This window comes from Pseudorca crassidens, chromosome 16 (genome assembly GCF_039906515.1).
Source record: "Pseudorca crassidens isolate mPseCra1 chromosome 16, mPseCra1.hap1, whole genome shotgun sequence".
Taxonomy (NCBI): Eukaryota; Metazoa; Chordata; class Mammalia; order Artiodactyla; family Delphinidae; genus Pseudorca; species Pseudorca crassidens.
In genome coordinates this window covers 85404038-85476126 of record NC_090311.1, presented here as the reverse complement: position 1 = coordinate 85476126, position 72089 = coordinate 85404038, and positions in this window count along the sequence as shown.

The window sequence follows — 72089 nt, the reverse complement described above, 5'->3', positions numbered from 1 at the left end:
GGCTGGGTCTAAGGGGCTTTACCAACACAATGCTGGCTCCCACTGGCTTCGGGCCACCTGCTGTCGGGCAGGAGGGCCGGCCCGGTCTGCGGTTGGGCTTCGCCTAACGCAGCGTGGGCCGGCTACTACTATTGCTCTTGCTGATTCTTCTACTTCTATTTCTGGCCCTCTGCAGGTCAAATATGCTGCCACTATTACTGCTGCTGATGCCACTTCTACTGCTGTTTCTACCACTACTACTTCTACTACTACTACTTGCCCAGTGCATGGCAAATACTACTACTATTACCACCACTGCTGCCATTACTACTACTGCTGCTACTACTACTGCTGCTGCTACTTGTACAGGTGCTGCTGCTACTACTACTACTAATAGCCCAGTGCATGGCAAATATGAACACTACTACTACTACTGCTGCTTCTACTATTGCTACTACTACTGCTACTACTAGTAGTCCAGTGCATGGCAAATTCTACTACTATTACTACAACAGCTACTGCTGCTAATAGTAATGTTACTACTACTGCTAATGCTAGTAATCTAGTATATGGCAAATACTACTACTATTACTACTAGTGCTGCTGCTGCTACTTCCGCTACTACAACTATCAATACTACTAGCCCAGTGCATGGCAAATATACTACTATTATTGCTGTTCCTGCTACTTCTACTACTATTCCTGGCCCACTGCAAGTCAAATATGCTGCTCCAATTACTCCTGCTGCTGCCACTTCTACTGCTATTGCTACCACTATTACTACTACCTCTAGCCCAATGCATGGCAAATACTACTACTATTACTACTACTGCTGCTGCTTGTACAAATGCTACTACTACTGCTACTACTAGTAGTCCAGTGCATTGAAAATACTACTACTAGTAGTAGTCCTGATGCTGCTACTACTTCTACTACTAGTATCAATACTACTAGCCCTGTGTATGGCAAATCTACTACTACTACTGCTATGGCTGCTACTTCTATTATTACTACTGGCCCACTGCAGGACAAATCTGCTGGTACTATTACTGCTGCTGATGCCACTTCTATTGCTGATGCTAACTCTACTACTACTGCTACTACTAGCAGTCCACTGCATGGCAAATCTACTACTACTACTTCTATTGCTGCTACTGCTACTACTACTACTGGCCCTCTGCAGGGAATATATGGTGCTACTACTCCTGCTGCTGCAGCCACTTCTCCTGCTGCTACTACCACTACTATTACTACTAGCCCAGTGCATGGCAAATACTACTTCTATTACCACTACTGCTGCTACTTCTACTGCTGCTGCTAGCTCCGTTCCCCGGCCTAGGCGGGCGGCGGGGCCCTGCCGGGACGGGCGGGCCGCTGGGCTGACGGTAAGGCCCAAGCGCCTGCTGAGTTGTGCCTCAAGAGGCAGCCCGCGACCCCGCCGGCATCTACTGCCAAAGCAGCCTAGAAGGGCCCGATCTCGCCGCGATCGCGGAAGCTAAGCAGGGTCGGGCCTGGTTAGAACTTGGATGGGAGACCTCTAGGGAAGACCGGGTGCTCTAGGCTTTTTGCCTCCCGCTCCGCCTTCTCCTTTTGTCGCTCGCGGCGTTCGCGGCTATCTCCGCCCCCGCCCGGCACAGCTGCAAGCCCCACCTCCTCAGGCCCCTCCCACCACAGCAAGCGTCTGCTGGGGCGCTCCCCGCCTGCCTGAGCGGCCAGGCGGCCAGAAGGCGTCCCTGGAAGGCAGAGGCACACCAGACGCTCCGGGGGTGGCCTGAAGGGAACCAGACGTGGCCGCGGACCCGGGGGCCGTCCGTGCGGCCCGCGAGCCCCTCGACCTGCACCTGGCCGCCCCCACTGCAGCCCAGCCCCGGCGCCGCCACCTGTCTGCCGGGGTGGCTCTCCACAGCTCCATACGGAAAAAGCCGCCCCTCTGCCGTTTCGCCATGGCCGGGGGCGGGAGCGGTATCGAGGGCCCAGGCCGCTTCCCCGGGCCTGCCGGCCACCTGGGGCGGGGTCCTGAGCTCGGACGGTGGCGTGGGGGCGAGGGTGGCGTTGCTGGGTCTTAGGGGCCGTGCCAACTCAATGGTGGCTCCCAGTGGCTTCGGGCCAGCTTCTGTCGGGCAGGAGGGCCGGTCCGGTCTGCGTCTGAGCTGCGCCTAGCGCAGCGTGGGCGGGCAGGTGGGATGCCCAAGGGCCCGAGGTCTCCGGGCCCGGAAGCCTCCTGGGCCACTTCCCCGTGAGCGGCCTGCGGGATCTGGGGCCTGGCGCCTAGCTCCCAAAAGTTTGCTGGCTCCCGCCCGCCCTGGGCTGGGGGGTCGCCAGCACCTCCGCCACCCCCAGGTGCCCGAGACCTCCGTTCCCCTGCCTAGGCGGGCGGCGGGGCCCTGCCGGGACGGGCGGGCCGCTGGGCTGACGGTAAGGCCCAAGCGCCTGCTGAGCTGCGCCTCAAGAGGCAGCCCGCGACCCCGCCGGCATCTACTGCCGAAGCAGCCTAGAAGGGCCCGATCTCGCCGCGATCGCGGAAGCTAAGCAGGGTCGGGCCTGGTTAGAACTTGGATGGGAGACCTCTAGGGAAGACCGGGTGCTCTAGGCTTTTTGCCTCCCGCTCCGCCTTCTCCTTTTGTCGCTCGCGGCGTTCGCGGCTATCTCCGCCCCCGCCCGGCACAGCTGCAAGCCCCACCTCCTCAGGCCCCTCCCACCACAGCAAGCGTCTGCTGGGGCGCTCCCCGCCTGCCTGAGCGGCCAGGCGGCCAGAAGGCGTCCCTGGAAGGCAGAGGCACACCAGACGCTCCGGGGGTGGCCTGAAGGGAACCAGACGTGGCCGCGGACCCGGGGGCCGTCCGTGCGGCCCGCGAGCCCCTCGACCTGCACCTGGCCGCCCCCACTGCAGCCCAGCCCCGGCGCCGCCACCTGTCTGCCGGGGTGGCTCTCCACAGCTCCATACGGAAAAAGCCGCCCCTCCGCCGTTTCGCCATGGCCGAGGGCGGGAGCGGGATCGAGGGCCCAGGCTGCTTCCCCGGGCCTGCCGGCCACCTGGGGCGGGGTCCTGAGCTCGGACGGTGGCGTGGGGGCGAGGGTGGCGTGGCTGGGTCTAAGGGGCTTTACCAACACAATGCTGGCTCCCACTGGCTTCGGGCCACCTGCTGTCGGGCAGGAGGGCCGGCCCGGTCTGCGGTTGGGCTTCGCCTAACGCAGCGTGGGCCGGCTACTACTATTGCTCTTGCTGATTCTTCTACTTCTATTTCTGGCCCTCCGCAGGTCAAATATGCTGCCACTATTACTGCTGCTGATGCCACTTCTACTGCTGTTTCTACCACTACTACTTCTACTACTACTACTTGCCCAGTGCATGGCAAATACTACTACTATTACCACCACTGCTGCCATTACTACTACTGCTGCTACTACTACTGCTGCTGCTACTTGTACAGGTGCTGCTGCTACTACTACTACTAATAGCCCAGTGCATGGCAAATATGAACACTACTACTACTACTGCTGCTTCTACTATTGCTACTACTACTGCTACTACTAGTAGTCCAGTGCATGGCAAATTCTACTACTATTACTACAACAGCTACTGCTGCTAATAGTAATGTTACTACTACTGCTAATGCTAGTAATCTAGTATATGGCAAATACTACTACTATTACTACTAGTGCTGCTGCTGCTACTTCCGCTACTACAACTATCAATACTACTAGCCCAGTGCATGGCAAATATACTACTATTATTGCTGTTCCTGCTACTTCTACTACTATTCCTGGCCCACTGCAAGTCAAATATGCTGCTCCAATTACTCCTGCTGCTGCCACTTCTACTGCTATTGCTACCACTATTACTACTACCTCTAGCCCAATGCATGGCAAATACTACTACTATTACTACTACTGCTGCTGCTTGTACAAATGCTACTACTACTGCTACTACTAGTAGTCCAGTGCATTGAAAATACTACTACTAGTAGTAGTCCTGATGCTGCTACTACTTCTACTACTAGTATCAATACTACTAGCCCTGTGTATGGCAAATCTACTACTACTACTGCTATGGCTGCTACTTCTATTATTACTACTGGCCCACTGCAGGACAAATCTGCTGGTACTATTACTGCTGCTGATGCCACTTCTATTGCTGATGCTAACTCTACTACTACTGCTACTACTAGCAGTCCACTGCATGGCAAATCTACTACTACTACTTCTATTGCTGCTACTGCTACTACTACTACTGGCCCTCTGCAGGGAATATATGGTGCTACTACTCCTGCTGCTGCAGCCACTTCTCCTGCTGCTACTACCACTACTATTACTACCAGCCCAGTGCATGGCAAATACTACTTCTATTACCACTACTGCTGCTACTTCTACTGCTGCTGCTAGCTCCGTTCCCCGGCCTAGGCGGGCGGCGGGGCCCTGCCGGGACGGGCGGGCCGCTGGGCTGACGGTAAGGCCCAAGCGCCTGCTGAGCTGCGCCTCAAGAGGCAGCCCGCGACCCCGCCGGCATCTACTGCCAAAGCAGCCTAGAAGGGCCCGATCTCGCCGCGATCGCGGAAGCTAAGCAGGGTCGGGCCTGGTTAGAACTTGGATGGGAGACCTCTAGGGAAGACCGGGTGCTCTAGGCTTTTTGCCTCCCGCTCCGCCTTCTCCTTTTGTCGCTCGCGGCGTTCGCGGCTATCTCCGCCCCCGCCCGGCACAGCTGCAAGCCCCACCTCCTCAGGCCCCTCCCACCACAGCAAGCGTCTGCTGGGGCGCTCCCCGCCTGCCTGAGCGGCCAGGCGGCCAGAAGGCGTCCCTGGAAGGCAGAGGCATACCAGACGCTCCGGGGGTGGCCTGAAGGGAACCAGACGTGGCCGCGGACCCGGGGGCCGTCCGTGCGGCCCGCGAGCCCCTCGACCTGCACCTGGCCGCCCCCACTGCAGCCCAGCCCCGGCGCCGCCACCTGTCTGCCGGGGTGGCTCTCCACAGCTCCATACGGAAAAAGCCGCCCCTCCGCCGTTTCGCCATGGCCGAGGGCGGGAGCGGGATCGAGGGCCCAGGCTGCTTCCCCGGGCCTGCCGGCCACCTGGGGCGGGGTCCTGAGCTCGGACGGTGGCGTGGGGGCGAGGGTGGCGTGGCTGGGTCTAAGGGGCTTTACCAACACAATGCTGGCTCCCACTGGCTTCGGGCCACCTGCTGTCGGGCAGGAGGGCCGGCCCGGTCTGCGGTTGGGCTTCGCCTAACGCAGCGTGGGCCGGCTACTACTATTGCTCTTGCTGATTCTTCTACTTCTATTTCTGGCCCTCCGCAGGTCAAATATGCTGCCACTATTACTGCTGCTGATGCCACTTCTACTGCTGTTTCTACCACTACTACTTCTACTACTACTACTTGCCCAGTGCATGGCAAATACTACTACTATTACCACCACTGCTGCCATTACTACTACTGCTGCTACTACTACTGCTGCTGCTACTTGTACAGGTGCTGCTGCTACTACTACTACTAATAGCCCAGTGCATGGCAAATATGAACACTACTACTACTACTGCTGCTTCTACTATTGCTACTACTACTGCTACTACTAGTAGTCCAGTGCATGGCAAATTCTACTACTATTACTACAACAGCTACTGCTGCTAATAGTAATGTTACTACTACTGCTAATGCTAGTAATCTAGTATATGGCAAATACTACTACTATTACTACTAGTGCTGCTGCTGCTACTTCCGCTACTACAACTATCAATACTACTAGCCCAGTGCATGGCAAATATACTACTATTATTGCTGTTCCTGCTACTTCTACTACTATTCCTGGCCCACTGCAAGTCAAATATGCTGCTCCAATTACTCCTGCTGCTGCCACTTCTACTGCTATTGCTACCACTATTACTACTACCTCTAGCCCAATGCATGGCAAATACTACTACTATTACTACTACTGCTGCTGCTTGTACAAATGCTACTACTACTGCTACTACTAGTAGTCCAGTGCATTGAAAATACTACTACTAGTAGTAGTCCTGATGCTGCTACTACTTCTACTACTAGTATCAATACTACTAGCCCTGTGTATGGCAAATCTACTACTACTACTGCTATGGCTGCTACTTCTATTATTACTACTGGCCCACTGCAGGACAAATCTGCTGGTACTATTACTGCTGCTGATGCCACTTCTATTGCTGATGCTAACTCTACTACTACTGCTACTACTAGCAGTCCACTGCATGGCAAATCTACTACTACTACTTCTATTGCTGCTACTGCTACTACTACTACTGGCCCTCTGCAGGGAATATATGGTGCTACTACTCCTGCTGCTGCAGCCACTTCTCCTGCTGCTACTACCACTACTATTACTACCAGCCCAGTGCATGGCAAATACTACTTCTATTACCACTACTGCTGCTACTTCTACTGCTGCTGCTAGCTCCGTTCCCCGGCCTAGGCGGGCGGCGGGGCCCTGCCGGGACGGGCGGGCCGCTGGGCTGACGGTAAGGCCCAAGCGCCTGCTGAGCTGCGCCTCAAGAGGCAGCCCGCGACCCCGCCGGCATCTACTGCCAAAGCAGCCTAGAAGGGCCCGATCTCGCCGCGATCGCGGAAGCTAAGCAGGGTCGGGCCTGGTTAGAACTTGGATGGGAGACCTCTAGGGAAGACCGGGTGCTCTAGGCTTTTTGCCTCCCGCTCCGCCTTCTCCTTTTGTCGCTCGCGGCGTTCGCGGCTATCTCCGCCCCCGCCCGGCACAGCTGCAAGCCCCACCTCCTCAGGCCCCTCCCACCACAGCAAGCGTCTGCTGGGGCGCTCCCCGCCTGCCTGAGCGGCCAGGCGGCCAGAAGGCGTCCCTGGAAGGCAGAGGCATACCAGACGCTCCGGGGGTGGCCTGAAGGGAACCAGACGTGGCCGCGGACCCGGGGGCCGTCCGTGCGGCCCGCGAGCCCCTCGACCTGCACCTGGCCGCCCCCACTGCAGCCCAGCCCCGGCGCCGCCACCTGTCTGCCGGGGTGGCTCTCCACAGCTCCATACGGAAAAAGCCGCCCCTCCGCCGTTTCGCCATGGCCGAGGGCGGGAGCGGGATCGAGGGCCCAGGCTGCTTCCCCGGGCCTGCCGGCCACCTGGGGCGGGGTCCTGAGCTCGGACGGTGGCGTGGGGGCGAGGGTGGCGTGGCTGGGTCTAAGGGGCTTTACCAACACAATGCTGGCTCCCACTGGCTTCGGGCCACCTGCTGTCGGGCAGGAGGGCCGGCCCGGTCTGCGGTTGGGCTTCGCCTAACGCAGCGTGGGCCGGCTACTACTATTGCTCTTGCTGATTCTTCTACTTCTATTTCTGGCCCTCCGCAGGTCAAATATGCTGCCACTATTACTGCTGCTGATGCCACTTCTACTGCTGTTTCTACCACTACTACTTCTACTACTACTACTTGCCCAGTGCATGGCAAATACTACTACTATTACCACCACTGCTGCCATTACTACTACTGCTGCTACTACTACTGCTGCTGCTACTTGTACAGGTGCTGCTGCTACTACTACTACTAATAGCCCAGTGCATGGCAAATATGAACACTACTACTACTACTGCTGCTTCTACTATTGCTACTACTACTGCTACTACTAGTAGTCCAGTGCATGGCAAATTCTACTACTATTACTACAACAGCTACTGCTGCTAATAGTAATGTTACTACTACTGCTAATGCTAGTAATCTAGTATATGGCAAATACTACTACTATTACTACTAGTGCTGCTGCTGCTACTTCCGCTACTACAACTATCAATACTACTAGCCCAGTGCATGGCAAATATACTACTATTATTGCTGTTCCTGCTACTTCTACTACTATTCCTGGCCCACTGCAAGTCAAATATGCTGCTCCAATTACTCCTGCTGCTGCCACTTCTACTGCTATTGCTACCACTATTACTACTACCTCTAGCCCAATGCATGGCAAATACTACTACTATTACTACTACTGCTGCTGCTTGTACAAATGCTACTACTACTGCTACTACTAGTAGTCCAGTGCATTGAAAATACTACTACTAGTAGTAGTCCTGATGCTGCTACTACTTCTACTACTAGTATCAATACTACTAGCCCTGTGTATGGCAAATCTACTACTACTACTGCTATGGCTGCTACTTCTATTATTACTACTGGCCCACTGCAGGACAAATCTGCTGGTACTATTACTGCTGCTGATGCCACTTCTATTGCTGATGCTAACTCTACTACTACTGCTACTACTAGCAGTCCACTGCATGGCAAATCTACTACTACTACTTCTATTGCTGCTACTGCTACTACTACTACTGGCCCTCTGCAGGGAATATATGGTGCTACTACTCCTGCTGCTGCAGCCACTTCTCCTGCTGCTACTACCACTACTATTACTACCAGCCCAGTGCATGGCAAATACTACTTCTATTACCACTACTGCTGCTACTTCTACTGCTGCTGCTAGCTCCGTTCCCCGGCCTAGGCGGGCGGCGGGGCCCTGCCGGGACGGGCGGGCCGCTGGGCTGACGGTAAGGCCCAAGCGCCTGCTGAGCTGCGCCTCAAGAGGCAGCCCGCGACCCCGCCGGCATCTACTGCCAAAGCAGCCTAGAAGGGCCCGATCTCGCCGCGATCGCGGAAGCTAAGCAGGGTCGGGCCTGGTTAGAACTTGGATGGGAGACCTCTAGGGAAGACCGGGTGCTCTAGGCTTTTTGCCTCCCGCTCCGCCTTCTCCTTTTGTCGCTCGCGGCGTTCGCGGCTATCTCCGCCCCCGCCCGGCACAGCTGCAAGCCCCACCTCCTCAGGCCCCTCCCACCACAGCAAGCGTCTGCTGGGGCGCTCCCCGCCTGCCTGAGCGGCCAGGCGGCCAGAAGGCGTCCCTGGAAGGCAGAGGCATACCAGACGCTCCGGGGGTGGCCTGAAGGGAACCAGACGTGGCCGCGGACCCGGGGGCCGTCCGTGCGGCCCGCGAGCCCCTCGACCTGCACCTGGCCGCCCCCACTGCAGCCCAGCCCCGGCGCCGCCACCTGTCTGCCGGGGTGGCTCTCCACAGCTCCATACGGAAAAAGCCGCCCCTCCGCCGTTTCGCCATGGCCGAGGGCGGGAGCGGGATCGAGGGCCCAGGCTGCTTCCCCGGGCCTGCCGGCCACCTGGGGCGGGGTCCTGAGCTCGGACGGTGGCGTGGGGGCGAGGGTGGCGTGGCTGGGTCTAAGGGGCTTTACCAACACAATGCTGGCTCCCACTGGCTTCGGGCCACCTGCTGTCGGGCAGGAGGGCCGGCCCGGTCTGCGGTTGGGCTTCGCCTAACGCAGCGTGGGCCGGCTACTACTATTGCTCTTGCTGATTCTTCTACTTCTATTTCTGGCCCTCTGCAGGTCAAATATGCTGCCACTATTACTGCTGCTGATGCCACTTCTACTGCTGTTTCTACCACTACTACTTCTACTACTACTACTTGCCCAGTGCATGGCAAATACTACTACTATTACCACCACTGCTGCCATTACTACTACTGCTGCTACTACTACTGCTGCTGCTACTTGTACAGGTGCTGCTGCTACTACTACTACTAATAGCCCAGTGCATGGCAAATATGAACACTACTACTACTACTGCTGCTTCTACTATTGCTACTACTACTGCTACTACTAGTAGTCCAGTGCATGGCAAATTCTACTACTATTACTACAACAGCTACTGCTGCTAATAGTAATGTTACTACTACTGCTAATGCTAGTAATCTAGTATATGGCAAATACTACTACTATTACTACTAGTGCTGCTGCTGCTACTTCCGCTACTACAACTATCAATACTACTAGCCCAGTGCATGGCAAATATACTACTATTATTGCTGTTCCTGCTACTTCTACTACTATTCCTGGCCCACTGCAAGTCAAATATGCTGCTCCAATTACTCCTGCTGCTGCCACTTCTACTGCTATTGCTACCACTATTACTACTACCTCTAGCCCAATGTATGGCAAATACTACTACTATTACTACTACTGCTGCTGCTTGTACAAATGCTACTACTACTGCTACTACTAGTAGTCCAGTGCATTGAAAATACTACTACTAGTAGTAGTCCTGATGCTGCTACTACTTCTACTACTAGTATCAATACTACTAGCCCTGTGTATGGCAAATCTACTACTACTACTGCTATGGCTGCTACTTCTATTATTACTACTGGCCCACTGCAGGACAAATCTGCTGGTACTATTACTGCTGCTGATGCCACTTCTATTGCTGATGCTAACTCTACTACTACTGCTACTACTAGCAGTCCACTGCATGGCAAATCTACTACTACTACTTCTATTGCTGCTACTGCTACTACTACTACTGGCCCTCTGCAGGGAATATATGGTGCTACTACTCCTGCTGCTGCAGCCACTTCTCCTGCTGCTACTACCACTACTATTACTACTAGCCCAGTGCATGGCAAATACTACTTCTATTACCACTACTGCTGCTACTTCTACTGCTGCTGCTAGCTCCGTTCCCCGGCCTAGGCGGGCGGCGGGGCCCTGCCGGGACGGGCGGGCCGCTGGGCTGACGGTAAGGCCCAAGCGCCTGCTGAGCTGCGCCTCAAGAGGCAGCCCGCGACCCCGCCGGCATCTACTGCCAAAGCAGCCTAGAAGGGCCCGATCTCGCCGCGATCGCGGAAGCTAAGCAGGGTCGGGCCTGGTTAGAACTTGGATGGGAGACCTCTAGGGAAGACCGGGTGCTCTAGGCTTTTTGCCTCCCGCTCCGCCTTCTCCTTTTGTCGCTCGCGGCGTTCGCGGCTATCTCCGCCCCCGCCCGGCACAGCTGCAAGCCCCACCTCCTCAGGCCCCTCCCACCACAGCAAGCGTCTGCTGGGGCGCTCCCCGCCTGCCTGAGCGGCCAGGCGGCCAGAAGGCGTCCCTGGAAGGCAGAGGCACACCAGACGCTCCGGGGGTGGCCTGAAGGGAACCAGACGTGGCCGCGGACCCGGGGGCCGTCCGTGCGGCCCGCGAGCCCCTCGACCTGCACCTGGCCGCCCCCACTGCAGCCCAGCCCCGGCGCCGCCACCTGTCTGCCGGGGTGGCTCTCCACAGCTCCATACGGAAAAAGCCGCCCCTCCGCCGTTTCGCCATGGCCGGGGGCGGGAGCGGTATCGAGGGCCCAGGCCGCTTCCCCGGGCCTGCCGGCCACCTGGGGCGGGGTCCTGAGCTCGGACGGTGGCGTGGGGGCGAGGGTGGCGTTGCTGGGTCTTAGGGGCCGTGCCAACTCAATGGTGGCTCCCAGTGGCTTCGGGCCAGCTTCTGTCGGGCAGGAGGGCCGGTCCGGTCTGCGTCTGAGCTGCGCCTAGCGCAGCGTGGGCGGGCAGGTGGGATGCCCAAGGGCCCGAGGTCTCCGGGCCCGGAAGCCTCCTGGGCCACTTCCCCGTGAGCGGCCTGCGGGATCTGGGGCCTGGCGCCTAGCTCCCAAAAGTTTGCTGGCTCCCGCCCGCCCTGGGCTGGGGGGTCGCCAGCACCTCCGCCACCCCCAGGTGCCCGAGACCTCCGTTCCCCTGCCTAGGCGGGCGGCGGGGCCCTGCCGGGACGGGCGGGCCGCTGGGCTGACGGTAAGCCCCAAGCGCCTGCTGAGCTGCGCCTCAAGAGGCAGCCCGCGACCCCGCCGGCATCTACTGCCGAAGCAGCCTAGAAGGGCCCGATCTCGCCGCGATCGCGGAAGCTAAGCAGGGTCGGGCCTGGTTAGAACTTGGATGGGAGACCTCTAGGGAAGACCGGGTGCTCTAGGCTTTTTGCCTCCCGCTCCGCCTTCTCCTTTTGTCGCTCGCGGCGTTCGCGGCTATCTCCGCCCCCGCCCGGCACAGCTGCAAGCCCCACCTCCTCAGGCCCCTCCCACCACAGCAAGCGTCTGCTGGGGCGCTCCCCGCCTGCCTGAGCGGCCAGGCGGCCAGAAGGCGTCCCTGGAAGGCAGAGGCACACCAGACGCTCCGGGGGTGGCCTGAAGGGAACCAGACGTGGCCGCGGACCCGGGGGCCGTCCGTGCGGCCCGCGAGCCCCTCGACCTGCACCTGGCCGCCCCCACTGCAGCCCAGCCCCGGCGCCGCCACCTGTCTGCCGGGGTGGCTCTCCACAGCTCCATACGGAAAAAGCCGCCCCTCCGCCGTTTCGCCATGGCCGGGGGCGGGAGCGGAATCGAGGGCCCAGGCCGCTTCCCCGGGCCTGCCGGCCACCTGGGGCGGGGTCCTGAGCTCGGACGGTGGCGTGGGGGCGAGGGTGGCGTTGCTGGGTCTTAGGGGCCGTGCCAACTCAATGGTGGCTCCCAGTGGCTTCGGGCCAGCTTCTGTCGGGCAGGAGGGCCGGTCCGGTCTGCGTCTGAGCTGCGCCTAGCGCAGCGTGGGCGGGCAGGTGGGATGCCCAAGGGCCCGAGGTCTCCGGGCCCGGAAGCCTCCTGGGCCACTTCCCCGTGAGCGGCCTGCGGGATCTGGGGCCTGGCGCCTAGCTCCCAAAAGTTTGCTGGCTCCCGCCCGCCCTGGGCTGGGGGGTCGCCAGCACCTCCGCCACCCCCAGGTGCCCGAGACCTCCGTTCCCCTGCCTAGGCGGGCGGCGGGGCCCTGCCGGGACGGGCGGGCCGCTGGGCTGACGGTAAGCCCCAAGCGCCTGCTGAGCTGCGCCTCAAGAGGCAGCCCGCGACCCCGCCGGCATCTACTGCCGAAGCAGCCTAGAAGGGCCCGATCTCGCCGCGATCGCGGAAGCTAAGCAGGGTCGGGCCTGGTTAGAACTTGGATGGGAGACCTCTAGGGAAGACCGGGTGCTCTAGGCTTTTTGCCTCCCGCTCCGCCTTCTCCTTTTGTCGCTCGCGGCGTTCGCGGCTATCTCCGCCCCCGCCCGGCACAGCTGCAAGCCCCACCTCCTCAGGCCCCTCCCACCACAGCAAGCGTCTGCTGGGGCGCTCCCCGCCTGCCTGAGCGGCCAGGCGGCCAGAAGGCGTCCCTGGAAGGCAGAGGCACACCAGACGCTCCGGGGGTGGCCTGAAGGGAACCAGACGTGGCCGCGGACCCGGGGGCCGTCCGTGCGGCCCGCGAGCCCCTCGACCTGCACCTGGCCGCCCCCACTGCAGCCCAGCCCCGGCGCCGCCACCTGTCTGCCGGGGTGGCTCTCCACAGCTCCATACGGAAAAAGCCGCCCCTCCGCCGTTTCGCCATGGCCGAGGGCGGGAGCGGGATCGAGGGCCCAGGCTGCTTCCCCGGGCCTGCCGGCCACCTGGGGCGGGGTCCTGAGCTCGGACGGTGGCGTGGGGGCGAGGGTGGCGTGGCTGGGTCTAAGGGGCTTTACCAACACAATGCTGGCTCCCACTGGCTTCGGGCCACCTGCTGTCGGGCAGGAGGGCCGGCCCGGTCTGCGGTTGGGCTTCGCCTAACGCAGCGTGGGCCGGCTACTACTATTGCTCTTGCTGATTCTTCTACTTCTATTTCTGGCCCTCTGCAGGTCAAATATGCTGCCACTATTACTGCTGCTGATGCCACTTCTACTGCTGTTTCTACCACTACTACTTCTACTACTACTACTTGCCCAGTGCATGGCAAATACTACTACTATTACCACCACTGCTGCCATTACTACTACTGCTGCTACTACTACTGCTGCTGCTACTTGTACAGGTGCTGCTGCTACTACTACTACTAATAGCCCAGTGCATGGCAAATATGAACACTACTACTACTACTGCTGCTTCTACTATTGCTACTACTACTGCTACTACTAGTAGTCCAGTGCATGGCAAATTCTACTACTATTACTACAACAGCTACTGCTGCTAATAGTAATGTTACTACTACTGCTAATGCTAGTAATCTAGTATATGGCAAATACTACTACTATTACTACTAGTGCTGCTGCTGCTACTTCCGCTACTACAACTATCAATACTACTAGCCCAGTGCATGGCAAATATACTACTATTATTGCTGTTCCTGCTACTTCTACTACTATTCCTGGCCCACTGCAAGTCAAATATGCTGCTCCAATTACTCCTGCTGCTGCCACTTCTACTGCTATTGCTACCACTATTACTACTACCTCTAGCCCAATGCATGGCAAATACTACTACTATTACTACTACTGCTGCTGCTTGTACAAATGCTACTACTACTGCTACTACTAGTAGTCCAGTGCATTGAAAATACTACTACTAGTAGTAGTCCTGATGCTGCTACTACTTCTACTACTAGTATCAATACTACTAGCCCTGTGTATGGCAAATCTACTACTACTACTGCTATGGCTGCTACTTCTATTATTACTACTGGCCCACTGCAGGACAAATCTGCTGGTACTATTACTGCTGCTGATGCCACTTCTATTGCTGATGCTAACTCTACTACTACTGCTACTACTAGCAGTCCACTGCATGGCAAATCTACTACTACTACTTCTATTGCTGCTACTGCTACTACTACTACTGGCCCTCTGCAGGGAATATATGGTGCTACTACTCCTGCTGCTGCAGCCACTTCTCCTGCTGCTACTACCACTACTATTACTACTAGCCCAGTGCATGGCAAATACTACTTCTATTACCACTACTGCTGCTACTTCTACTGCTGCTGCTAGCTCCGTTCCCCGGCCTAGGCGGGCGGCGGGGCCCTGCCGGGACGGGCGGGCCGCTGGGCTGACGGTAAGGCCCAAGCGCCTGCTGAGCTGCGCCTCAAGAGGCAGCCCGCGACCCCGCCGGCATCTACTGCCAAAGCAGCCTAGAAGGGCCCGATCTCGCCGCGATCGCGGAAGCTAAGCAGGGTCGGGCCTGGTTAGAACTTGGATGGGAGACCTCTAGGGAAGACCGGGTGCTCTAGGCTTTTTGCCTCCCGCTCCGCCTTCTCCTTTTGTCGCTCGCGGCGTTCGCGGCTATCTCCGCCCCCGCCCGGCACAGCTGCAAGCCCCACCTCCTCAGGCCCCTCCCACCACAGCAAGCGTCTGATGGGGCGCTCCCCGCCTGCCTGAGCGGCCAGGCGGCCAGAAGGCGTCCCTGGAAGGCAGAGGCACACCAGACGCTCCGGGGGTGGCCTGAAGGGAACCAGACGTGGCCGCGGACCCGGGGGCCGTCCGTGCGGCCCGCGAGCCCCTCGACCTGCACCTGGCCGCCCCCACTGCAGCCCAGCCCCGGCGCCGCCACCTGTCTGCCGGGGTGGCTCTCCACAGCTCCATACGGAAAAAGCCGCCCCTCCGCCGTTTCGCCATGGCCGGGGGCGGGAGCGGTATCGAGGGCCCAGGCCGCTTCCCCGGGCCTGCCGGCCACCTGGGGCGGGGTCCTGAGCTCGGACGGTGGCGTGGGGGCGAGGGTGGCGTTGCTGGGTCTTAGGGGCCGTGCCAACTCAATGGTGGCTCCCAGTGGCTTCGGGCCAGCTTCTGTCGGGCAGGAGGGCCGGTCCGGTCTGCGTCTGAGCTGCGCCTAGCGCAGCGTGGGCGGGCAGGTGGGATGCCCAAGGGCCCGAGGTCTCCGGGCCCGGAAGCCTCCTGGGCCACTTCCCCGTGAGCGGCCTGCGGGATCTGGGGCCTGGCGCCTAGCTCCCAAAAGTTTGCTGGCTCCCGCCCGCCCTGGGCTGGGGGGTCGCCAGCACCTCCGCCACCCCCAGGTGCCCGAGACCTCCGTTCCCCTGCCTAGGCGGGCGGCGGGGCCCTGCCGGGACGGGCGGGCCGCTGGGCTGACGGTAAGCCCCAAGCGCCTGCTGAGCTGCGCCTCAAGAGGCAGCCCGCGACCCCGCCGGCATCTACTGCCGAAGCAGCCTAGAAGGGCCCGATCTCGCCGCGATCGCGGAAGCTAAGCAGGGTCGGGCCTGGTTAGAACTTGGATGGGAGACCTCTAGGGAAGACCGGGTGCTCTAGGCTTTTTGCCTCCCGCTCCGCCTTCTCCTTTTGTCGCTCGCGGCGTTCGCGGCTATCTCCGCCCCCGCCCGGCACAGCTGCAAGCCCCACCTCCTCAGGCCCCTCCCACCACAGCAAGCGTCTGCTGGGGCGCTCCCCGCCTGCCTGAGCGGCCAGGCGGCCAGAAGGCGTCCCTGGAAGGCAGAGGCACACCAGACGCTCCGGGGGTGGCCTGAAGGGAACCAGACGTGGCCGCGGACCCGGGGGCCGTCCGTGCGGCCCGCGAGCCCCTCGACCTGCACCTGGCCGCCCCCACTGCAGCCCAGCCCCGGCGCCGCCACCTGTCTGCCGGGGTGGCTCTCCACAGCTCCATACGGAAAAAGCCGCCCCTCCGCCGTTTCGCCATGGCCGAGGGCGGGAGCGGGATCGAGGGCCCAGGCTGCTTCCCCGGGCCTGCCGGCCACCTGGGGCGGGGTCCTGAGCTCGGACGGTGGCGTGGGGGCGAGGGTGGCGTGGCTGGGTCTAAGGGGCTTTACCAACACAATGCTGGCTCCCACTGGCTTCGGGCCACCTGCTGTCGGGCAGGAGGGCCGGCCCGGTCTGCGGTTGGGCTTCGCCTAACGCAGCGTGGGCCGGCTACTACTATTGCTCTTGCTGATTCTTCTACTTCTATTTCTGGCCCTCTGCAGGTCAAATATGCTGCCACTATTACTGCTGCTGATGCCACTTCTACTGCTGTTTCTACCACTACTACTTCTACTACTACTACTTGCCCAGTGCATGGCAAATACTACTACTATTACCACCACTGCTGCCATTACTACTACTGCTGCTACTACTACTGCTGCTGCTACTTGTACAGGTGCTGCTGCTACTACTACTACTAATAGCCCAGTGCATGGCAAATATGAACACTACTACTACTACTGCTGCTTCTACTATTGCTACTACTACTGCTACTACTAGTAGTCCAGTGCATGGCAAATTCTACTACTATTACTACAACAGCTACTGCTGCTAATAGTAATGTTACTACTACTGCTAATGCTAGTAATCTAGTATATGGCAAATACTACTACTATTACTACTAGTGCTGCTGCTGCTACTTCCGCTACTACAACTATCAATACTACTAGCCCAGTGCATGGCAAATATACTACTATTATTGCTGTTCCTGCTACTTCTACTACTATTCCTGGCCCACTGCAAGTCAAATATGCTGCTCCAATTACTCCTGCTGCTGCCACTTCTACTGCTATTGCTACCACTATTACTACTACCTCTAGCCCAATGCATGGCAAATACTACTACTATTACTACTACTGCTGCTGCTTGTACAAATGCTACTACTACTGCTACTACTAGTAGTCCAGTGCATTGAAAATACTACTACTAGTAGTAGTCCTGATGCTGCTACTACTTCTACTACTAGTATCAATACTACTAGCCCTGTGTATGGCAAATCTACTACTACTACTGCTATGGCTGCTACTTCTATTATTACTACTGGCCCACTGCAGGACAAATCTGCTGGTACTATTACTGCTGCTGATGCCACTTCTATTGCTGATGCTAACTCTACTACTACTGCTACTACTAGCAGTCCACTGCATGGCAAATCTACTACTACTACTTCTATTGCTGCTACTGCTACTACTACTACTGGCCCTCTGCAGGGAATATATGGTGCTACTACTCCTGCTGCTGCAGCCACTTCTCCTGCTGCTACTACCACTACTATTACTACTAGCCCAGTGCATGGCAAATACTACTTCTATTACCACTACTGCTGCTACTTCTACTGCTGCTGCTAGCTCCGTTCCCCGGCCTAGGCGGGCGGCGGGGCCCTGCCGGGACGGGCGGGCCGCTGGGCTGACGGTAAGGCCCAAGCGCCTGCTGAGCTGCGCCTCAAGAGGCAGCCCGCGACCCCGCCGGCATCTACTGCCAAAGCAGCCTAGAAGGGCCCGATCTCGCCGCGATCGCGGAAGCTAAGCAGGGTCGGGCCTGGTTAGAACTTGGATGGGAGACCTCTAGGGAAGACCGGGTGCTCTAGGCTTTTTGCCTCCCGCTCCGCCTTCTCCTTTTGTCGCTCGCGGCGTTCGCGGCTATCTCCGCCCCCGCCCGGCACAGCTGCAAGCCCCACCTCCTCAGGCCCCTCCCACCACAGCAAGCGTCTGCTGGGGCGCTCCCCGCCTGCCTGAGCGGCCAGGCGGCCAGAAGGCGTCCCTGGAAGGCAGAGGCATACCAGACGCTCCGGGGGTGGCCTGAAGGGAACCAGACGTGGCCGCGGACCCGGGGGCCGTCCGTGCGGCCCGCGAGCCCCTCGACCTGCACCTGGCCGCCCCCACTGCAGCCCAGCCCCGGCGCCGCCACCTGTCTGCCGGGGTGGCTCTCCACAGCTCCATACGGAAAAAGCCGCCCCTCCGCCGTTTCGCCATGGCCGAGGGCGGGAGCGGGATCGAGGGCCCAGGCTGCTTCCCCGGGCCTGCCGGCCACCTGGGGCGGGGTCCTGAGCTCGGACGGTGGCGTGGGGGCGAGGGTGGCGTGGCTGGGTCTAAGGGGCTTTACCAACACAATGCTGGCTCCCACTGGCTTCGGGCCACCTGCTGTCGGGCAGGAGGGCCGGCCCGGTCTGCGGTTGGGCTTCGCCTAACGCAGCGTGGGCCGGCTACTACTATTGCTCTTGCTGATTCTTCTACTTCTATTTCTGGCCCTCTGCAGGTCAAATATGCTGCCACTATTACTGCTGCTGATGCCACTTCTACTGCTGTTTCTACCACTACTACTTCTACTACTACTACTTGCCCAGTGCATGGCAAATACTACTACTATTACCACCACTGCTGCCATTACTACTACTGCTGCTACTACTACTGCTGCTGCTACTTGTACAGGTGCTGCTGCTACTACTACTACTAATAGCCCAGTGCATGGCAAATATGAACACTACTACTACTACTGCTGCTTCTACTATTGCTACTACTACTGCTACTACTAGTAGTCCAGTGCATGGCAAATTCTACTACTATTACTACAACAGCTACTGCTGCTAATAGTAATGTTACTACTACTGCTAATGCTAGTAATCTAGTATATGGCAAATACTACTACTATTACTACTAGTGCTGCTGCTGCTACTTCCGCTACTACAACTATCAATACTACTAGCCCAGTGCATGGCAAATATACTACTATTATTGCTGTTCCTGCTACTTCTACTACTATTCCTGGCCCACTGCAAGTCAAATATGCTGCTCCAATTACTCCTGCTGCTGCCACTTCTACTGCTATTGCTACCACTATTACTACTACCTCTAGCCCAATGCATGGCAAATACTACTACTATTACTACTACTGCTGCTGCTTGTACAAATGCTACTACTACTGCTACTACTAGTAGTCCAGTGCATTGAAAATACTACTACTAGTAGTAGTCCTGATGCTGCTACTACTTCTACTACTAGTATCAATACTACTAGCCCTGTGTATGGCAAATCTACTACTACTACTGCTATGGCTGCTACTTCTATTATTACTACTGGCCCACTGCAGGACAAATCTGCTGGTACTATTACTGCTGCTGATGCCACTTCTATTGCTGATGCTAACTCTACTACTACTGCTACTACTAGCAGTCCACTGCATGGCAAATCTACTACTACTACTTCTATTGCTGCTACTGCTACTACTACTACTGGCCCTCTGCAGGGAATATATGGTGCTACTACTCCTGCTGCTGCAGTCACTTCTCCTGCTGCTACTACCACTACTATTACTACTAGCCCAGTGCATGGCAAATACTACTTCTATTACCACTACTGCTGCTACTTCTACTGCTGCTGCTAGCTCCGTTCCCCGGCCTAGGCGGGCGGCGGGGCCCTGCCGGGACGGGCGGGCCGCTGGGCTGACGGTAAGGCCCAAGCGCCTGCTGAGCTGCGCCTCAAGAGGCAGCCCGCGACCCCACCGGCATCTACTACCAAAGCAGCCTAGAAGGGCCCGATCTCGCCGCGATCGCGGAAGCTAAGCAGGGTCGGGCCTGGTTAGAACTTGGATGGGAGACCTCTAGGGAAGACCGGGTGCTCTAGGCTTTTTGCCTCCCGCTCCGCCTTCTCCTTTTGTCGCTCGCGGCGTTCGCGGCTATCTCCTCCCCCGTATGGCACAGCTGCAAGCCCCACCTCCTCAGGCCCCTCCCACCACAGCAAGCGTCTGCTGGGGCGCTCCCCGCCTGCCTGAGCGGCCAGGCGGCCAGAAGGCGTCCCTGGAAGGCAGAGGCACACCAGACGCTCCGGGGGTGGCCTGAAGGGAACCAGACGTGGCCGCGGACCCGGGGGCCGTCCGTGCGGCCCGCGAGCCCCTCAACCTGCACCTGGCCGCCCCCACTGCAGCCCAGCCCCGGCGCCGCCACCTGTCTGCCGGGGTGGCTCTCCACAGCTCCATACGGAAAAAGCCGCCCCTCCGCCGTTTCGCCATGGCCGGGGGCGGGAGCGGAATCGAGGGCCCAGGCCGCTTCCCCGGGCCTGCCGGCCACCTGGGGCGGGGTCCTGAGCTCGGACGGTGGCGTGGGGGCGAGGGTGGCGTTGCTGGGTCTTAGGGGCCGTGCCAACTCAATGGTGGCTCCCAGTGGCTTCGGGCCAGCTTCTGTCGGGCAGGAGGGCCGGTCCGGTCTGCGTCTGAGCTGCGCCTAGCGCAGCGTGGGCGGGCAGGTGGGATGCCCAAGGGCCCGAGGTCTCCGGGCCCGGAAGCCTCCTGGGCCACTTCCCCGTGAGCGGCCTGCGGGATCTGGGGCCTGGCGCCTAGCTCCCAAAAGTTTGCTGGCTCCCGCCCGCCCTGGGCTGGGGGGTCGCCAGCACCTCCGCCACCCCCAGGTGCCCGAGACCTCCGTTCCCCTGCCTAGGCGGGCGGCGGGGCCCTGCCGGGACGGGCGGGCCGCTGGGCTGACGGTAAGCCCCAAGCGCCTGCTGAGCTGCGCCTCAAGAGGCAGCCCGCGACCCCGCCGGCACCTACTGCCGAAGCAGCCTAGAAGGGCCCGATCTCGCCGCGATCGCGGAAGCTAAGCAGGGTCGGGCCTGGTTAGAACTTGGATGGGAGACCTCTAGGGAAGACCGGGTGCTCTAGGCTTTTTGCCTCCCGCTCCGCCTTCTCCTTTTGTCGCTCGCGGCGTTCGCGGCTATCTCCGCCCCCGCCCGGCACAGCTGCAAGCCCCACCTCCTCAGGCCCCTCCCACCACAGCAAGCGTCTGATGGGGCGCTCCCCGCCTGCCTGAGCGGCCAGGCGGCCAGAAGGCGTCCCTGGAAGGCAGAGGCACACCAGACGCTCCGGGGGTGGCCTGAAGGGAACCAGACGTGGCCGCGGACCCGGGGGCCGTCCGTGCGGCCCGCGAGCCCCTCGACCTGCACCTGGCCGCCCCCACTGCAGCCCAGCCCCGGCGCCGCCACCTGTCTGCCGGGGTGGCTCTCCACAGCTCCATACGGAAAAAGCCGCCCCTCCGCCGTTTCGCCATGGCCGGGGGCGGGAGCGGAATCGAGGGCCCAGGCCGCTTCCCCGGGCCTGCCGGCCACCTGGGGCGGGGTCCTGAGCTCGGACGGTGGCGTGGGGGCGAGGGTGGCGTTGCTGGGTCTTAGGGGCCGTGCCAACTCAATGGTGGCTCCCAGTGGCTTCGGGCCAGCTTCTGTCGGGCAGGAGGGCCGGTCCGGTCTGCGTCTGAGCTGCGCCTAGCGCAGCGTGGGCGGGCAGGTGGGATGCCCAAGGGCCCGAGGTCTCCGGGCCCGGAAGCCTCCTGGGCCACTTCCCCGTGAGCGGCCTGCGGGATCTGGGGCCTGGCGCCTAGCTCCCAAAAGTTTGCTGGCTCCCGCCCGCCCTGGGCTGGGGGGTCGCCAGCACCTCCGCCACCCCCAGGTGCCCGAGACCTCCGTTCCCCTGCCTAGGCGGGCGGCGGGGCCCTGCCGGGACGGGCGGGCCGCTGGGCTGACGGTAAGCCCCAAGCGCCTGCTGAGCTGCGCCTCAAGAGGCAGCCCGCGACCCCGCCGGCATCTACTGCCGAAGCAGCCTAGAAGGGCCCGATCTCGCCGCGATCGCGGAAGCTAAGCAGGGTCGGGCCTGGTTAGAACTTGGATGGGAGACCTCTAGGGAAGACCGGGTGCTCTAGGCTTTTTGCCTCCCGCTCCGCCTTCTCCTTTTGTCGCTCGCGGCGTTCGCGGCTATCTCCGCCCCCGCCCGGCACAGCTGCAAGCCCCACCTCCTCAGGCCCCTCCCACCACAGCAAGCGTCTGCTGGGGCGCTCCCCGCCTGCCTGAGCGGCCAGGCGGCCAGAAGGCGTCCCTGGAAGGCAGAGGCACACCAGACGCTCCGGGGGTGGCCTGAAGGGAACCAGACGTGGCCGCGGACCCGGGGGCCGTCCGTGCGGCCCGCGAGCCCCTCGACCTGCACCTGGCCGCCCCCACTGCAGCCCAGCCCCGGCGCCGCCACCTGTCTGCCGGGGTGGCTCTCCACAGCTCCATACGGAAAAAGCCGCCCCTCCGCCGTTTCGCCATGGCCGAGGGCGGGAGCGGGATCGAGGGCCCAGGCTGCTTCCCCGGGCCTGCCGGCCACCTGGGGCGGGGTCCTGAGCTCGGACGGTGGCGTGGGGGCGAGGGTGGCGTGGCTGGGTCTAAGGGGCTTTACCAACACAATGCTGGCTCCCACTGGCTTCGGGCCACCTGCTGTCGGGCAGGAGGGCCGGCCCGGTCTGCGGTTGGGCTTCGCCTAACGCAGCGTGGGCCGGCTACTACTATTGCTCTTGCTGATTCTTCTACTTCTATTTCTGGCCCTCTGCAGGTCAAATATGCTGCCACTATTACTGCTGCTGATGCCACTTCTACTGCTGTTTCTACCACTACTACTTCTACTACTACTACTTGCCCAGTGCATGGCAAATACTACTACTATTACCACCACTGCTGCCATTACTACTACTGCTGCTACTACTACTGCTGCTGCTACTTGTACAGGTGCTGCTGCTACTACTACTACTAATAGCCCAGTGCATGGCAAATATGAACACTACTACTACTACTGCTGCTTCTACTATTGCTACTACTACTGCTACTACTAGTAGTCCAGTGCATGGCAAATTCTACTACTATTACTACAACAGCTACTGCTGCTAATAGTAATGTTACTACTACTGCTAATGCTAGTAATCTAGTATATGGCAAATACTACTACTATTACTACTAGTGCTGCTGCTGCTACTTCCGCTACTACAACTATCAATACTACTAGCCCAGTGCATGGCAAATATACTACTATTATTGCTGTTCCTGCTACTTCTACTACTATTCCTGGCCCACTGCAAGTCAAATATGCTGCTCCAATTACTCCTGCTGCTGCCACTTCTACTGCTATTGCTACCACTATTACTACTACCTCTAGCCCAATGCATGGCAAATACTACTACTATTACTACTACTGCTGCTGCTTGTACAAATGCTACTACTACTGCTACTACTAGTAGTCCAGTGCATTGAAAATACTACTACTAGTAGTAGTCCTGATGCTGCTACTACTTCTACTACTAGTATCAATACTACTAGCCCTGTGTATGGCAAATCTACTACTACTACTGCTATGGCTGCTACTTCTATTATTACTACTGGCCCACTGCAGGACAAATCTGCTGGTACTATTACTGCTGCTGATGCCACTTCTATTGCTGATGCTAACTCTACTACTACTGCTACTACTAGCAGTCCACTGCATGGCAAATCTACTACTACTACTTCTATTGCTGCTACTGCTACTACTACTACTGGCCCTCTGCAGGGAATATATGGTGCTACTACTCCTGCTGCTGCAGCCACTTCTCCTGCTGCTACTACCACTACTATTACTACTAGCCCAGTGCATGGCAAATACTACTTCTATTACCACTACTGCTGCTACTTCTACTGCTGCTGCTAGCTCCGTTCCCCGGCCTAGGCGGGCGGCGGGGCCCTGCCGGGACGGGCGGGCCGCTGGGCTGACGGTAAGGCCCAAGCGCCTGCTGAGCTGCGCCTCAAGAGGCAGCCCGCGACCCCGCCGGCATCTACTGCCAAAGCAGCCTAGAAGGGCCCGATCTCGCCGCGATCGCGGAAGCTAAGCAGGGTCGGGCCTGGTTAGAACTTGGATGGGAGACCTCTAGGGAAGACCGGGTGCTCTAGGCTTTTTGCCTCCCGCTCCGCCTTCTCCTTTTGTCGCTCGCGGCGTTCGCGGCTATCTCCGCCCCCGCCCGGCACAGCTGCAAGCCCCACCTCCTCAGGCCCCTCCCACCACAGCAAGCGTCTGCTGGGGCGCTCCCCGCCTGCCTGAGCGGCCAGGCGGCCAGAAGGCGTCCCTGGAAGGCAGAGGCACACCAGACGCTCCGGGGGTGGCCTGAAGGGAACCAGACGTGGCCGCGGACCCGGGGGCCGTCCGTGCGGCCCGCGAGCCCCTCGACCTGCACCTGGCCGCCCCCACTGCAGCCCAGCCCCGGCGCCGCCACCTGTCTGCCGGGGTGGCTCTCCACAGCTCCATACGGAAAAAGCCGCCCCTCCGCCGTTTCGCCATGGCCGAGGGCGGGAGCGGGATCGAGGGCCCAGGCTGCTTCCCCGGGCCTGCCGGCCACCTGGGGCGGGGTCCTGAGCTCGGACGGTGGCGTGGGGGCGAGGGTGGCGTGGCTGGGTCTAAGGGGCTTTACCAACACAATGCTGGCTCCCACTGGCTTCGGGCCACCTGCTGTCGGGCAGGAGGGCCGGCCCGGTCTGCGGTTGGGCTTCGCCTAACGCAGCGTGGGCCGGCTACTACTATTGCTCTTGCTGATTCTTCTACTTCTATTTCTGGCCCTCTGCAGGTCAAATATGCTGCCACTATTACTGCTGCTGATGCCACTTCTACTGCTGTTTCTACCACTACTACTTCTACTACTACTACTTGCCCAGTGCATGGCAAATACTACTACTATTACCACCACTGCTGCCATTACTACTACTGCTGCTACTACTACTGCTGCTGCTACTTGTACAGGTGCTGCTGCTACTACTACTACTAATAGCCCAGTGCATGGCAAATATGAACACTACTACTACTACTGCTGCTTCTACTATTGCTACTACTACTGCTACTACTAGTAGTCCAGTGCATGGCAAATTCTACTACTATTACTACAACAGCTACTGCTGCTAATAGTAATGTTACTACTACTGCTAATGCTAGTAATCTAGTATATGGCAAATACTACTACTATTACTACTAGTGCTGCTGCTGCTACTTCCGCTACTACAACTATCAATACTACTAGCCCAGTGCATGGCAAATATACTACTATTATTGCTGTTCCTGCTACTTCTACTACTATTCCTGGCCCACTGCAAGTCAAATATGCTGCTCCAATTACTCCTGCTGCTGCCACTTCTACTGCTATTGCTACCACTATTACTACTACCTCTAGCCCAATGCATGGCAAATACTACTACTATTACTACTACTGCTGCTGCTTGTACAAATGCTACTACTACTGCTACTACTAGTAGTCCAGTGCATTGAAAATACTACTACTAGTAGTAGTCCTGATGCTGCTACTACTTCTACTACTAGTATCAATACTACTAGCCCTGTGTATGGCAAATCTACTACTACTACTGCTATGGCTGCTACTTCTATTATTACTACTGGCCCACTGCAGGACAAATCTGCTGGTACTATTACTGCTGCTGATGCCACTTCTATTGCTGATGCTAACTCTACTACTACTGCTACTACTAGCAGTCCACTGCATGGCAAATCTACTACTACTACTTCTATTGCTGCTACTGCTACTACTACTACTGGCCCTCTGCAGGGAATATATGGTGCTACTACTCCTGCTGCTGCAGTCACTTCTCCTGCTGCTACTACCACTACTATTACTACTAGCCCAGTGCATGGCAAATACTACTTCTATTACCACTACTGCTGCTACTTCTACTGCTGCTGCTAGCTCCGTTCCCCGGCCTAGGCGGGCGGCGGGGCCCTGCCGGGACGGGCGGGCCGCTGGGCTGACGGTAAGGCCCAAGCGCCTGCTGAGCTGCGCCTCAAGAGGCAGCCCGCGACCCCGCCGGCATCTACTGCCAAAGCAGCCTAGAAGGGCCCGATCTCGCCGCGATCGCGGAAGCTAAGCAGGGTCGGGCCTGGTTAGAACTTGGATGGGAGACCTCTAGGGAAGACCGGGTGCTCTAGGCTTTTTGCCTCCCGCTCCGCCTTCTCCTTTTGTCGCTCGTGGCGTTCGCGGCTATCTCCTCCCCCGTATGGCACAGCTGCAAGCCCCACCTCCTCAGGCCCCTCCCACCACAGCAAGCGTCTGCTGGGGCGCTCCCCGCCTGCCTGAGCGGCCAGGCGGCCAGAAGGCGTCCCTGGAAGGCAGAGGCACACCAGACGCTCCGGGGGTGGCCTGAAGGGAACCAGACGTGGCCGCGGACCCGGGGGCCGTCCGTGCGGCCCGCGAGCCCCTCGACCTGCACCTGGCCGCCCCCACTGCAGCCCAGCCCCGGCGCCGCCACCTGTCTGCCGGGGTGGCTCTCCACAGCTCCATACGGAAAAAGCCGCCCCTCCGCCGTTTCGCCATGGCCGGGGGCGGGAGCGGAATCGAGGGCCCAGGCCGCTTCCCCGGGCCTGCCGGCCACCTGGGGCGGGGTCCTGAGCTCGGACGGTGGCGTGGGGGCGAGGGTGGCGTTGCTGGGTCTTAGGGGCCGTGCCAACTCAATGGTGGCTCCCAGTGGCTTCGGGCCAGCTTCTGTCGGGCAGGAGGGCCGGTCCGGTCTGCGTCTGAGCTGCGCCTAGCGCAGCGTGGGCGGGCAGGTGGGATGCCCAAGGGCCCGAGGTCTCCGGGCCCGGAAGCCTCCTGGGCCACTTCCCCGTGAGCGGCCTGCGGGATCTGGGGCCTGGCGCCTAGCTCCCAAAAGTTTGCTTGCTCCCGCCCGCCCTGGGCTGGGGGGTCGCCAGCACCTCCGCCACCCCCAGGTGCCCGAGACCTCCGTTCCCCTGCCTAGGCGGGCGGCGGGGCCCTGCCGGGACGGGCGGGCCGCTGGGCTGACGGTAAGCCCCAAGCGCCTGCTGAGCTGCGCCTCAAGAGGCAGCCCGCGACCCCGCCGGCACCTACTGCCGAAGCAGCCTAGAAGGGCCCGATCTCGCCGCGATCGCGGAAGCTAAGCAGGGTCGGGCCTGGTTAGAACTTGGATGGGAGACCTCTAGGGAAGACCGGGTGCTCTAGGCTTTTTGCCTCCCGCTCCGCCTTCTCCTTTTGTCGCTCGCGGCGTTCGCGGCTATCTCCGCCCCCGCCCGGCACAGCTGCAAGCCCCACCTCCTCAGGCCCCTCCCACCACAGCAAGCGTCTGCTGGGGCGCTCCCCGCCTGCCTGAGCGGCCAGGCGGCCAGAAGGCGTCCCTGGAAGGCAGAGGCACACCAGACGCTCCGGGGGTGGCCTGAAGGGAACCAGACGTGGCCGCGGACCCGGGGGCCGTCCGTGCGGCCCGCGAGCCCCTCGACCTGCACCTGGCCGCCCCCACTGCAGCCCAGCCCCGGCGCCGCCACCTGTCTGCCGGGGTGGCTCTCCACAGCTCCATACGGAAAAAGCCGCCCCTCCGCCGTTTCGCCATGGCCGGGGGCGGGAGCGGAATCGAGGGCCCAGGCCGCTTCCCCGGGCCTGCCGGCCACCTGGGGCGGGGTCCTGAGCTCGGACGGTGGCGTGGGGGCGAGGGTGGCGTTGCTGGGTCTTAGGGGCCGTGCCAACTCAATGGTGGCTCCCAGTGGCTTCGGGCCAGCTTCTGTCGGGCAGGAGGGCCGGTCCGGTCTGCGTCTGAGCTGCGCCTAGCGCAGCGTGGGCGGGCAGGTGGGATGCCCAAGGGCCCGAGGTCTCCGGGCCCGGAAGCCTCCTGGGCCACTTCCCCGTGAGCGGCCTGCGGGATCTGGGGCCTGGCGCCTAGCTCCCAAAAGTTTGCTGGCTCCCGCCCGCCCTGGGCTGGGGGGTCGCCAGCACCTCCGCCACCCCCAGGTGCCCGAGACCTCCGTTCCCCTGCCTAGGCGGGCGGCGGGGCCCTGCCGGGACGGGCGGGCCGCTGGGCTGACGGTAAGCCCCAAGCGCCTGCTGAGCTGCGCCTCAAGAGGCAGCCCGCGACCCCGCCGGCATCTACTGCCGAAGCAGCCTAGAAGGGCCCGATCTCGCCGCGATCGCGGAAGCTAAGCAGGGTCGGGCCTGGTTAGAACTTGGATGGGAGACCTCTAGGGAAGACCGGGTGCTCTAGGCTTTTTGCCTCCCGCTCCGCCTTCTCCTTTTGTCGCTCGCGGCGTTCGCGGCTATCTCCGCCCCCGCCCGGCACAGCTGCAAGCCCCACCTCCTCAGGCCCCTCCCACCACAGCAAGCGTCTGCTGGGGCGCTCCCCGCCTGCCTGAGCGGCCAGGCGGCCAGAAGGCGTCCCTGGAAGGCAGAGGCACACCAGACGCTCCGGGGGTGGCCTGAAGGGAACCAGACGTGGCCGCGGACCCGGGGGCCGTCCGTGCAGCCCGCGAGCCCCTCGACCTGCACCTGGCCGCCCCCACTGCAGCCCAGCCCCGGCGCCGCCACCTGTCTGCCGGGGTGGCTCTCCACAGCTCCATACGGAAAAAGCCGCCCCTCCGCCGTTTCGCCATGGCCGAGGGCGGGAGCGGGATCGAGGGCCCAGGCTGCTTCCCCGGGCCTGCCGGCCACCTGGGGCGGGGTCCTGAGCTCGGACGGTGGCGTGGGGGCGAGGGTGGCGTGGCTGGGTCTAAGGGGCTTTACCAACACAATGCTGGCTCCCACTGGCTTCGGGCCACCTGCTGTCGGGCAGGAGGGCCGGCCCGGTCTGCGGTTGGGCTTCGCCTAACGCAGCGTGGGCCGGCTACTACTATTGCTCTTGCTGATTCTTCTACTTCTATTTCTGGCCCTCTGCAGGTCAAATATGCTGCCACTATTACTGCTGCTGATGCCACTTCTACTGCTGTTTCTACCACTACTACTTCTACTACTACTACTTGCCCAGTGCATGGCAAATACTACTACTATTACCACCACTGCTGCCATTACTACTACTGCTGCTACTACTACTGCTGCTGCTACTTGTACAGGTGCTGCTGCTACTACTACTACTAATAGCCCAGTGCATGGCAAATATGAACACTACTACTACTACTGCTGCTTCTACTATTGCTACTACTACTGCTACTACTAGTAGTCCAGTGCATGGCAAATTCTACTACTATTACTACAACAGCTACTGCTGCTAATAGTAATGTTACTACTACTGCTAATGCTAGTAATCTAGTATATGGCAAATACTACTACTATTACTACTAGTGCTGCTGCTGCTACTTCCGCTACTACAACTATCAATACTACTAGCCCAGTGCATGGCAAATATACTACTATTATTGCTGTTCCTGCTACTTCTACTACTATTCCTGGCCCACTGCAAGTCAAATATGCTGCTCCAATTACTCCTGCTGCTGCCACTTCTACTGCTATTGCTACCACTATTACTACTACCTCTAGCCCAATGCATGGCAAATACTACTACTATTACTACTACTGCTGCTGCTTGTACAAATGCTACTACTACTGCTACTACTAGTAGTCCAGTGCATTGAAAATACTACTACTAGTAGTAGTCCTGATGCTGCTACTACTTCTACTACTAGTATCAATACTACTAGCCCTGTGTATGGCAAATCTACTACTACTACTGCTATGGCTGCTACTTCTATTATTACTACTGGCCCACTGCAGGACAAATCTGCTGGTACTATTACTGCTGCTGATGCCACTTCTATTGCTGATGCTAACTCTACTACTACTGCTACTACTAGCAGTCCACTGCATGGCAAATCTACTACTACTACTTCTATTGCTGCTACTGCTACTACTACTACTGGCCCTCTGCAGGGAATATATGGTGCTACTACTCCTGCTGCTGCAGCCACTTCTCCTGCTGCTACTACCACTACTATTACTACTAGCCCAGTGCATGGCAAATACTACTTCTATTACCACTACTGCTGCTACTTCTACTGCTGCTGCTAGCTCCGTTCCCCGGCCTAGGCGGGCGGCGGGGCCCTGCCGGGACGGGCGGGCCGCTGGGCTGACGGTAAGGCCCAAGCGCCTGCTGAGCTGCGCCTCAAGAGGCAGCCCGCGACCCCGCCGGCATCTACTGCCAAAGCAGCCTAGAAGGGCCCGATCTCGCCGCGATCGCGGAAGCTAAGCAGGGTCGGGCCTGGTTAGAACTTGGATGGGAGACCTCTAGGGAAGACCGGGTGCTCTAGGCTTTTTGCCTCCCGCTCCGCCTTCTCCTTTTGTCGCTCGCGGCGTTCGCGGCTATCTCCGCCCCCGCCCGGCACAGCTGCAAGCCCCACCTCCTCAGGCCCCTCCCACCACAGCAAGCGTCTGCTGGGGCGCTCCCCGCCTGCCTGAGCGGCCAGGCGGCCAGAAGGCGTCCCTGGAAGGCAGAGGCACACCAGACGCTCCGGGGGTGGCCTGAAGGGAACCAGACGTGGCCGCGGACCCGGGGGCCGTCCGTGCGGCCCGCGAGCCCCTCGACCTGCACCTGGCCGCCCCCACTGCAGCCCAGCCCCGGCGCCGCCACCTGTCTGCCGGGGTGGCTCTCCACAGCTCCATACGGAAAAAGCCGCCCCTCCGCCGTTTCGCCATGGCCGAGGGCGGGAGCGGGATCGAGGGCCCAGGCTGCTTCCCCGGGCCTGCCGGCCACCTGGGGCGGGGTCCTGAGCTCGGACGGTGGCGTGGGGGCGAGGGTGGCGTGGCTGGGTCTAAGGGGCTTTACCAACACAATGCTGGCTCCCACTGGCTTCGGGCCACCTGCTGTCGGGCAGGAGGGCCGGCCCGGTCTGCGGTTGGGCTTCGCCTAACGCAGCGTGGGCCGGCTACTACTATTGCTCTTGCTGATTCTTCTACTTCTATTTCTGGCCCTCTGCAGGTCAAATATGCTGCCACTATTACTGCTGCTGATGCCACTTCTACTGCTGTTTCTACCACTACTACTTCTACTACTACTACTTGCCCAGTGCATGGCAAATACTACTACTATTACCACCACTGCTGCCATTACTACTACTGCTGCTACTACTACTGCTGCTGCTACTTGTACAGGTGCTGCTGCTACTACTACTACTAATAGCCCAGTGCATGGCAAATATGAACACTACTACTACTACTGCTGCTTCTACTATTGCTACTACTACTGCTACTACTAGTAGTCCAGTGCATGGCAAATTCTACTACTATTACTACAACAGCTACTGCTGCTAATAGTAATGTTACTACTACTGCTAATGCTAGTAATCTAGTATATGGCAAATACTACTACTATTACTACTAGTGCTGCTGCTGCTACTTCCGCTACTACAACTATCAATACTACTAGCCCAGTGCATGGCAAATATACTACTATTATTGCTGTTCCTGCTACTTCTACTACTATTCCTGGCCCACTGCAAGTCAAATATGCTGCTCCAATTACTCCTGCTGCTGCCACTTCTACTGCTATTGCTACCACTATTACTACTACCTCTAGCCCAATGCATGGCAAATACTACTACTATTACTACTACTGCTGCTGCTTGTACAAATGCTACTACTACTGCTACTACTAGTAGTCCAGTGCATTGAAAATACTACTACTAGTAGTAGTCCTGATGCTGCTACTACTTCTACTACTAGTATCAATACTACTAGCCCTGTGTATGGCAAATCTACTACTACTACTGCTATGGCTGCTACTTCTATTATTACTACTGGCCCACTGCAGGACAAATCTGCTGGTACTATTACTGCTGCTGATGCCACTTCTATTGCTGATGCTAACTCTACTACTACTGCTACTACTAGCAGTCCACTGCATGGCAAATCTACTACTACTACTTCTATTGCTGCTACTGCTACTACTACTACTGGCCCTCTGCAGGGAATATATGGTGCTACTACTCCTGCTGCTGCAGCCACTTCTCCTGCTGCTACTACCACTACTATTACTACTAGCCCAGTGCATGGCAAATACTACTTCTATTACCACTACTGCTGCTACTTCTACTGCTGCTGCTAGCTCCGTTCCCCGGCCTAGGCGGGCGGCGGGGCCCTGCCGGGACGGGCGGGCCGCTGGGCTGACGGTAAGGCCCAAGCGCCTGCTGAGCTGCGCCTCAAGAGGCAGCCCGCGACCCCGCCGGCATCTACTGCCAAAGCAGCCTAGAAGGGCCCGATCTCGCCGCGATCGCGGAAGCTAAGCAGGGTCGGGCCTGGTTAGAACTTGGATGGGAGACCTCTAGGGAAGACCGGGTGCTCTAGGCTTTTTGCCTCCCGCTCCGCCTTCTCCTTTTGTCGCTCGCGGCGTTCGCGGCTATCTCCGCCCCCGCCCGGCACAGCTGCAAGCCCCACCTCCTCAGGCCCCTCCCACCACAGCAAGCGTCTGCTGGGGCGCTCCCCGCCTGCCTGAGCGGCCAGGCGGCCAGAAGGCGTCCCTGGAAGGCAGAGGCACACCAGACGCTCCGGGGGTGGCCTGAAGGGAACCAGACGTGGCCGCGGACCCGGGGGCCGTCCGTGCGGCCCGCGAGCCCCTCGACCTGCACCTGGCCGCCCCCACTGCAGCCCAGCCCCGGCGCCGCCACCTGTCTGCCGGGGTGGCTCTCCACAGCTCCATACGGAAAAAGCCGCCCCTCCGCCGTTTCGCCATGGCCGAGGGCGGGAGCGGGATCGAGGGCCCAGGCTGCTTCCCCGGGCCTGCCGGCCACCTGGGGCGGGGTCCTGAGCTCGGACGGTGGCGTGGGGGCGAGGGTGGCGTGGCTGGGTCTAAGGGGCTTTACCAACACAATGCTGGCTCCCACTGGCTTCGGGCCACCTGCTGTCGGGCAGGAGGGCCGGCCCGGTCTGCGGTTGGGCTTCGCCTAACGCAGCGTGGGCCGGCTACTACTATTGCTCTTGCTGATTCTTCTACTTCTATTTCTGGCCCTCTGCAGGTCAAATATGCTGCCACTATTACTGCTGCTGATGCCACTTCTACTGCTGTTTCTACCACTACTACTTCTACTACTACTACTTGCCCAGTGCATGGCAAATACTACTACTATTACCACCACTGCTGCCATTACTACTACTGCTGCTACTACTACTGCTGCTGCTACTTGTACAGGTGCTGCTGCTACTACTACTACTAATAGCCCAGTGCATGGCAAATATGAACACTACTACTACTACTGCTGCTTCTACTATTGCTACTACTACTGCTACTACTAGTAGTCCAGTGCATGGCAAATTCTACTACTATTACTACAACAGCTACTGCTGCTAATAGTAATGTTACTACTACTGCTAATGCTAGTAATCTAGTATATGGCAAATACTACTACTATTACTACTAGTGCTGCTGCTGCTACTTCCGCTACTACAACTATCAATACTACTAGCCCAGTGCATGGCAAATATACTACTATTATTGCTGTTCCTGCTACTTCTACTACTATTCCTGGCCCACTGCAAGTCAAATATGCTGCTCCAATTACTCCTGCTGCTGCCACTTCTACTGCTATTGCTACCACTATTACTACTACCTCTAGCCCAATGCATGGCAAATACTACTACTATTACTACTACTGCTGCTGCTTGTACAAATGCTACTACTACTGCTACTACTAGTAGTCCAGTGCATTGAAAATACTACTACTAGTAGTAGTCCTGATGCTGCTACTACTTCTACTACTAGTATCAATACTACTAGCCCTGTGTATGGCAAATCTACTACTACTACTGCTATGGCTGCTACTTCTATTATTACTACTGGCCCACTGCAGGACAAATCTGCTGGTACTATTACTGCTGCTGATGCCACTTCTATTGCTGATGCTAACTCTACTACTACTGCTACTACTAGCAGTCCACTGCATGGCAAATCTACTACTACTACTTCTATTGCTGCTACTGCTACTACTACTACTGGCCCTCTGCAGGGAATATATGGTGCTACTACTCCTGCTGCTGCAGCCACTTCTCCTGCTGCTACTACCACTACTATTACTACTAGCCCAGTGCATGGCAAATACTACTTCTATTACCACTACTGCTGCTACTTCTACTGCTGCTGCTAGCTCCGTTCCCCGGCCTAGGCGGGCGGCGGGGCCCTGCCGGGACGGGCGGGCCGCTGGGCTGACGGTAAGGCCCAAGCGCCTGCTGAGTTGTGCCTCAAGAGGCAGCCCGCGACCCCGCCGGCATCTACTGCCAAAGCAGCCTAGAAGGGCCCGATCTCGCCGCGATCGCGGAAGCTAAGCAGGGTCGGGCCTGGTTAGAACTTGGATGGGAGACCTCTAGGGAAGACCGGGTGCTCTAGGCTTTTTGCCTCCCGCTCCGCCTTCTCCTTTTGTCGCTCGCGGCGTTCGCGGCTATCTCCGCCCCCGCCCGGCACAGCTGCAAGCCCCACCTCCTCAGGCCCCTCCCACCACAGCAAGCGTCTGCTGGGGCGCTCCCCGCCTGCCTGAGCGGCCAGGCGGCCAGAAGGCGTCCCTGGAAGGCAGAGGCACACCAGACGCTCCGGGGGTGGCCTGAAGGGAACCAGACGTGGCCGCGGACCCGGGGGCCGTCCGTGCGGCCCGCGAGCCCCTCGACCTGCACCTGGCCGCCCCCACTGCAGCCCAGCCCCGGCGCCGCCACCTGTCTGCCGGGGTGGCTCTCCACAGCTCCATACGGAAAAAGCCGCCCCTCTGCCGTTTCGCCATGGCCGGGGGCGGGAGCGGTATCGAGGGCCCAGGCCGCTTCCCCGGGCCTGCCGGCCACCTGGGGCGGGGTCCTGAGCTCGGACGGTGGCGTGGGGGCGAGGGTGGCGTTGCTGGGTCTTAGGGGCCGTGCCAACTCAATGGTGGCTCCCAGTGGCTTCGGGCCAGCTTCTGTCGGGCAGGAGGGCCGGTCCGGTCTGCGTCTGAGCTGCGCCTAGCGCAGCGTGGGCGGGCAGGTGGGATGCCCAAGGGCCCGAGGTCTCCGGGCCCGGAAGCCTCCTGGGCCACTTCCCCGTGAGCGGCCTGCGGGATCTGGGGCCTGGCGCCTAGCTCCCAAAAGTTTGCTGGCTCCCGCCCGCCCTGGGCTGGGGGGTCGCCAGCACCTCCGCCACCCCCAGGTGCCCGAGACCTCCGTTCCCCTGCCTAGGCGGGCGGCGGGGCCCTGCCGGGACGGGCGGGCCGCTGGGCTGACGGTAAGGCCCAAGCGCCTGCTGAGCTGCGCCTCAAGAGGCAGCCCGCGACCCCGCCGGCATCTACTGCCGAAGCAGCCTAGAAGGGCCCGATCTCGCCGCGATCGCGGAAGCTAAGCAGGGTCGGGCCTGGTTAGAACTTGGATGGGAGACCTCTAGGGAAGACCGGGTGCTCTAGGCTTTTTGCCTCCCGCTCCGCCTTCTCCTTTTGTCGCTCGCGGCGTTCGCGGCTATCTCCGCCCCCGCCCGGCACAGCTGCAAGCCCCACCTCCTCAGGCCCCTCCCACCACAGCAAGCGTCTGCTGGGGCGCTCCCCGCCTGCCTGAGCGGCCAGGCGGCCAGAAGGCGTCCCTGGAAGGCAGAGGCACACCAGACGCTCCGGGGGTGGCCTGAAGGGAACCAGACGTGGCCGCGGACCCGGGGGCCGTCCGTGCGGCCCGCGAGCCCCTCGACCTGCACCTGGCCGCCCCCACTGCAGCCCAGCCCCGGCGCCGCCACCTGTCTGCCGGGGTGGCTCTCCACAGCTCCATACGGAAAAAGCCGCCCCTCCGCCGTTTCGCCATGGCCGAGGGCGGGAGCGGGATCGAGGGCCCAGGCTGCTTCCCCGGGCCTGCCGGCCACCTGGGGCGGGGTCCTGAGCTCGGACGGTGGCGTGGGGGCGAGGGTGGCGTGGCTGGGTCTAAGGGGCTTTACCAACACAATGCTGGCTCCCACTGGCTTCGGGCCACCTGCTGTCGGGCAGGAGGGCCGGCCCGGTCTGCGGTTGGGCTTCGCCTAACGCAGCGTGGGCCGGCTACTACTATTGCTCTTGCTGATTCTTCTACTTCTATTTCTGGCCCTCTGCAGGTGAAATATGCTGCCACTATTACTGCTGCTGATGCCACTTCTACTGCTGTTTCTACCACTACTACTTCTACTACTACTACTTGCCCAGTGCATGGCAAATACTACTACTATTACCACCACTGCTGCCATTACTACTACTGCTGCTACTACTACTGCTGCTGCTACTTGTACAGGTGCTGCTGCTACTACTACTACTAATAGCCCAGTGCATGGCAAATATGAACACTACTACTACTACTGCTGCTTCTACTATTGCTACTACTACTGCTACTACTAGTAGTCCAGTGCATGGCAAATTCTACTACTATTACTACAACAGCTACTGCTGCTAATAGTAATGTTACTACTACTGCTAATGCTAGTAATCTAGTATATGGCAAATACTACTACTATTACTACTAGTGCTGCTGCTGCTACTTCCGCTACTACAACTATCAATACTACTAGCCCAGTGCATGGCAAATATACTACTATTATTGCTGTTCCTGCTACTTCTACTACTATTCCTGGCCCACTGCAAGTCAAATATGCTGCTCCAATTACTCCTGCTGCTGCCACTTCTACTGCTATTGCTACCACTATTACTACTACCTCTAGCCCAATGCATGGCAAATACTACTACTATTACTACTACTGCTGCTGCTTGTACAAATGCTACTACTACTGCTACTACTAGTAGTCCAGTGCATTGAAAATACTACTACTAGTAGTAGTCCTGATGCTGCTACTACTTCTACTACTAGTATCAATACTACTAGCCCTGTGTATGGCAAATCTACTACTACTACTGCTATGGCTGCTACTTCTATTATTACTACTGGCCCACTGCAGGACAAATCTGCTGGTACTATTACTGCTGCTGATGCCACTTCTATTGCTGATGCTAACTCTACTACTACTGCTACTACTAGCAGTCCACTGCATGGCAAATCTACTACTACTACTTCTATTGCTGCTACTGCTACTACTACTACTGGCCCTCTGCAGGGAATATATGGTGCTACTACTCCTGCTGCTGCAGCCACTTCTCCTGCTGCTACTACCACTACTATTACTACTAGCCCAGTGCATGGCAAATACTACTTCTATTACCACTACTGCTGCTACTTCTACTGCTGCTGCTAGCTCCGTTCCCCGGCCTAGGCGGGCGGCGGGGCCCTGCCGGGACGGGCGGGCCGCTGGGCTGACGGTAAGGCCCAAGCGCCTGCTGAGCTGCGCCTCAAGAGGCAGCCCGCGACCCCGCCGGCATCTACTGCCAAAGCAGCCTAGAAGGGCCCGATCTCGCCGCGATCGCGGAAGCTAAGCAGGGTCGGGCCTGGTTAGAACTTGGATGGGAGACCTCTAGGGAAGACCGGGTGCTCTAGGCTTTTTGCCTCCCGCTCCGCCTTCTCCTTTTGTCGCTCGCGGCGTTCGCGGCTATCTCCGCCCCCGCCCGGCACAGCTGCAAGCCCCACCTCCTCAGGCCCCTCCCACCACAGCAAGCGTCTGCTGGGGCGCTCCCCGCCTGCCTGAGCGGCCAGGCGGCCAGAAGGCGTCCCTGGAAGGCAGAGGCACACCAGACGCTCCGGGGGTGGCCTGAAGGGAACCAGACGTGGCCGCGGACCCGGGGGCCGTCCGTGCGGCCCGCGAGCCCCTCGACCTGCACCTGGCCGCCCCCACTGCAGCCCAGCCCCGGCGCCGCCACCTGTCTGCCGGGGTGGCTCTCCACAGCTCCATACGGAAAAAGCCGCCCCTCCGCCGTTTCGCCATGGCCGAGGGCGGGAGCGGGATCGAGGGCCCAGGCTGCTTCCCCGGGCCTGCCGGCCACCTGGGGCGGGGTCCTGAGCTCGGACGGTGGCGTGGGGGCGAGGGTGGCGTGGCTGGGTCTAAGGGGCTTTACCAACACAATGCTGGCTCCCACTGGCTTCGGGCCACCTGCTGTCGGGCAGGAGGGCCGGCCCGGTCTGCGGTTGGGCTTCGCCTAACGCAGCGTGGGCCGGCTACTACTATTGCTCTTGCTGATTCTTCTACTTCTATTTCTGGCCCTCTGCAGGTCAAATATGCTGCCACTATTACTGCTGCTGATGCCACTTCTACTGCTGTTTCTACCACTACTACTTCTACTACTACTACTTGCCCAGTGCATGGCAAATACTACTACTATTACCACCACTGCTGCCATTACTACTACTGCTGCTACTACTACTGCTGCTGCTACTTGTACAGGTGCTGCTGCTACTACTACTACTAATAGCCCAGTGCATGGCAAATATGAACACTACTACTACTACTGCTGCTTCTACTATTGCTACTACTACTGCTACTACTAGTAGTCCAGTGCATGGCAAATTCTACTACTATTACTACAACAGCTACTGCTGCTAATAGTAATGTTACTACTACTGCTAATGCTAGTAATCTAGTATATGGCAAATACTACTACTATTACTACTAGTGCTGCTGCTGCTACTTCCGCTACTACAACTATCAATACTACTAGCCCAGTGCATGGCAAATATACTACTATTATTGCTGTTCCTGCTACTTCTACTACTATTCCTGGCCCACTGCAAGTCAAATATGCTGCTCCAATTACTCCTGCTGCTGCCACTTCTACTGCTATTGCTACCACTATTACTACTACCTCTAGCCCAATGCATGGCAAATACTACTACTATTACTACTACTGCTGCTGCTTGTACAAATGCTACTACTACTGCTACTACTAGTAGTCCAGTGCATTGAAAATACTACTACTAGTAGTAGTCCTGATGCTGCTACTACTTCTACTACTAGTATCAATACTACTAGCCCTGTGTATGGCAAATCTACTACTACTACTGCTATGGCTGCTACTTCTATTATTACTACTGGCCCACTGCAGGACAAATCTGCTGGTACTATTACTGCTGCTGATGCCACTTCTATTGCTGATGCTAACTCTACTACTACTGCTACTACTAGCAGTCCACTGCATGGCAAATCTACTACTACTACTTCTATTGCTGCTACTGCTACTACTACTACTGGCCCTCTGCAGGGAATATATGGTGCTACTACTCCTGCTGCTGCAGCCACTTCTCCTGCTGCTACTACCACTACTATTACTACTAGCCCAGTGCATGGCAAATACTACTTCTATTACCACTACTGCTGCTACTTCTACTGCTGCTGCTAGCTCCGTTCCCCGGCCTAGGCGGGCGGCGGGGCCCTGCCGGGACGGGCGGGCCGCTGGGCTGACGGTAAGGCCCAAGGGCCTGCTGAGTTGTGCCTCAAGAGGCAGCCCGCGACCCCGCCGGCATCTACTGCCAAAGCAGCCTAGAAGGGCCCGATCTCGCCGCGATCGCGGAAGCTAAGCAGGGTCGGGCCTGGTTAGAACTTGGATGGGAGACCTCTAGGGAAGACCGGGTGCTCTAGGCTTTTTGCCTCCCGCTCCGCCTTCTCCTTTTGTCGCTCGCGGCGTTCGCGGCTATCTCCGCCCCCGCCCGGCACAGCTGCAAGCCCCACCTCCTCAGGCCCCTCCCACCACAGCAAGCGTCTGCTGGGGCGCTCCCCGCCTGCCTGAGCGGCCAGGCGGCCAGAAGGCGTCCCTGGAAGGCAGAGGCACACCAGACGCTCCGGGGGTGGCCTGAAGGGAACCAGACGTGGCCGCGGACCCGGGGGCCGTCCGTGCGGCCCGCGAGCCCCTCGACCTGCACCTGGCCGCCCCCACTGCAGCCCAGCCCCGGCGCCGCCACCTGTCTGCCGGGGTGGCTCTCCACAGCTCCATACGGAAAAAGCCGCCCCTCCGCCGTTTCGCCATGGCCGAGGGCGGGAGCGGGATCGAGGGCCCAGGCTGCTTCCCCGGGCCTGCTGGCCACCTGGGGCGGGGTCCTGAGCTCGGACGGTGGCGTGGGGGCGAGGGTGGCGTGGCTGGGTCTAAGGGGCTTTACCAACACAATGCTGGCTCCCACTGGCTTCGGGCCACCTGCTGTCGGGCAGGAGGGCCGGCCCGGTCTGCGGTTGGGCTTCGCCTAACGCAGCGTGGGCCGGCTACTACTATTGCTCTTGCTGATTCTTCTACTTCTATTTCTGGCCCTCTGCAGGTCAAATATGCTGCCACTATTACTGCTGCTGATGCCACTTCTACTGCTGTTTCTACCACTACTACTTCTACTACTACTACTTGCCCAGTGCATGGCAAATACTACTACTATTACCACCACTGCTGCCATTACTACTACTGCTGCTACTACTACTGCTGCTGCTACTTGTACAGGTGCTGCTGCTACTACTACTACTAATAGCCCAGTGCATGGCAAATATGAACACTACTACTACTACTGCTGCTTCTACTATTGCTACTACTACTGCTACTACTAGTAGTCCAGTGCATGGCAAATTCTACTACTATTACTACAACAGCTACTGCTGCTAATAGTAATGTTACTACTACTGCTAATGCTAGTAATCTAGTATATGGCAAATACTACTACTATTACTACTAGTGCTGCTGCTGCTACTTCCGCTACTACAACTATCAATACTACTAGCCCAGTGCATGGCAAATATACTACTATTATTGCTGTTCCTGCTACTTCTACTACTATTCCTGGCCCACTGCAAGTCAAATATGCTGCTCCAATTACTCCTGCTGCTGCCACTTCTACTGCTATTGCTACCACTATTACTACTACCTCTAGCCCAATGCATGGCAAATACTACTACTATTACTACTACTGCTGCTGCTTGTACAAATGCTACTACTACTGCTACTACTAGTAGTCCAGTGCATTGAAAATACTACTACTAGTAGTAGTCCTGATGCTGCTACTACTTCTACTACTAGTATCAATACTACTAGCCCTGTGTATGGCAAATCTACTACTACTACTGCTATGGCTGCTACTTCTATTATTACTACTGGCCCACTGCAGGACAAATCTGCTGGTACTATTACTGCTGCTGATGCCACTTCTATTGCTGATGCTAACTCTACTACTACTGCTACTACTAGCAGTCCACTGCATGGCAAATCTACTACTACTACTTCTATTGCTGCTACTGCTACTACTACTACTGGCCCTCTGCAGGGAATATATGGTGCTACTACTCCTGCTGCTGCAGCCACTTCTCCTGCTGCTACTACCACTACTATTACTACTAGCCCAGTGCATGGCAAATACTACTTCTATTACCACTACTGCTGCTACTTCTACTGCTGCTGCTAGCTCCGTTCCCCGGCCTAGGCGGGCGGCGGGGCCCTGCCGGGACGGGCGGGCCGCTGGGCTGACGGTAAGGCCCAAGCGCCTGCTGAGCTGCGCCTCAAGAGGCAGCCCGCGACCCCGCCGGCATCTACTGCCAAAGCAGCCTAGAAGGGCCCGATCTCGCCGCGATCGCGGAAGCTAAGCAGGGTCGGGCCTGGTTAGAACTTGGATGGGAGACCTCTAGGGAAGACCGGGTGCTCTAGGCTTTTTGCCTCCCGCTCCGCCTTCTCCTTTTGTCGCTCGCGGCGTTCGCGGCTATCTCCGCCCCCGCCCGGCACAGCTGCAAGCCCCACCTCCTCAGGCCCCTCCCACCACAGCAAGCGTCTGCTGGGGCGCTCCCCGCCTGCCTGAGCGGCCAGGCGGCCAGAAGGCGTCCCTGGAAGGCAGAGGCACACCAGACGCTCCGGGGGTGGCCTGAAGGGAACCAGACGTGGCCGCGGACCCGGGGGCCGTCCGTGCGGCCCGCGAGCCCCTCGACCTGCACCTGGCCGCCCCCACTGCAGCCCAGCCCCGGCGCCGCCACCTGTCTGCCGGGGTGGCTCTCCACAGCTCCATACGGAAAAAGCCGCCCCTCCGCCGTTTCGCCATGGCCGAGGGCGGGAGCGGGATCGAGGGCCCAGGCTGCTTCCCCGGGCCTGCCGGCCACCTGGGGCGGGGTCCTGAGCTCGGACGGTGGCGTGGGGGCGAGGGTGGCGTGGCTGGGTCTAAGGGGCTTTACCAACACAATGCTGGCTCCCACTGGCTTCGGGCCACCTGCTGTCGGGCAGGAGGGCCGGCCCGGTCTGCGGTTGGGCTTCGCCTAACGCAGCGTGGGCCGGCTACTACTATTGCTCTTGCTGATTCTTCTACTTCTATTTCTGGCCCTCTGCAGGTCAAATATGCTGCCACTATTACTGCTGCTGATGCCACTTCTACTGCTGTTTCTACCACTACTACTTCTACTACTACTACTTGCCCAGTGCATGGCAAATACTACTACTATTACCACCACTGCTGCCATTACTACTACTGCTGCTACTACTACTGCTGCTGCTACTTGTACAGGTGCTGCTGCTACTACTACTACTAATAGCCCAGTGCATGGCAAATATGAACACTACTACTACTACTGCTGCTTCTACTATTGCTACTACTACTGCTACTACTAGTAGTCCAGTGCATGGCAAATTCTACTACTATTACTACAACAGCTACTGCTGCTAATAGTAATGTTACTACTACTGCTAATGCTAGTAATCTAGTATATGGCAAATACTACTACTATTACTACTAGTGCTGCTGCTGCTACTTCCGCTACTACAACTATCAATACTACTAGCCCAGTGCATGGCAAATATACTACTATTATTGCTGTTCCTGCTACTTCTACTACTATTCCTGGCCCACTGCAAGTCAAATATGCTGCTCCAATTACTCCTGCTGCTGCCACTTCTACTGCTATTGCTACCACTATTACTACTACCTCTAGCCCAATGCATGGCAAATACTACTACTATTACTACTACTGCTGCTGCTTGTACAAATGCTACTACTACTGCTACTACTAGTAGTCCAGTGCATTGAAAATACTACTACTAGTAGTAGTCCTGATGCTGCTACTACTTCTACTACTAGTATCAATACTACTAGCCCTGTGTATGGCAAATCTACTACTACTACTGCTATGGCTGCTACTTCTATTATTACTACTGGCCCACTGCAGGACAAATCTGCTGGTACTATTACTGCTGCTGATGCCACTTCTATTGCTGATGCTAACTCTACTACTACTGCTACTACTAGCAGTCCACTGCATGGCAAATCTACTACTACTACTTCTATTGCTGCTACTGCTACTACTACTACTGGCCCTCTGCAGGGAATATATGGTGCTACTACTCCTGCTGCTGCAGCCACTTCTCCTGCTGCTACTACCACTACTATTACTACTAGCCCAGTGCATGGCAAATACTACTTCTATTACCACTACTGCTGCTACTTCTACTGCTGCTGCTAGCTCCGTTCCCCGGCCTAGGCGGGCGGCGGGGCCCTGCCGGGACGGGCGGGCCGCTGGGCTGACGGTAAGGCCCAAGCGCCTGCTGAGCTGCGCCTCAAGAGGCAGCCCGCGACCCCGCCGGCATCTACTGCCAAAGCAGCCTAGAAGGGCCCGATCTCGCCGCGATCGCGGAAGCTAAGCAGGGTCGGGCCTGGTTAGAACTTGGATGGGAGACCTCTAGGGAAGACCGGGTGCTCTAGGCTTTTTGCCTCCCGCTCCGCCTTCTCCTTTTGTCGCTCGCGGCGTTCGCGGCTATCTCCGCCCCCGCCCGGCACAGCTGCAAGCCCCACCTCCTCAGGCCCCTCCCACCACAGCAAGCGTCTGCTGGGGCGCTCCCCGCCTGCCTGAGCGGCCAGGCGGCCAGAAGGCGTCCCTGGAAGGCAGAGGCACACCAGACGCTCCGGGGGTGGCCTGAAGGGAACCAGACGTGGCCGCGGACCCGGGGGCCGTCCGTGCGGCCCGCGAGCCCCTCGACCTGCACCTGGCCGCCCCCACTGCAGCCCAGCCCCGGCGCCGCCACCTGTCTGCCGGGGTGGCTCTCCACAGCTCCATACGGAAAAAGCCGCCCCTCTGCCGTTTCGCCATGGCCGGGGGCGGGAGCGGTATCGAGGGCCCAGGCCGCTTCCCCGGGCCTGCCGGCCACCTGGGGCGGGGTCCTGAGCTCGGACGGTGGCGTGGGGGCGAGGGTGGCGTTGCTGGGTCTTAGGGGCCGTGCCAACTCAATGGTGGCTCCCAGTGGCTTCGGGCCAGCTTCTGTCGGGCAGGAGGGCCGGTCCGGTCTGCGTCTGAGCTGCGCCTAGCGCAGCGTGGGCGGGCAGGTGGGATGCCCAAGGGCCCGAGGTCTCCGGGCCCGGAAGCCTCCTGGGCCACTTCCCCGTGAGCGGCCTGCGGGATCTGGGGCCTGGCGCCTAGCTCCCAAAAGTTTGCTGGCTCCCGCCCGCCCTGGGCTGGGGGGTCGCCAGCACCTCCGCCACCCCCAGGTGCCCGAGACCTCCGTTCCCCTGCCTAGGCGGGCGGCGGGGCCCTGCCGGGACGGGCGGGCCGCTGGGCTGACGGTAAGCCCCAAGCGCCTGCTGAGCTGCGCCTCAAGAGGCAGCCCGCGACCCCGCCGGCATCTACTGCCGAAGCAGCCTAGAAGGGCCCGATCTCGCCGCGATCGCGGAAGCTAAGCAGGGTCGGGCCTGGTTAGAACTTGGATGGGAGACCTCTAGGGAAGACCGGGTGCTCTAGGCTTTTTGCCTCCCGCTCCGCCTTCTCCTTTTGTCGCTCGCGGCGTTCGCGGCTATCTCCGCCCCCGCCCGGCACAGCTGCAAGCCCCACCTCCTCAGGCCCCTCCCACCACAGCAAGCGTCTGCTGGGGCGCTCCCCGCCTGCCTGAGCGGCCAGGCGGCCAGAAGGCGTCCCTGGAAGGCAGAGGCACACCAGACGCTCCGGGGGTGGCCTGAAGGGAACCAGACGTGGCCGCGGACCCGGGGGCCGTCCGTGCGGCCCGCGAGCCCCTCGACCTGCACCTGGCCGCCCCCACTGCAGCCCAGCCCCGGCGCCGCCACCTGTCTGCCGGGGTGGCTCTCCACAGCTCCATACGGAAAAAGCCGCCCCTCCGCCGTTTCGCCATGGCCGAGGGCGGGAGCGGGATCGAGGGCCCAGGCTGCTTCCCCGGGCCTGCCGGCCACCTGGGGCGGGGTCCTGAGCTCGGACGGTGGCGTGGGGGCGAGGGTGGCGTGGCTGGGTCTAAGGGGCTTTACCAACACAATGCTGGCTCCCACTGGCTTCGGGCCACCTGCTGTCGGGCAGGAGGGCCGGCCCGGTCTGCGGTTGGGCTTCGCCTAACGCAGCGTGGGCCGGCTACTACTATTGCTCTTGCTGATTCTTCTACTTCTATTTCTGGCCCTCTGCAGGTCAAATATGCTGCCACTATTACTGCTGCTGATGCCACTTCTACTGCTGTTTCTACCACTACTACTTCTACTACTACTACTTGCCCAGTGCATGGCAAATACTACTACTATTACCACCACTGCTGCCATTACTACTACTGCTGCTACTACTACTGCTGCTGCTACTTGTACAGGTGCTGCTGCTACTACTACTACTAATAGCCCAGTGCATGGCAAATATGAACACTACTACTACTACTGCTGCTTCTACTATTGCTACTACTACTGCTACTACTAGTAGTCCAGTGCATGGCAAATTCTACTACTATTACTACAACAGCTACTGCTGCTAATAGTAATGTTACTACTACTGCTAATGCTAGTAATCTAGTATATGGCAAATACTACTACTATTACTACTAGTGCTGCTGCTGCTACTTCCGCTACTACAACTATCAATACTACTAGCCCAGTGCATGGCAAATATACTACTATTATTGCTGTTCCTGCTACTTCTACTACTATTCCTGGCCCACTGCAAGTCAAATATGCTGCTCCAATTACTCCTGCTGCTGCCACTTCTACTGCTATTGCTACCACTATTACTACTACCTCTAGCCCAATGCATGGCAAATACTACTACTATTACTACTACTGCTGCTGCTTGTACAAATGCTACTACTACTGCTACTACTAGTAGTCCAGTGCATTGAAAATACTACTACTAGTAGTAGTCCTGATGCTGCTACTACTTCTACTACTAGTATCAATACTACTAGCCCTGTGTATGGCAAATCTACTACTACTACTGCTATGGCTGCTACTTCTATTATTACTACTGGCCCACTGCAGGACAAATCTGCTGGTACTATTACTGCTGCTGATGCCACTTCTATTGCTGATGCTAACTCTACTACTACTGCTACTACTAGCAGTCCACTGCATGGCAAATCTACTACTACTACTTCTATTGCTGCTACTGCTACTACTACTACTGGCCCTCTGCAGGGAATATATGGTGCTACTACTCCTGCTGCTGCAGTCACTTCTCCTGCTGCTACTACCACTACTATTACTACTAGCCCAGTGCATGGCAAATACTACTTCTATTACCACTACTGCTGCTACTTCTACTGCTGCTGCTAGCTCCGTTCCCCGGCCTAGGCGGGCGGCGGGGCCCTGCCGGGACGGGCGGGCCGCTGGGCTGACGGTAAGGCCCAAGCGCCTGCTGAGCTGCGCCTCAAGAGGCAGCCCGCGACCCCGCCGGCATCTACTGCCAAAGCAGCCTAGAAGGGCCCGATCTCGCCGCGATCGCGGAAGCTAAGCAGGGTCGGGCCTGGTTAGAACTTGGATGGGAGACCTCTAGGGAAGACCGGGTGCTCTAGGCTTTTTGCCTCCCGCTCCGCCTTCTCCTTTTGTCGCTCGCGGCGTTCGCGGCTATCTCCGCCCCCGCCCGGCACAGCTGCAAGCCCCACCTCCTCAGGCCCCTCCCACCACAGCAAGCGTCTGCTGGGGCGCTCCCCGCCTGCCTGAGCGGCCAGGCGGCCAGAAGGCGTCCCTGGAAGGCAGAGGCACACCAGACGCTCCGGGGGTGGCCTGAAGGGAACCAGACGTGGCCGCGGACCCGGGGGCCGTCCGTGCGGCCCGCGAGCCCCTCGACCTGCACCTGGCCGCCCCCACTGCAGCCCAGCCCCGGCGCCGCCACCTGTCTGCCGGGGTGGCTCTCCACAGCTCCATACGGAAAAAGCCGCCCCTCTGCCGTTTCGCCATGGCCGGGGGCGGGAGCGGTATCGAGGGCCCAGGCCGCTTCCCCGGGCCTGCCGGCCACCTGGGGCGGGGTCCTGAGCTCGGACGGTGGCGTGGGGGCGAGGGTGGCGTTGCTGGGTCTTAGGGGCCGTGCCAACTCAATGGTGGCTCCCAGTGGCTTCGGGCCAGCTTCTGTCGGGCAGGAGGGCCGGTCCGGTCTGCGTCTGAGCTGCGCCTAGCGCAGCGTGGGCGGGCAGGTGGGATGCCCAAGGGCCCGAGGTCTCCGGGCCCGGAAGCCTCCTGGGCCACTTCCCCGTGAGCGGCCTGCGGGATCTGGGGCCTGGCGCCTAGCTCCCAAAAGTTTGCTGGCTCCCGCCCGCCCTGGGCTGGGGGGTCGCCAGCACCTCCGCCACCCCCAGGTGCCCGAGACCTCCGTTCCCCTGCCTAGGCGGGCGGCGGGGCCCTGCCGGGACGGGCGGGCCGCTGGGCTGACGGTAAGCCCCAAGCGCCTGCTGAGCTGCGCCTCAAGAGGCAGCCCGCGACCCCGCCGGCATCTACTGCCGAAGCAGCCTAGAAGGGCCCGATCTCGCCGCGATCGCGGAAGCTAAGCAGGGTCGGGCCTGGTTAGAACTTGGATGGGAGACCTCTAGGGAAGACCGGGTGCTCTAGGCTTTTTGCCTCCCGCTCCGCCTTCTCCTTTTGTCGCTCGCGGCGTTCGCGGCTATCTCCGCCCCCGCCCGGCACAGCTGCAAGCCCCACCTCCTCAGGCCCCTCCCACCACAGCAAGCGTCTGCTGGGGCGCTCCCCGCCTGCCTGAGCGGCCAGGCGGCCAGAAGGCGTCCCTGGAAGGCAGAGGCACACCAGACGCTCCGGGGGTGGCCTGAAGGGAACCAGACGTGGCCGCGGACCCGGGGGCCGTCCGTGCGGCCCGCGAGCCCCTCGACCTGCACCTGGCCGCCCCCACTGCAGCCCAGCCCCGGCGCCGCCACCTGTCTGCCGGGGTGGCTCTCCACAGCTCCATACGGAAAAAGCCGCCCCTCCGCCGTTTCGCCATGGCCGAGGGCGGGAGCGGGATCGAGGGCCCAGGCTGCTTCCCCGGGCCTGCCGGCCACCTGGGGCGGGGTCCTGAGCTCGGACGGTGGCGTGGGGGCGAGGGTGGCGTGGCTGGGTCTAAGGGGCTTTACCAACACAATGCTGGCTCCCACTGGCTTCGGGCCACCTGCTGTCGGGCAGGAGGGCCGGCCCGGTCTGCGGTTGGGCTTCGCCTAACGCAGCGTGGGCCGGCTACTACTATTGCTCTTGCTGATTCTTCTACTTCTATTTCTGGCCCTCTGCAGGTCAAATATGCTGCCACTATTACTGCTGCTGATGCCACTTCTACTGCTGTTTCTACCACTACTACTTCTACTACTACTACTTGCCCAGTGCATGGCAAATACTACTACTATTACCACCACTGCTGCCATTACTACTACTGCTGCTACTACTACTGCTGCTGCTACTTGTACAGGTGCTGCTGCTACTACTACTACTAATAGCCCAGTGCATGGCAAATATGAACACTACTACTACTACTGCTGCTTCTACTATTGCTACTACTACTGCTACTACTAGTAGTCCAGTGCATGGCAAATTCTACTACTATTACTACAACAGCTACTGCTGCTAATAGTAATGTTACTACTACTGCTAATGCTAGTAATCTAGTATATGGCAAATACTACTACTATTACTACTAGTGCTGCTGCTGCTACTTCCGCTACTACAACTATCAATACTACTAGCCCAGTGCATGGCAAATATACTACTATTATTGCTGTTCCTGCTACTTCTACTACTATTCCTGGCCCACTGCAAGTCAAATATGCTGCTCCAATTACTCCTGCTGCTGCCACTTCTACTGCTATTGCTACCACTATTACTACTACCTCTAGCCCAATGCATGGCAAATACTACTACTATTACTACTACTGCTGCTGCTTGTACAAATGCTACTACTACTGCTACTACTAGTAGTCCAGTGCATTGAAAATACTACTACTAGTAGTAGTCCTGATGCTGCTACTACTTCTACTACTAGTATCAATACTACTAGCCCTGTGTATGGCAAATCTACTACTACTACTGCTATGGCTGCTACTTCTATTATTACTACTGGCCCACTGCAGGACAAATCTGCTGGTACTATTACTGCTGCTGATGCCACTTCTATTGCTGATGCTAACTCTACTACTACTGCTACTACTAGCAGTCCACTGCATGGCAAATCTACTACTACTACTTCTATTGCTGCTACTGCTACTACTACTACTGGCCCTCTGCAGGGAATATATGGTGCTACTACTCCTGCTGCTGCAGCCACTTCTCCTGCTGCTACTACCACTACTATTACTACTAGCCCAGTGCATGGCAAATACTACTTCTATTACCACTACTGCTGCTACTTCTACTGCTGCTGCTAGCTCCGTTCCCCGGCCTAGGCGGGCGGCGGGGCCCTGCCGGGACGGGCGGGCCGCTGGGCTGACGGTAAGGCCCAAGCGCCTGCTGAGCTGCGCCTCAAGAGGCAGCCCGCGACCCCGCCGGCATCTACTGCCAAAGCAGCCTAGAAGGGCCCGATCTCGCCGCGATCGCGGAAGCTAAGCAGGGTCGGGCCTGGTTAGAACTTGGATGGGAGACCTCTAGGGAAGACCGGGTGCTCTAGGCTTTTTGCCTCCCGCTCCGCCTTCTCCTTTTGTCGCTCGCGGCGTTCGCGGCTATCTCCGCCCCCGCCCGGCACAGCTGCAAGCCCCACCTCCTCAGGCCCCTCCCACCACAGCAAGCGTCTGCTGGGGCGCTCCCCGCCTGCCTGAGCGGCCAGGCGGCCAGAAGGCGTCCCTGGAAGGCAGAGGCACACCAGACGCTCCGGGGGTGGCCTGAAGGGAACCAGACGTGGCCGCGGACCCGGGGGCCGTCCGTGCGGCCCGCGAGCCCCTCGACCTGCACCTGGCCGCCCCCACTGCAGCCCAGCCCCGGCGCCGCCACCTGTCTGCCGGGGTGGCTCTCCACAGCTCCATACGGAAAAAGCCGCCCCTCTGCCGTTTCGCCATGGCCGGGGGCGGGAGCGGTATCGAGGGCCCAGGCCGCTTCCCCGGGCCTGCCGGCCACCTGGGGCGGGGTCCTGAGCTCGGACGGTGGCGTGGGGGCGAGGGTGGCGTTGCTGGGTCTTAGGGGCCGTGCCAACTCAATGGTGGCTCCCAGTGGCTTCGGGCCAGCTTCTGTCGGGCAGGAGGGCCGGTCCGGTCTGCGTCTGAGCTGCGCCTAGCGCAGCGTGGGCGGGCAGGTGGGATGCCCAAGGGCCCGAGGTCTCCGGGCCCGGAAGCCTCCTGGGCCACTTCCCCGTGAGCGGCCTGCGGGATCTGGGGCCTGGCGCCTAGCTCCCAAAAGTTTGCTGGCTCCCGCCCGCCCTGGGCTGGGGGGTCGCCAGCACCTCCGCCACCCCCAGGTGCCCGAGACCTCCGTTCCCCTGCCTAGGCGGGCGGCGGGGCCCTGCCGGGACGGGCGGGCCGCTGGGCTGACGGTAAGCCCCAAGCGCCTGCTGAGCTGCGCCTCAAGAGGCAGCCCGCGACCCCGCCGGCATCTACTGCCGAAGCAGCCTAGAAGGGCCCGATCTCGCCGCGATCGCGGAAGCTAAGCAGGGTCGGGCCTGGTTAGAACTTGGATGGGAGACCTCTAGGGAAGACCGGGTGCTCTAGGCTTTTTGCCTCCCGCTCCGCCTTCTCCTTTTGTCGCTCGCGGCGTTCGCGGCTATCTCCGCCCCCGCCCGGCACAGCTGCAAGCCCCACCTCCTCAGGCCCCTCCCACCACAGCAAGCGTCTGCTGGGGCGCTCCCCGCCTGCCTGAGCGGCCAGGCGGCCAGAAGGCGTCCCTGGAAGGCAGAGGCACACCAGACGCTCCGGGGGTGGCCTGAAGGGAACCAGACGTGGCCGCGGACCCGGGGGCCGTCCGTGCGGCCCGCGAGCCCCTCGACCTGCACCTGGCCGCCCCCACTGCAGCCCAGCCCCGGCGCCGCCACCTGTCTGCCGGGGTGGCTCTCCACAGCTCCATACGGAAAAAGCCGCCCCTCCGCCGTTTCGCCATGGCCGAGGGCGGGAGCGGGATCGAGGGCCCAGGCTGCTTCCCCGGGCCTGCCGGCCACCTGGGGCGGGGTCCTGAGCTCGGACGGTGGCGTGGGGGCGAGGGTGGCGTGGCTGGGTCTAAGGGGCTTTACCAACACAATGCTGGCTCCCACTGGCTTCGGGCCACCTGCTGTCGGGCAGGAGGGCCGGCCCGGTCTGCGGTTGGGCTTCGCCTAACGCAGCGTGGGCCGGCTACTACTATTGCTCTTGCTGATTCTTCTACTTCTATTTCTGGCCCTCTGCAGGTCAAATATGCTGCCACTATTACTGCTGCTGATGCCACTTCTACTGCTGTTTCTACCACTACTACTTCTACTACTACTACTTGCCCAGTGCATGGCAAATACTACTACTATTACCACCACTGCTGCCATTACTACTACTGCTGCTACTACTACTGCTGCTGCTACTTGTACAGGTGCTGCTGCTACTACTACTACTAATAGCCCAGTGCATGGCAAATATGAACACTACTACTACTACTGCTGCTTCTACTATTGCTACTACTACTGCTACTACTAGTAGTCCAGTGCATGGCAAATTCTACTACTATTACTACAACAGCTACTGCTGCTAATAGTAATGTTACTACTACTGCTAATGCTAGTAATCTAGTATATGGCAAATACTACTACTATTACTACTAGTGCTGCTGCTGCTACTTCCGCTACTACAACTATCAATACTACTAGCCCAGTGCATGGCAAATATACTACTATTATTGCTGTTCCTGCTACTTCTACTACTATTCCTGGCCCACTGCAAGTCAAATATGCTGCTCCAATTACTCCTGCTGCTGCCACTTCTACTGCTATTGCTACCACTATTACTACTACCTCTAGCCCAATGCATGGCAAATACTACTACTATTACTACTACTGCTGCTGCTTGTACAAATGCTACTACTACTGCTACTACTAGTAGTCCAGTGCATTGAAAATACTACTACTAGTAGTAGTCCTGATGCTGCTACTACTTCTACTACTAGTATCAATACTACTAGCCCTGTGTATGGCAAATCTACTACTACTACTGCTATGGCTGCTACTTCTATTATTACTACTGGCCCACTGCAGGACAAATCTGCTGGTACTATTACTGCTGCTGATGCCACTTCTATTGCTGATGCTAACTCTACTACTACTGCTACTACTAGCAGTCCACTGCATGGCAAATCTACTACTACTACTTCTATTGCTGCTACTGCTACTACTACTACTGGCCCTCTGCAGGGAATATATGGTGCTACTACTCCTGCTGCTGCAGCCACTTCTCCTGCTGCTACTACCACTACTATTACTACTAGCCCAGTGCATGGCAAATACTACTTCTATTACCACTACTGCTGCTACTTCTACTGCTGCTGCTAGCTCCGTTCCCCGGCCTAGGCGGGCGGCGGGGCCCTGCCGGGACGGGCGGGCCGCTGGGCTGACGGTAAGGCCCAAGCGCCTGCTGAGCTGCGCCTCAAGAGGCAGCCCGCGACCCCGCCGGCATCTACTGCCAAAGCAGCCTAGAAGGGCCCGATCTCGCCGCGATCGCGGAAGCTAAGCAGGGTCGGGCCTGGTTAGAACTTGGATGGGAGACCTCTAGGGAAGACCGGGTGCTCTAGGCTTTTTGCCTCCCGCTCCGCCTTCTCCTTTTGTCGCTCGCGGCGTTCGCGGCTATCTCCGCCCCCGCCCGGCACAGCTGCAAGCCCCACCTCCTCAGGCCCCTCCCACCACAGCAAGCGTCTGCTGGGGCGCTCCCCGCCTGCCTGAGCGGCCAGGCGGCCAGAAGGCGTCCCTGGAAGGCAGAGGCACACCAGACGCTCCGGGGGTGGCCTGAAGGGAACCAGACGTGGCCGCGGACCCGGGGGCCGTCCGTGCGGCCCGCGAGCCCCTCGACCTGCACCTGGCCGCCCCCACTGCAGCCCAGCCCCGGCGCCGCCACCTGTCTGCCGGGGTGGCTCTCCACAGCTCCATACGGAAAAAGCCGCCCCTCTGCCGTTTCGCCATGGCCGGGGGCGGGAGCGGTATCGAGGGCCCAGGCCGCTTCCCCGGGCCTGCCGGCCACCTGGGGCGGGGTCCTGAGCTCGGACGGTGGCGTGGGGGCGAGGGTGGCGTTGCTGGGTCTTAGGGGCCGTGCCAACTCAATGGTGGCTCCCAGTGGCTTCGGGCCAGCTTCTGTCGGGCAGGAGGGCCGGTCCGGTCTGCGTCTGAGCTGCGCCTAGCGCAGCGTGGGCGGGCAGGTGGGATGCCCAAGGGCCCGAGGTCTCCGGGCCCGGAAGCCTCCTGGGCCACTTCCCCGTGAGCGGCCTGCGGGATCTGGGGCCTGGCGCCTAGCTCCCAAAAGTTTGCTGGCTCCCGCCCGCCCTGGGCTGGGGGGTCGCCAGCACCTCCGCCACCCCCAGGTGCCCGAGACCTCCGTTCCCCTGCCTAGGCGGGCGGCGGGGCCCTGCCGGGACGGGCGGGCCGCTGGGCTGACGGTAAGCCCCAAGCGCCTGCTGAGCTGCGCCTCAAGAGGCAGCCCGCGACCCCGCCGGCATCTACTGCCGAAGCAGCCTAGAAGGGCCCGATCTCGCCGCGATCGCGGAAGCTAAGCAGGGTCGGGCCTGGTTAGAACTTGGATGGGAGACCTCTAGGGAAGACCGGGTGCTCTAGGCTTTTTGCCTCCCGCTCCGCCTTCTCCTTTTGTCGCTCGCGGCGTTCGCGGCTATCTCCGCCCCCGCCCGGCACAGCTGCAAGCCCCACCTCCTCAGGCCCCTCCCACCACAGCAAGCGTCTGCTGGGGCGCTCCCCGCCTGCCTGAGCGGCCAGGCGGCCAGAAGGCGTCCCTGGAAGGCAGAGGCACACCAGACGCTCCGGGGGTGGCCTGAAGGGAACCAGACGTGGCCGCGGACCCGGGGGCCGTCCGTGCGGCCCGCGAGCCCCTCGACCTGCACCTGGCCGCCCCCACTGCAGCCCAGCCCCGGCGCCGCCACCTGTCTGCCGGGGTGGCTCTCCACAGCTCCATACGGAAAAAGCCGCCCCTCCGCCGTTTCGCCATGGCCGAGGGCGGGAGCGGGATCGAGGGCCCAGGCTGCTTCCCCGGGCCTGCCGGCCACCTGGGGCGGGGTCCTGAGCTCGGACGGTGGCGTGGGGGCGAGGGTGGCGTGGCTGGGTCTAAGGGGCTTTACCAACACAATGCTGGCTCCCACTGGCTTCGGGCCACCTGCTGTCGGGCAGGAGGGCCGGCCCGGTCTGCGGTTGGGCTTCGCCTAACGCAGCGTGGGCCGGCTACTACTATTGCTCTTGCTGATTCTTCTACTTCTATTTCTGGCCCTCTGCAGGTCAAATATGCTGCCACTATTACTGCTGCTGATGCCACTTCTACTGCTGTTTCTACCACTACTACTTCTACTACTACTACTTGCCCAGTGCATGGCAAATACTACTACTATTACCACCACTGCTGCCATTACTACTACTGCTGCTACTACTACTGCTGCTGCTACTTGTACAGGTGCTGCTGCTACTACTACTACTAATAGCCCAGTGCATGGCAAATATGAACACTACTACTACTACTGCTGCTTCTACTATTGCTACTACTACTGCTACTACTAGTAGTCCAGTGCATGGCAAATTCTACTACTATTACTACAACAGCTACTGCTGCTAATAGTAATGTTACTACTACTGCTAATGCTAGTAATCTAGTATATGGCAAATACTACTACTATTACTACTAGTGCTGCTGCTGCTACTTCCGCTACTACAACTATCAATACTACTAGCCCAGTGCATGGCAAATATACTACTATTATTGCTGTTCCTGCTACTTCTACTACTATTCCTGGCCCACTGCAAGTCAAATATGCTGCTCCAATTACTCCTGCTGCTGCCACTTCTACTGCTATTGCTACCACTATTACTACTACCTCTAGCCCAATGCATGGCAAATACTACTACTATTACTACTACTGCTGCTGCTTGTACAAATGCTACTACTACTGCTACTACTAGTAGTCCAGTGCATTGAAAATACTACTACTAGTAGTAGTCCTGATGCTGCTACTACTTCTACTACTAGTATCAATACTACTAGCCCTGTGTATGGCAAATCTACTACTACTACTGCTATGGCTGCTACTTCTATTATTACTACTGGCCCACTGCAGGACAAATCTGCTGGTACTATTACTGCTGCTGATGCCACTTCTATTGCTGATGCTAACTCTACTACTACTGCTACTACTAGCAGTCCACTGCATGGCAAATCTACTACTACTACTTCTATTGCTGCTACTGCTACTACTACTACTGGCCCTCTGCAGGGAATATATGGTGCTACTACTCCTGCTGCTGCAGTCACTTCTCCTGCTGCTACTACCACTACTATTACTACTAGCCCAGTGCATGGCAAATACTACTTCTATTACCACTACTGCTGCTACTTCTACTGCTGCTGCTAGCTCCGTTCCCCGGCCTAGGCGGGCGGCGGGGCCCTGCCGGGACGGGCGGGCCGCTGGGCTGACGGTAAGGCCCAAGCGCCTGCTGAGCTGCGCCTCAAGAGGCAGCCCGCGACCCCGCCGGCATCTACTGCCAAAGCAGCCTAGAAGGGCCCGATCTCGCCGCGATCGCGGAAGCTAAGCAGGGTCGGGCCTGGTTAGAACTTGGATGGGAGACCTCTAGGGAAGACCGGGTGCTCTAGGCTTTTTGCCTCCCGCTCCGCCTTCTCCTTTTGTCGCTCGCGGCGTTCGCGGCTATCTCCGCCCCCGCCCGGCACAGCTGCAAGCCCCACCTCCTCAGGCCCCTCCCACCACAGCAAGCGTCTGCTGGGGCGCTCCCCGCCTGCCTGAGCGGCCAGGCGGCCAGAAGGCGTCCCTGGAAGGCAGAGGCACACCAGACGCTCCGGGGGTGGCCTGAAGGGAACCAGACGTGGCCGCGGACCCGGGGGCCGTCCGTGCGGCCCGCGAGCCCCTCGACCTGCACCTGGCCGCCCCCACTGCAGCCCAGCCCCGGCGCCGCCACCTGTCTGCCGGGGTGGCTCTCCACAGCTCCATACGGAAAAAGCCGCCCCTCTGCCGTTTCGCCATGGCCGGGGGCGGGAGCGGTATCGAGGGCCCAGGCCGCTTCCCCGGGCCTGCCGGCCACCTGGGGCGGGGTCCTGAGCTCGGACGGTGGCGTGGGGGCGAGGGTGGCGTTGCTGGGTCTTAGGGGCCGTGCCAACTCAATGGTGGCTCCCAGTGGCTTCGGGCCAGCTTCTGTCGGGCAGGAGGGCCGGTCCGGTCTGCGTCTGAGCTGCGCCTAGCGCAGCGTGGGCGGGCAGGTGGGATGCCCAAGGGCCCGAGGTCTCCGGGCCCGGAAGCCTCCTGGGCCACTTCCCCGTGAGCGGCCTGCGGGATCTGGGGCCTGGCGCCTAGCTCCCAAAAGTTTGCTGGCTCCCGCCCGCCCTGGGCTGGGGGGTCGCCAGCACCTCCGCCACCCCCAGGTGCCCGAGACCTCCGTTCCCCTGCCTAGGCGGGCGGCGGGGCCCTGCCGGGACGGGCGGGCCGCTGGGCTGACGGTAAGCCCCAAGCGCCTGCTGAGCTGCGCCTCAAGAGGCAGCCCGCGACCCCGCCGGCATCTACTGCCGAAGCAGCCTAGAAGGGCCCGATCTCGCCGCGATCGCGGAAGCTAAGCAGGGTCGGGCCTGGTTAGAACTTGGATGGGAGACCTCTAGGGAAGACCGGGTGCTCTAGGCTTTTTGCCTCCCGCTCCGCCTTCTCCTTTTGTCGCTCGCGGCGTTCGCGGCTATCTCCGCCCCCGCCCGGCACAGCTGCAAGCCCCACCTCCTCAGGCCCCTCCCACCACAGCAAGCGTCTGCTGGGGCGCTCCCCGCCTGCCTGAGCGGCCAGGCGGCCAGAAGGCGTCCCTGGAAGGCAGAGGCACACCAGACGCTCCGGGGGTGGCCTGAAGGGAACCAGACGTGGCCGCGGACCCGGGGGCCGTCCGTGCGGCCCGCGAGCCCCTCGACCTGCACCTGGCCGCCCCCACTGCAGCCCAGCCCCGGCGCCGCCACCTGTCTGCCGGGGTGGCTCTCCACAGCTCCATACGGAAAAAGCCGCCCCTCCGCCGTTTCGCCATGGCCGAGGGCGGGAGCGGGATCGAGGGCCCAGGCTGCTTCCCCGGGCCTGCCGGCCACCTGGGGCGGGGTCCTGAGCTCGGACGGTGGCGTGGGGGCGAGGGTGGCGTGGCTGGGTCTAAGGGGCTTTACCAACACAATGCTGGCTCCCACTGGCTTCGGGCCACCTGCTGTCGGGCAGGAGGGCCGGCCCGGTCTGCGGTTGGGCTTCGCCTAACGCAGCGTGGGCCGGCTACTACTATTGCTCTTGCTGATTCTTCTACTTCTATTTCTGGCCCTCTGCAGGTCAAATATGCTGCCACTATTACTGCTGCTGATGCCACTTCTACTGCTGTTTCTACCACTACTACTTCTACTACTACTACTTGCCCAGTGCATGGCAAATACTACTACTATTACCACCACTGCTGCCATTACTACTACTGCTGCTACTACTACTGCTGCTGCTACTTGTACAGGTGCTGCTGCTACTACTACTACTAATAGCCCAGTGCATGGCAAATATGAACACTACTACTACTACTGCTGCTTCTACTATTGCTACTACTACTGCTACTACTAGTAGTCCAGTGCATGGCAAATTCTACTACTATTACTACAACAGCTACTGCTGCTAATAGTAATGTTACTACTACTGCTAATGCTAGTAATCTAGTATATGGCAAATACTACTACTATTACTACTAGTGCTGCTGCTGCTACTTCCGCTACTACAACTATCAATACTACTAGCCCAGTGCATGGCAAATATACTACTATTATTGCTGTTCCTGCTACTTCTACTACTATTCCTGGCCCACTGCAAGTCAAATATGCTGCTCCAATTACTCCTGCTGCTGCCACTTCTACTGCTATTGCTACCACTATTACTACTACCTCTAGCCCAATGCATGGCAAATACTACTACTATTACTACTACTGCTGCTGCTTGTACAAATGCTACTACTACTGCTACTACTAGTAGTCCAGTGCATTGAAAATACTACTACTAGTAGTAGTCCTGATGCTGCTACTACTTCTACTACTAGTATCAATACTACTAGCCCTGTGTATGGCAAATCTACTACTACTACTGCTATGGCTGCTACTTCTATTATTACTACTGGCCCACTGCAGGACAAATCTGCTGGTACTATTACTGCTGCTGATGCCACTTCTATTGCTGATGCTAACTCTACTACTACTGCTACTACTAGCAGTCCACTGCATGGCAAATCTACTACTACTACTTCTATTGCTGCTACTGCTACTACTACTACTGGCCCTCTGCAGGGAATATATGGTGCTACTACTCCTGCTGCTGCAGCCACTTCTCCTGCTGCTACTACCACTACTATTACTACTAGCCCAGTGCATGGCAAATACTACTTCTATTACCACTACTGCTGCTACTTCTACTGCTGCTGCTAGCTCCGTTCCCCGGCCTAGGCGGGCGGGCCGCTGGGCTGACGGTAAGGCCCAAGCGCCTGCTGAGCTGCGCCTCAAGAGGCAGCCCGCGACCCCGCCAGCATCTACTGCCAAAGCAGCCTAGAAGGGCCCGATCTCGCCGCGATCGCGGAAGCTAAGCAGGGTCGGGCCTGGTTAGAACTTGGATGGGAGACCTCTAGGGAAGACCGGGTGCTCTAGGCTTTTTGCCTCCCGCTCCGCCTTCTCCTTTTGTCGCTCGCGGCGTTCGCGGCTATCTCCTCCCCCGTATGGCACAGCTGCAAGCCCCACCTCCTCAGGCCCCTCCCACCACAGCAAGCGTCTGATGGGACGCTCCCCGCCTGCCTGAGCGGCCAGGCGGCCAGAAGGCGTCCCTGGAAGGCAGAGGCACACCAGACGCTCCGGGGGTGGCCTGAAGGGAACCAGACGTGGCCGCGGACCCGGGGGCCGTCCGTGCGGCCCGCGAGCCCCTCGACCTGCACCTGGCCGCCCCCACTGCAGCCCAGCCCCGGCGCCGCCACCTGTCTGCCGGGGTGGCTCTCCACAGCTCCATACGGAAAAAGCCGCCCCTCCGCCGTTTCGCCATGGCCGGGGGCGGGAGCGGAATCGAGGGCCCAGGCCGCTTCCCCGGGCCTGCCGGCCACCTGGAGCGGGGTCCTGAGCTCGGACGGTGGCGTGGGGGCGAGGGTGGCGTTGCTGGGTCTTAGGGGCCGTGCCAACTGAATGGTGGCTCCCAGTGGCTTCGGGCCAGCTTCTGTCGGGCAGGAGGGCCGGTCCGGTCTGCGTCTGAGCTGCGCCTAGCGCAGCGTGGGCGGGCAGGTGGGATGCCCAAGGGCCCGAGGTCTCCGGGCCCGGAAGCCTCCTGGGCCACTTCCCCGTGAGCGGCCTGCGGGATCTGGGGCCTGGCGCCTAGCTCCCAAAAGTTTGCTGGCTCCCGCCCGCCCTGGGCTGGGGGGTCGCCAGCACCTCCGCCACCCCCAGGTGCCCGAGACCTCCGTTCCCCTGCCTAGGCGGGCGGCGGGGCCCTGCCGGGACGGGCGGGCCGCTGGGCTGACGGTAAGCCCCAAGCGCCTGCTGAGCTGCGCCTCAAGAGGCAGCCCGCGACCCCGCCGGCATCTACTGCCGAAGCAGCCTAGAAGGGCCCGATCTCGCCGCGATCGCGGAAGCTAAGCAGGGTCGGGCCTGGTTAGAACTTGGATGGGAGACCTCTAGGGAAGACCGGGTGCTCTAGGCTTTTTGCCTCCCGCTCCGCCTTCTCCTTTTGTCGCTCGCGGCGTTCGCGGCTATCTCCGCCCCCGCCCGGCACAGCTGCAAGCCCCACCTCCTCAGGCCCCTCCCACCACAGCAAGCGTCTGCTGGGGCGCTCCCCGCCTGCCTGAGCGGCCAGGCGGCCAGAAGGCGTCCCTGGAAGGCAGAGGCACACCAGACGCTCCGGGGGTGGCCTGAAGGGAACCAGACGTGGCCGCGGACCCGGGGGCCGTCCGTGCGGCCCGCGAGCCCCTCGACCTGCACCTGGCCGCCCCCACTGCAGCCCAGCCCCGGCGCCGCCACCTGTCTGCCGGGGTGGCTCTCCACAGCTCCATACGGAAAAAGCCGCCCCTCCGCCGTTTCGCCATGGCCGAGGGCGGGAGCGGGATCGAGGGCCCAGGCTGCTTCCCCGGGCCTGCCGGCCACCTGGGGCGGGGTCCTGAGCTCGGACGGTGGCGTGGGGGCGAGGGTGGCGTGGCTGGGTCTAAGGGGCTTTACCAACACAATGCTGGCTCCCACTGGCTTCGGGCCACCTGCTGTCGGGCAGGAGGGCCGGCCCGGTCTGCGGTTGGGCTTCGCCTAACGCAGCGTGGGCCGGCTACTACTATTGCTCTTGCTGATTCTTCTACTTCTATTTCTGGCCCTCTGCAGGTCAAATATGCTGCCACTATTACTGCTGCTGATGCCACTTCTACTGCTGTTTCTACCACTACTACTTCTACTACTACTACTTGCCCAGTGCATGGCAAATACTACTACTATTACCACCACTGCTGCCATTACTACTACTGCTGCTACTACTACTGCTGCTGCTACTTGTACAGGTGCTGCTGCTACTACTACTACTAATAGCCCAGTGCATGGCAAATATGAACACTACTACTACTACTGCTGCTTCTACTATTGCTACTACTACTGCTACTACTAGTAGTCCAGTGCATGGCAAATTCTACTACTATTACTACAACAGCTACTGCTGCTAATAGTAATGTTACTACTACTGCTAATGCTAGTAATCTAGTATATGGCAAATACTACTACTATTACTACTAGTGCTGCTGCTGCTACTTCCGCTACTACAACTATCAATACTACTAGCCCAGTGCATGGCAAATATACTACTATTATTGCTGTTCCTGCTACTTCTACTACTATTCCTGGCCCACTGCAAGTCAAATATGCTGCTCCAATTACTCCTGCTGCTGCCACTTCTACTGCTATTGCTACCACTATTACTACTACCTCTAGCCCAATGCATGGCAAATACTACTACTATTACTACTACTGCTGCTGCTTGTACAAATGCTACTACTACTGCTACTACTAGTAGTCCAGTGCATTGAAAATACTACTACTAGTAGTAGTCCTGATGCTGCTACTACTTCTACTACTAGTATCAATACTACTAGCCCTGTGTATGGCAAATCTACTACTACTACTGCTATGGCTGCTACTTCTATTATTACTACTGGCCCACTGCAGGACAAATCTGCTGGTACTATTACTGCTGCTGATGCCACTTCTATTGCTGATGCTAACTCTACTACTACTGCTACTACTAGCAGTCCACTGCATGGCAAATCTACTACTACTACTTCTATTGCTGCTACTGCTACTACTACTACTGGCCCTCTGCAGGGAATATATGGTGCTACTACTCCTGCTGCTGCAGCCACTTCTCCTGCTGCTACTACCACTACTATTACTACTAGCCCAGTGCATGGCAAATACTACTTCTATTACCACTACTGCTGCTACTTCTACTGCTGCTGCTAGCTCCGTTCCCCGGCCTAGGCGGGCGGCGGGGCCCTGCCGGGACGGGCGGGCCGCTGGGCTGACGGTAAGCCCCAAGCGCCTGCTGAGTTGTGCCTCAAGAGGCAGCCCGCGACCCCGCTGGCATCTACTGCCAAAGCAGCCTAGAAGGGCCCGATCTCGCCGCGATCGCGGAAGCTAAGCAGGGTCGGGCCTGGTTAGAACTTGGATGGGAGACCTCTAGGGAAGACCGGGTGCTCTAGGCTTTTTGCCTCCCGCTCCGCCTTCTCCTTTTGTCGCTCGCGGCGTTCGCGGCTATCTCCGCCCCCGCCCGGCACAGCTGCAAGCCCCACCTCCTCAGGCCCCTCCCACCACAGCAAGCGTCTGCTGGGGCGCTCCCCGCCTGCCTGAGCGGCCAGGCGGCCAGAAGGCGTCCCTGGAAGGCAGAGGCACACCAGACGCTCCGGGGGTGGCCTGAAGGGAACCAGACGTGGCCGCGGACCCGGGGGCCGTCCGTGCGGCCCGCGAGCCCCTCGACCTGCACCTGGCCGCCCCCACTGCAGCCCAGCCCCGGCGCCGCCACCTGTCTGCCGGGGTGGCTCTCCACAGCTCCATACGGAAAAAGCCGCCCCTCTGCCGTTTCGCCATGGCCGAGGGCGGGAGCGGGATCGAGGGCCCAGGCCGCTTCCCCGGGCCTGCCGGCCACCTGGGGCGGGGTCCTGAGCTCGGACGGTGGCGTGGGGGCGAGGGTGGCGTTGCTGGGTCTTAGGAGCCGTGCCAACTCAATGGTGGCTCCCAGTGGCTTCGGGCCAGCTTCTGTCGGGCAGGAGGGCCGGTCCGGTCTGCGTCTGAGCTGCGCCTAGCGCAGCGTGGGCGGGCAGGTGGGATGCCCAAGGGCCCGAGGTCTCCGGGCCCGGAAGCCTCCTGGGCCACTTCCCCGTGAGCGGCCTGCGGGATCTGGGGCCTGGCGCCTAGCTCCCAAAAGTTTGCTGGCTCCCGCCCGCCCTGGGCTGGGGGGTCGCCAGCACCTCCGCCACCCCCAGGTGCCCGAGACCTCCGTTCCCCTGCCTAGGCGGGCGGCGGGGCCCTGCCGGGACGGGCGGGCCGCTGGGCTGACGGTAAGGCCCAAGCGCCTGCTGAGCTGCGCCTCAAGAGGCAGCCCGCGACCCCGCCGGCATCTACTGCCGAAGCAGCCTAGAAGGGCCCGATCTCGCCGCGATCGCGGAAGCTAAGCAGGGTTGGGCCTGGTTAGAACTTGGATGGGAGACCTCTAGGGAAGACCGGGTGCTCTAGGCTTTTTGCCTCCCGCTCCGCCTTCTCCTTTTGTCGCTCGCGGCGTTCGCGGCTATCTCCGCCCCCGCCCGGCACAGCTGCAAGCCCCACCTCCTCAGGCCCCTCCCACCACAGCAAGCGTCTGATGGGGCGCTCCCCGCCTGCCTGAGCGGCCAGGCGGCCAGAAGGCGTCCCTGGAAGGCAGAGGCACACCAGACGCTCCGGGGGTGGCCTGAAGGGAACCAGACGTGGCCGCGGACCCGGGGGCCGTCCGTGCGGCCCGCGAGCCCCTCGACCTGCACCTGGCCGCCCCCACTGCAGCCCAGCCCCGGCGCCGCCACCTGTCTGCCGGGGTGGCTCTCCACAGCTCCATACGGAAAAAGCCGCCCCTCCGCCGTTTCGCCATGGCCGAGGGCGGGAGCGAGATCGAGGGCCCAGGCTGCTTCCCCGGGCCTGCCGGCCACCTGGGGCGGGGTCCTGAGCTCGGACGGTGGCGTGGGGGCGAAGGTGGCGTGGCTGGGTCTAAGGGGCTTTACCAACACAATGCTGGCTCCCACTGGCTTCGGGCCACCTGCTGTCGGGCAGGAGGGCCGGCCGGGTCTGCGGTTGGGCTTCGCCTAACGCAGCGTGGGCCGGCTACTACTATTGCTCTTGCTGATTCTTCTACTTCTATTTCTGGCCCTCTGCAGGTCAAATATGCTGCCACTATTACTGCTGCTGATGCCACTTCTACTGCTGTTTCTACCACTACTACTTCTACTACTACTACTTGCCCAGTGCATGGCAAATACTACTACTATTACCACCACTGCTGCCATTACTACTACTGCTGCTACTACTACTGCTGCTGCTACTTGTACAGGTGCTGCTGCTACTACTACTACTAATAGCCCAGTGCATGGCAAATATGAACACTACTACTACTACTGCTGCTTCTACTATTGCTACTACTACTGCTACTACTAGTAGTCCAGTGCATGGCAAATTCTACTACTATTACTACAACAGCTACTGCTGCTAATAGTAATGTTACTACTACTGCTAATGCTAGTAATCTAGTATATGGCAAATACTACTACTATTACTACTAGTGCTGCTGCTGCTACTTCCGCTACTACAACTATCAATACTACTAGCCCAGTGCATGGCAAATATACTACTATTATTGCTGTTCCTGCTACTTCTACTACTATTCCTGGCCCACTGCAAGTCAAATATGCTGCTCCAATTACTCCTGCTGCTGCCACTTCTACTGCTATTGCTACCACTATTACTACTACCTCTAGCCCAATGCATGGCAAATACTACTACTATTACTACTACTGCTGCTGCTTGTACAAATGCTACTACTACTGCTACTACTAGTAGTCCAGTGCATTGAAAATACTACTACTAGTAGTAGTCCTGATGCTGCTACTACTTCTACTACTAGTATCAATACTACTAGCCCTGTGTATGGCAAATCTACTACTACTACTGCTATGGCTGCTACTTCTATTATTACTACTGGCCCACTGCAGGACAAATCTGCTGGTACTATTACTGCTGCTGATGCCACTTCTATTGCTGATGCTAACTCTACTACTACTGCTACTACTAGCAGTCCACTGCATGGCAAATCTACTACTACTACTTCTATTGCTGCTACTGCTACTACTACTACTGGCCCTCTGCAGGGAATATATGGTGCTACTACTCCTGCTGCTGCAGCCACTTCTCCTGCTGCTACTACCACTACTATTACTACTAGCCCAGTGCATGGCAAATACTACTTCTATTACCACTACTGCTGCTACTTCTACTGCTGCTGCTGCTACATTTATTGCTGCTGCTTGTACCACTATTACTACTACTAGCCTAGTGCATGGCAAATACTACTACTATTATGACAACTGTTGCTACTACTACTAGTGATACTGCTACTTCTAGTGCTGCTTTTATTTCTACTACTACTACTAGCCCAGTGCAGGTCAAACACTACTGGTGTTACTACTACTGCTGCTGCTGCTATTACTTCTACTACTACCACTACTACTAGTAATCCAGTGCATCGTAAATACTATTACAACTACTACTGCTGCTGCTGCTACTACTACTATCAATACTACTAGCCCAGTGAATGGCAAATATACTACTACTACTGCCATTGCTGCTACTGTACTACTACTACTGGCCCACTGCCAGGCAAATCTGCTGCTTCTACTACTGCTCTGCTGCTACTTCTATTGCTGCTGCTACTAGTACTACTATAACTTCTACTACTAGCCCATTGAATGGCAAATACTACTCTGATTACCACTACTGCTGTTACTGCTACTACTGCTGCTGCTACTTCTATTGCTGCTGCTGCTACTACTACTACTATTAGTTCAGTGCATGGCAAATACTGCTACTATTGCTACTACCGCTTCTGCTGCTACTTCTGCTACTACCACTGCTACTACAAGTAGTGAAGTGCATGGCAAATACTATTACTACTACTGCTGCTGCTGCTACTGCTACTTCTAATAGTACAGTTGCTGCTAATTCAACTGCTGCTGCTGCTACAACTACTGCTGCTGCTAATACTACTGCAAGCCCAGTGCATGGCTAATACTACTACTATTACTATTACTTCTTCGGCTGCTACTATTTCTACTACTAGTGCTACTACTAGTAGTCCAGTGTATATCAAATACTACTAATATCACTACTACTGCTGCTACTACTTCTACTGCTGCTGCTATTTCTACTAGTACTACTAGCCCAATGCATGGTAAATACTACTACTATTACTACCTCTGCTGCTGCTGCTAGTAGTGCTACTACTAATGCTACTATTAGTAGTCCAGTGCATTGCAAATTCTACTATAATTACTACTTCTGCTGCTGCTACTAGTTCTACTACTAGTGGTCCAGTGCATTGCAAATACGAATATAATTACTACTACTGCTGCTGCTGCTGCTACTACCGCTACTACGACTAGTACAGTGCATGGAAAATACTACAACTATTGCTACTACTGCTGCTGTTTCTACTACTGCTACTTCTACTATCAATACTACTAACTCAGTGCATGGCAAATCTTCTACTACTACTGCTATTTCTGCTACTGCTACTAGTACTACTGGCCAACTGCAGGGCAAATCTGCTGCTACTACTGCTGCTGCTCCTGCCACTTCTACTGCTGCTGCTACCACTCTTCCTACTACTACTACTAACCCAGTGCATGGCAAATACTACTACTATTACCACTACTGATGCTACTACTATTCCTCCCGCTACTACTACTGCTACTGCTACTTCTACTGCTGCTGCTATTACTACTGCTATTAGCCCAGTGCATGGAAAATACAACTTCTATTACTACTACTGCTGCTGCTGCTGCTACTACTGCTACTACAAGTAGTCCAGTGCATGGCAAACACTACTACTATTTCTACTACTGCTGCTGCTACTCCTAGTAATATACTACTGCTGCTACTACTAGTAGTACTGCTGCTACTACTTCTGCTGCTGCTACCTCTACTGCTGCTGCTACTAATACTACTACGACTATTCCAGTTCATGTGAAATACTACTACTATTACTACTACTGCTGCTGCTTCTACTACTGCTACTACTACTATCAATACTACTAGCCCAGTGCATGGCAAATCTAGTACTAGTGCTATTGCTGCTATTTCTACTAATATTACTGGCCCACTGCAGGGCAAATCTGCTGCTACTACTACTGTTGATGCTGCCACTGCTACTGCTGCTGCTACCACCACTACTGCTACTACTACTAGCCCTGTGCATTGCAAATACTACTACTATTACCACTACTGCTGCTATTACTACTACTGCTACTGCTACTTCTACTGCTGCTGCTACTTCTACTACTTCTAGTAGTCCAATGCATGTCAAATACTACTTCTATTCCTACTATTGTTGCTTCTGCTACTTCTACTACTGCTACAACTAGAAGTCCAGTGCATTGCAAATACTACTACTATTACTACTACTGCTGATTATGCTACTACTGCTACTACTATTATCAATACTACTATCCCAGTGTGTGGCAAATCTACTACTGCTACTGCTATTGGTGCTACTACTACTACTACTACCAGCCCAGTGCATGGCAAACACTTCTACTACTACCACTACTGCTGCTACTACTACTACTGCTGCTACTACTACTGCTGCTGTTATACATACTACTACTATCCCAGTGCATGGCAAATACTACTACTATTACTACTGCTGTTTCTGCTGTTGCTACTACTGCTACTACTACTGCTACTACTAGTGGTCCAGTGCATGGCAAATACTACTACTATTACTACTACTGCTGCTGATTCTGCTACTACTGCTACTACTACTGCTACTACTAATACCCCTACTACTAGCCCATTGCATGGCGAATACTACTACTAATATTACTACTGTTCTGCTGCAACTACTGCTACTAGTACTGCTACTACTAGTAGTCCAGTCCATGGAAAATACTTCTTGTATTACTACTACTGCTGCTGCTACTACTGCTACTACTAGTACCAATACTACTAGTGCAGTGTATGACAAATCTACTAGTGCTACACCTATTACTGTTAATGCTAATACTACTACTGACCCACTGCAGGGAAAATCTGCTGCTACTACTACAGATGCTGCTGCCACTTCTACTGATCCTTCTTCCAATACTACTACTCCTACTACTAGCCCAGTGCGTGGCAAATACTACTACTATTACGACTACTGCTCCTAGTACTATTATTGCTGCTGCTACTTCTACTGCTGCTTCTACTACTACTACTACTACTAACCCGGTGCTTGGGAAACACTACTACTATTACTACTACTGCTTCTGCTGCTGCTACTTCTACTACTACTGCTGCTAGTAGTCCAGTGCATGCGAAATACTACTACTATTACTATTGCTGCTGCTACTACTACTACTACTACTAGTCTGGTGAATTGCAAATGCTTCTACTATTTCTACTACTGCTGCTGCTGCTACTACTGCTACTACTAGTAGTCCAGTGCATGGCAAATACTACTACTATTAGTACTACTGCTGCTGCAGCTACTACTGCTACTACTGTCAATACTACTGGCCCAGTGCATGGCAAATCTACTATTGCTATTGCTGCTACTGCTACTACTACTACTAGCCCAGTGCATGGGAAATACTACAAGTGTTACCACTTCTGCTGCTACTACTACTACTGCTGCTACTACTACTGCTGCTGCTACAGTTGATCTGTGGTTGCCATTGTGTTATGTGGACCCTTATTATCAGTGAAACTCAAAGCTCTTGATGCTGTGGTTGCCGTTCTTATATGTGGACCCTGCTTTCTTATGGGAGTGGTAGTGTTGTTGCTGTGGCTGCCCCTTATATATGGGGAGACTGGTTTCAATGAGACTGAAAGCTCTTGTTGCTGTGACTGCCTGTCGTATATGTGGACACTGATTTCCAGTGACAGTGATAGCAGGTGAGCTGTGTTTTCACTTTTTATAGATGGACAATTATTTAATTGGGAATGATAGCAGTTGATATGTGGCTGCATTTGTTATATGTGAACACTGATTTCCAGTGAGGCATAGCCATAGATCTGTGGTTACACTTGTGAAATCGGTACACTGCTTTCCAATGAGATGCTTAACAATTGACCTGTGTTTGCACATGATATATATGGACACTGATTTCCAGTGAGACTGATAGCTGTTGAGTTGTTGTTGCCCTTGTTATATGTGGACAAATATTTACAGTGAATTGATAGCTGCTGATTCTGTGGGTACACATTTTAAATGTGTTCACTGATTTCTACTGAGACTGATAGCTGTTGAAGCTGTGGCTGCTCTAGTTTTATGTGAACCATGATTTCCTCTAAGGCTAATGTCATTTGATGCTGTGGCTGCCCTTGTTATATGTGGACCCTGATTCCAGTGAGACACATAATTGTTGATGCTGTGGCTGCCCTTTTTATACGTGGACACTGATTAACATTGAGACTGATATCCGTTGATGTTGTGATTGCCCTTGGTATATGAGGACACTGATTTCCAGTGAGGCTGATAGCCATTTACCTGTGGTTGCACTCTTTATAGGTGGACACTGATTTCCTGGAAACTATTAGCCATTGATGCTATGCTTTCCTTATTTATAAGTGGACACAGGTGTCCATTGAGATTGATAGCCATTTTGATGTGGCTGCTCTTGTTATATGTAGACACTGATTTCCACTGATACCTTTAACACAGGTTAAAGACTCATAGCCTTTAACCTGTGTTTGCCCTTGATATATTTGGATACTAATTTCATGTGAGACAGATAGCCATTGACCTGTGGCTGTCATTATATGTTGACTCTGGTTTCCAATGAGACTGAAAACCATTGATGTTAAGTTGCCCATGTTATATTGGACACTGAATTCCAGTAAGACTGAGAGTTATTGAATTGAGGTTGCCCTTATTATATGTGGACACTGATTTCCAGTCAGACTGATAGCCTTTAACCTGTGGTTGCCCTTGTTATAGGTGAACACTGATTTCCAGTGAGACTAATAGCCATTGAACTGTGCTTGCCATCATCGAATGTGGACAGTCTTTTCCAGTGAGATAAAAAGCCATTCAAGCTCTGGTTGCACTTGTTATATACAGACACTGTTTTCCTGTGTGACTGATAGACGTTGATGTTCTGCTTGCCCTTGTTATATGTGGACATAATTTCCAGTGATAATGATATACTTTTACTTGTAGTTCCCCTCGTTATATGTACACACTGAATTACAGTGAAACTGATAACATTTGATGCTCTGATTTTCCTTGTTATATGTGGACACTGATTTTCAGTGAGACTGATAGCTTTTGAACTCTGGTTGCCCTTGATATACTTGGACACTGATTTCCAGTGGGACTCAGAGCTGTTGATACTATGGCTGCACTTGTTATATCTGGCCACTGATTTCCTATGAGACTGATATCCATTGATTCTGTGGTTGCCCTGTTTATATATGGACCCTGTTTCCAGTGAAACAGATAGCCATTGATGCTGAGGTTGCTCATGTTATATTGGACACTGATTTCCAGTGAGACTGAGAGCTGTTGACTTGTGGTTGCCCTTTATATTTGTAGACACTGATTTCCAGTGGGACTGATAGCTGTTGATGCTGTGCATGCCTGTAATATGTGGACACTGATTTCCAGTGGACAAGTAGATGTTGACCTGCAGTTTCTCTTGTTATGTGTGGACTGATTTCCAGTAAGACTGATAGCTGTTGATGCTGTGGGTGCCCTTGTAATATGTGGACACTGATTTCCAGTGGATGAATAGATGTTGACCTGAGGTAGTCCTTGTTATTTGTGGACACTGATTTCCAGTGTGTCAGCTAGCTGTTGACCTGTGGTTGCCCTTGTGTTATTTGGACCCTCGTTACCAGTGAAACTGATAGATGTTGATGCTATGGTTGTCGTTCTTATATGTGGACCGTGGTTTCCTGTGTGAGTAGTAGCCGTTGATGCTGTGGCTGCCCCTGATATATTGGGAAACTGATTTCCATGAGACCGAAAGCTGTTGATGCTGTGGCTGCCCATGTTATATGTGGACACTGATTTCCACTGAGACGGATAGCAGATGACCTGTGGTTTTACTTTTTTATATGTGGGCAATGATTAAATTGGGACAGATAGCAGTTGAAATGTGGTTGCCCTTGTTATATGTGGATACTGATTTCCAACGAGAAATAACCATAAATCTGGCTTACCCTTGTTACATGGGTACACTGATTTCCAGTGAAACACTTAGCCATTGACCTGTGTTTGCATTGATATATATGGACACTGATTTCCAGTCAGACTGATAGCTATTGAGTTATTTTTGCCCTTGTTATATGTGGAGAAATATTTACAGTGAGATGCTAGTCGCTGTTTCTGTGCATACTCATTTTAATTGTGTTCTCTGATTCCAGGGTTTCTGATAGCTGTTGAGTCTGTGGCTGCTGTTGTCATATATGAAGCATGATTTCCTCTAAGACTGATATATTTGATGCTGTGGCTGTCCATTTTATATGTGGACACTGATTAACATTGAGACTGATATCTGTTGATGGTGTGGTTGCCCTTGTTTAATGAGGACACTGATTTCCAGTGTGACTGATAGCACTTGATGCAGAGGTTGCCCTTGTTATATGTGGACACTAATTTTCAGTGAGACTGATATCCGCTGATGATGTGGTTGCCCTGGTTATATACTGACACTGATTTCCAGTGAGATTGATAGCTTTTGTCCTGTGGCTACCCTTGATATACCTGGACAGTAATTTCTATTGGGACTCAGAGTGGTTGATAATTTGGTTGCACTTGTTATATGTGACCACTGATTTCCAGTGAGGCTGATACAGTTGATTCTGTGGTTACCCTTGTTATATATGGACACTGATCTCCAGTGAGAATGAAAGCCATTGACCAGTGGTTGCCCATGGTATACTTGGACACTGATTTCCAACGTGACAGAGCCATTGATACTGTCAGTGGCCTTGTTATATGTGGACACAGATTTCCAGTGAGACTGGTAGACGTTGCTCTGTGATAGCCCTTGTTATATGTGAACAATGATTTCCAGTGTGACCCTTAGCCATTGAAATGTCATTTAACTTGTTATATGTGAATACAGATTTCCAGTGTGATTGATAGTCATTGATTCTGTTGTTGCACTGGTTATATATGGACACTGTTTTCCAGTGAGATTGATAGCCTAGATTCTGTGGTAGTCTTTGTTATATGTGGACACTGATTTCTAGTGTGATGGATAGCTGTTGATACTGTCAGTTCCCTTGTTATATGTGGACACTGATTTCCAGTAAGACTGATAGAAAGCAGACTGAAAAATCACAAAACACAAGCCTTCAAGACACAAAGCCCTAACTGAAGCTGAACTCTAACAATGTGTGTGTGTGTGTTTTTGTGTGCACCTTTAAGTGTTCTATACATAATATACATAGATCTTATATAATAAACATATTCTATATCAAGAATTTATTATATAGAATAAGTTTAAGATAAATTATATATATATATATTAAGGGCAATATGTATAATATATGTATTATGTATCATAAATTTCTCTACTTAATACCTATTATAATACATATATATTATGAATCATACATAGAGATACAAATACGCATGCACTCGTGCATGCACACAAGCACAAAGCACATGGTCACGGGAGAGAGGAATTGAGTAGAAGTCACAGGCTTTACCTAAGTCCATCTGTAGGCAAGGACCAAATCACAATGTCCATCCATTCTGGAGGGTTGGGGATTTCCACAAGGATATATGAATGGAGGCAAGAACACCAGGAGCCAATGCAGGGACAACCCACTCTGGAAGCTAAGAGGAGACATGTGGATGTGAATCTATCTGCAACTGGAGAACCTGGAAT